The sequence below is a fragment of the Nicotiana sylvestris genome, chromosome 2 (genome assembly GCF_000393655.2).
Source record: "Nicotiana sylvestris chromosome 2, ASM39365v2, whole genome shotgun sequence".
NCBI classification, from domain to species: domain Eukaryota; kingdom Viridiplantae; phylum Streptophyta; class Magnoliopsida; order Solanales; family Solanaceae; genus Nicotiana; species Nicotiana sylvestris.
In genome coordinates, this window is record NC_091058.1 from 162936466 (window position 1) to 163008554 (window position 72089).

Below are 72089 nucleotides of genomic sequence, written 5' to 3' on the forward strand. Positions count from 1 at the left end.
AGGTGATTGTATGATATATTTTGACACCCTTAAGGTTGCCCCTGTAGTTCTGTTACCAGATTGGAAACAACCCTTTGAGGTTATGTGTGATGCTAGTGATATGCCAATTAGAGTTGTTTGAGGACAGAGAAAGGATAAGATTTTTCCATTACAAAAAACTGGAATTATTGCGGCGGTTAAATAACGGCGGTTCAACAAAACCTCCGCAATATATATCATAATATGGCGGCGTCACAAAATTTTTAATAATTCATTTAATGTTATTATTCCGTAATGTAATGTAATATATCCATTCAAAATTTAAAACACCTTCTCTCTCGTTCAAAAGCCCTAAACAGAGTAAACTAAAGCCCCAAAACAGCGATTCCTCAAATCACTGTACACCTTCTCTCTCTCTACACCTTCTCTCTCATTCTCTCTAAACAAGTGATTCACCCAAATACCTGTAATGTAAGACGTTTATATCCGTTAACGATTCTCCCAAATCTATTAGCTTTTATGTAAGGAGATTAGATTTAGGTAATGTGTTTGAATTTCACTGATTTAGGTTTTGAATCCGTTAACGATCCCTCTTTCTTTCCTTTTTTTTTCTTTTGCTTGGTTAATTTGATATTAGTTGTACAGTTGATGACAAAAAAATTAGTATTGCTCATTTGTGAACTAAAGGCAAGTTACTTAACTGAAAACGTATCAAATAATTCATGCTGATGGTATAACCAAAACTAATTTGACGATATGAATAGTCATGCATGTTGTAGTTTTTGTTTTTCCCTGAATAAGTTTCACATGTTCTTTTCTTTGTTTATTTCTCGCTTTAGTTTCCGTTTATTCTTCAGAAGTTAAAAAGTGAGATTAAATGATTACTATTCTTTTGATTTTCATATAGTGTCTATGAATTAGCTTTTCATTTTTATATTGTGATGTTATCTTATATCTTCTTTTCTAGCCATGCCAATTGATAAATCTTGGATTAGCAAACCACGAAATACACTTGAATATGCGGATGGGCTTAGAAAATTTCTGGATTTTGCTTTTGTGTATGGGTCTATTGATGGGCGTGTAACTAAGTGTCCATGTCCGAAATGTGGTTTTAACAAGTGGCAAAGAAGAAATGTAGTTGAAGAACACTTGACTTGTAAGACTTTTCCAAAAAATTATAAAGTTTGGTATTTGAATGGTGAAGAATCAAATCCAACTATGCCACAAACGCTTCAGAGCACACATGTCATAGAAGAGACTCTGCAGCCCCAAGATCCAATGGTAACCATGATTAACGATGCATTTGGGTTCATAGGGAACAATGTCAATGAACCTCGTGTGTCTTGTGAGCCCATGAATAGTGAAGAAACATTTAATTAAGAATATGCACAGTTCTATGAGCTGGTAGAAGATGGCAATCAACCATTATATGAAGGGTACGCGAAGTATTCCAAATTGTCCTTTCTAGTAAAATTGTATCATATCAAGTGTTTGTGTTGAATGACTGACAAAGCGATGAGTATGATATTAGAATTGTTAAAAGATGCCTTTGAAGATGCCAAGATTCATGTTTCTTTGTATGAGGCCAAAAAAACCATCAACAAATCTGGTCTTAATTATACAAAGATCCATGCTTGCCCAAATGATTGTATTTTATATTTTGGGGAAGATGAAGGCTTATAAAAATGCAAAAAGTACAAGACATCTAGGTGGAAGGACATTAAAAAGAAGCAGCCCGCAAAGATTTTGCGCTACTTTCCACTAAAGCCAAGGCTACAGAGATTATTCGTGTGCTCTAAAACTGCTGAGTCTATGAGATGGCATTCTTCTGCGGGTAACCAAGATGGATTGATGAGGCATCCAAGGGATTCTCAAGCATGGAAAGCATTTGACTTGCTTCATCCTGAATTTGCTGTAGATCCTCGGAATGTACGACTAGGCCTAGCTAGTGATAGTTTCAATCCTTTTGGAGCAATGGAAACAAACTATAGTACTTGGCCTGTGGTTCTTATTCCATACAATCGTCCTCCTTGGGAGTGCATGAAACAAACTTCATTCAGTCTTTCAATGAACATTCCAAGAAAACAAATGCCCAACAACGACATTGACGTTTACTTACAACCTCTTGTAAGCACGTGATTTTTGCTTCACGGACAATCGCTCCAAAAGAAAACAAAAATAGTGACCAGTGACCTCGCTGTACAAATTTTCATTTTTTTCATGACATGTGCTGCTAGTCATTTGTGGTTCGGCCCATGTTGCATTTGATCTTATCAATCAAAATACAAAGTGTGTCTGTCATGGTAATCAAACTGTAATTCGGTCGTTGAAAGAAAATTCAAAAAAATATATATGCATCGTTCGTTCTAGGTTGTGATTTAACTTACTTAAATATTTTTATATGTGTGTGATAATTATGTTAAAGTGTTACATTGTTGTTTATTTTAATTTCATTTTTTATTTTTTTTCATTTTTTGTTTTAAAATTAGGAAAAAACAAAAGAAAAGAAGTGATGAAAATCGGTTTGGGCCCAAGCAATAAAACAAAAATAGGCCCAAAACCGGCACACAAGTCCAGTCCAAGTCCGGCCTGCCCAAACACTAATTCAAACGACGCCGTTTCAGGCAGGTCGATCTGAGCCGTCTAACCCTCTTGATCCAACGGCCCAGGACCCCCCTTTAGCAACCCGTTCCCAAACCCGACCCAGTAACCATTTCAACCCAACCCCTCACTTAAACCAAACGACCCCGTTTTAATGCCAAATGACCTCGTCTCACCCCTCACCATTAGATCCAAGCCATTGAGATCATCTAATCTAACGGCTCGGATCCAATCCTCTACTCCGTATATAAACCTTCCCTCACACCCCACGCCCCCTATCCGAACCCCCCCACCCCCCCTTCACTCATCTCCTTCACCAAGCCCTGAACCCCCGAAACCCTAGCAGCCGCCCTAGTTTCCTTTCCACCAGAACCCGGCGGCATGAACGCCGATGACCACCTCATGAACACCCTAGGACCACATCACTGTCCTAAACATGGATCTTCTATCTATTGGCCTCGAATCACCTTCCTTCATCTCGAATCTTCATTTGAAGATTCGAGTCGAACTCTGACCTACACCAAACCTCATCATCTTCACACTAGACAGTCCCCTGACCTCACTCGTGACCAAACCAAGCTTAGTTTGGTCCGAATCTACCCACAACTCCTAAAAAACCAGATCTGAAGATCCAAAACCTAGAACACGAGTAATCTCGGAATCCGGCCAGTCTTAACAGGGGTTCGAGGTCTAATAGACCTTAATCAAGGTGCTCTCGTTTGAGAACACCCTGATTAAAGTTTGTTCGGCCTCAAATGGTCAAAGTTGAGTCAGAATTGGGTCAATTTTGTTTGGACATCTTTCGGTAAGTTTTTCTTTGCTTTTTTGCTTTATTCGAGTGATAATTAAGTTGTTAGCATGCTTTGTTGTGATTGTTTGTTATTGTCTGTTATTTTTCTTAATTTCTTCCATCTCTGTTAAAGACCTTTTTGTTCGGTCGATTGTTTTCTGTTTGTGTTCTGAATATATTCTGTGATATACATGTTCGATTAGGATAGTCGTCGCATAAATAATTCATATAGGTTCCCAGTAATTGAACAAAAGTTGTCTGATGCCCTTTGGGTCCCTGTACGTATTGTTTATATGAATGATTGATTATTGCCTGTTATAATTAGTATAGTCGACTTGATAAACGTCGTCGATTAACTTCCTACGACTGAATGTTCAAATATTCTAATTCGTACAAAGTGAACGAACCTGTTGATTGTTAATTGGATGCTCGACATTGCCTGAATTTAGCTTATAACTGCATTGTAAACAATTAAAAGAATCAGGCTAGGGCAGTTCTGAAATTGAACTTTCAGAAGTTCAAAATGCCCTGATGCTGCAAGGGATTTAGGGCAGTAATAATCAAGGTTAACAAGGGTAGTCTGGGGTTCGAGAAAAACAGAATAAAGCTTAGTTTAAGTAAGCTGACAGGTAGGGTACTAAATTAGGATTAAACTAATGCAAATGGGGAACAAGACACAAGAGTATGTGGGTTAAAATGAATACTTAAATGAACCCATAACTCTTGATTAAAGCAATAAGGCCAAGCGTGGGGAACAAATGGCTGGCATCAAGAAGATGCTTAGGCATGGGGTTTAAAGAGTATGGGCAGTCTGCAATTGGCAGAATCCAGGCAGCTTGATTGCACTGGTTTGTAGGCTTATAAATAAGCTATTTTCAGAATTTAAAAGGGGCTGGAAATTTTAGTCTTGAGAGGGGTCTTGTGAATTGAAGAAAACTGGAAAAAAAAACAGAAAGAAATTTCCAGAAATACTGTAACTGAACACTGTCCAGAAACTGCACAAAGAAACCAAGTTGGTTATCCTAACTGGGGCTGTTATTGTTCCATTAAGAGAAGTCTGTGTATCTTCAGCTGTGATTGCTACTACATTGAGTTTCTGTGTGTTGTACATTGAGTTTTAGTCTCCCCGATTGTTTGAAACTGTGTTGGTCGTTTGCTGAGCTTTGGTGGTTATTGAATTTCTGTGGCTATAGCACAAAATATTCTGGTTCTTTTCTCGATTGTTTTTGTCTCCCATCCTGTTTCCTGGGATTATTTGTCTGTTGCTCGACCAACATGTGAACTTCATCTTTGTGGCTGTTTGGTTGTTGCTGTGTTGGGCTATATTATCTGTTGTTGCTGTTCTTGTTGCATACCACTCAGCTGATCATTTTCTTCCTCCTTTTGTTCTCTATACCAGGTACACAAATATACTACCAATGTAACTTGAAAAGTTTGAGCATGAATGTAAAGGAGAAGATCTGCAGATGTTTATATATACATAGACTATTATGTTAGGCCTCATATAATGTATAATAGTTTACATTCTTGTTTTGGATACTGGAGATAGTCCTCATGCCTAATAAATGTCAATGTATGGTAGTTGAATGTTAGACTGTGTATATAGGTTGGTGATAAAAGTATGCCCAATGCATTAGGTTGTATCTTAGATTTAGCTTACTGGTGTAGTATAATTCTGTAATGTATGCCAAGCATTAAAATCGTACACTACTAGTTAAGTTCTTTCCCTTCTGATAAACTGCTTCATATAACTGGTAAACCATGTTTTAAGACAAAGAACACAGAGCTTGCAATCTCAACCTCACGAAGGTTGAGCCCAAGTCGAGCGAGCCAAGCAGGCTCTCATCGAAAAAAAGTGGCCCTGGCCCAACCGCTACTGCGTGGGTTGGGTTTGGGCCCTTAATATTTGCTCGGCTGACTGTGTACGTGGTCGTGCTTCTGATCTTGCTCAAGCACTCGGAATTCTGCTATAAATAACCTGCAAGCATGTAATTAACTAGGACTATCTCTGTTTTCAACTAGTAGAGACAAACGCGACTAGAAATGTAGTTGCTATAGTATACCCTTTTAAAATAAGGACGAGATGAGCCTCGACAAATGAAATGCGCAAGCTGCGGGGCCCTCATTAAATGTATACATTAAAGTACTTAGTTTCCAGGGCGGGCCGTTTAGCAAAATCTCACGGCCTTCCCAGAATAATAACACGATAGTCTCTTTAGGCGCGTGTTTAATAATCTACTTTTTAAACTTGGGTGTGCATTTCATACGACCCAGATCCAAATCCCAAAATATCAAATAAAATATGTTTCGGATTGTGGGTGAATTTCATGTGACGCAGTCCAAAGACTTGTTTTAAGCGATGTTCACATTCTTTAAAAATAAAAATAATAAAGCGGTAAAAAGTCAAAATTGGAACATTGGTTCATAATTGTATTTAAAATCAGATAAATAAGCCGAATATGACAGTTGAGCGATCGTGCTAGAACCACGGAACTCGGGAATGCCTAACACCTTCTCCTGGGTTAACAGAATTCCTTATCCGGATTTCTGGTACGCAGACTGTAATATGGAGTCATTCTTTTCCTCGATTCGGGATTAAAATTGGTGACTTGGGACACCCTAAATCTCCCAAGTGGCGACTCTGAAATAAATAAACCAATCCTGTTTCTATTGTCCTTTAATTGGAAGAACTCCCTTGTACCCTCTCGGGTGCGTAAAAGGAGGTGTGACAGCTTTGGCGAGTCTGCTGGGGATTTAGAGACCCAGAACCACTGGTTCAGGGTTAGAAATTCGAGCTTAGATAAATTGTTATATTTGGTTTTATCTGATTTTTACATGTTTGTGCTTAATGTGCTAATTGGTTGCCTTTTACCGCTTTGATATTACGTGAACTGTATATAAACTATGCCGAAACCCCAATCCTTTCTGAGTCTTCTAAATCACGAAGAAGGGTGTACTTCGTACGACTTCTTTTCTGTATAGTGTCAAATCCCAACTTAGAACGAGGTTCGGACAAGTTGCTAAGCCGGTGAAACTTCTGTATTCCCGGTACGCTGCCCCCCCCCCCTCGGCTCGAGCTGTCCGCTCGGGTTAGCCAGGTCTAGAACAAACACCCAGGTTCTGAGCCTAGAATAACTCAACTTCATGCCAGATCCCTAGTAGGAACGCTTATTTGCATCATGTGCATTTTTGACTTAGGGGACTCAACACAGGGGTTGGGTCCGTCTAGGAATAGCAACCTGAAACAGAAAAGGCCATCCTGATGCATCCTGCTCACTGCTTGTGCATTTATTTGCTTCAAACGTGCATGATGACCGGTTTTGAATGTTGGGACAAAGTCAAATAGAAGAGAAAATGGGTATATTTATTTTAATAGTTTGTTTTGCTAAAAATAAAGGAAAAGAGAAAAGAGAAAAATAGCAAGCTGAGAATGAGGAGTGAGTTTTATTTTAGTTTACTTTTTTTTAAAAGAAATAAAATAAAATAATAATAATAATAATAATTAATAAATAAGCTAGTTGGTTTTTTGACCCGAACTACGTCGGTTTGATTCTCACCGAATGTGGGATACGTAGGCAACCCTCATCGGGTCCAACTCCCTTTTTCATTTTACCAATAATGATATACCATAAAGTATATATGTATATATATATATATACACATGTATATAAATACATATATTGTTTTCTTGATTGTTTGCAAAGATTTTTGTTTAGAGTCAAAATAAAGGTTTTGTTTTCGCCTAAAAAGTCACCGTAATAAATATGCACGATGAGCACAGAGCAAAATGAACCATTCTCGGCCCTCAGCGAGGTCCCTCTACAACTCCACATGTGGTGGAATGACTTGGAAACCGATAGCAAAGGGATAGTAGGAAGAATATTGGGAGGTTTTGTCAATTTGTTGGGTGTTAGGCCGAGGACAGATATTCTTGAAGCTCTAATACCATTTTGGGACCCAACCCGCAATGTATTCCGCTTTGTTGACTTTGAACTTTCACCAACACTTGAGGAAGTCGCCGGATATGCGGGATTGAACGAAAGGTTAAGAGGGCAATATTTACTTTCACCAAGGCCAGTGTCTCCGCATGCGTTTCTGGATCTATTAAGCATCAGTCGGAAGATACAACATGACGATTTATCGAGAGGATGTTGTGATCTCCATTTCTTGTATCAGCAGTACGGAGCCCCGCAGGGTTTCGAGGAACCAAACCTTGGGCTGACTCACGGCGGGAACAGAAACAAATGGGAAGCAAGACGTACTTTGTCTTTCGTCACAGCGTTCTTAGGAGTCATGGTCTGTCCAAGGAAGGATAAAAAGATAGAGATAGGCCTGGTAGGGATGGCCGACGTTGCAATCAAAAGAACCAATAGTACTGTGGTTCCTTTGATTTTGTCTGAGATCTACCGAGCTCTGACTATATGCCGAGAAGGAGGCAAGTTCTTCCAAGGTTGCAATCTGTTACTACAGCTATGGATGCAGGAACACCTCCATCACCGAGTGGGATACATGAACCACGGGTTGACCGAGAGGAATTGTATCAGCGGATTCGAGAAGCGCATAGCAGGTGCCAGATTTCCCGAAGGTGTCGAAGCGTGGTTTACACGGTTAAGGTCGACAAAAGCTGACCAAATTCAATGGGCATTTGGTTGGTTGATTGATACTGAGGTGATATACATGTCGGCTGGAGAATGTTATGTTCTCTTAATGAGACTTCGCAGCATCCAGCCATATGCCCCTCATCAGGTATTACGACAGTTGGGCAGGTTTCAAGTAATCCCTACCGATGAAGATCTGAGCAAGCACGCCTTGGAGCTGAGCCCGGGAGTCATATTTCCCGAGGGGAAGATTAGAAAGCTGTGGCACGAATGTAGATTCTTGGAACCCAAGACCATGGTGTGAGAACTAGCTAAAGGCGAGGTCGACCCAAAGTACGATGCTTGGTTCGAAAGAAGGTTTCAGATTCGGCAAAGACCTGCTAAAAGAGTCCACGTCCAACACTTCACAGATGATTCACAGGAGCAATGGGGATGGTTAAAAAGGGAGGAAGGTTACCGGGTTGAAATCGGGAAACTAAAGCAACAAGTTGAAAGACTTGTATTTGAGAACAATGTGCAAGTCGCTTCGAAGCAGGCTGAAAGAAACAAGCTAGCCCAAGAAAACCAAACCCTAAAGGCCCGCCTTTGCCAAGCCAGTAAGAATAACGTTGACCGACAGAAGCGTCGCTCTGACGAAAGATTGATAGCAAGTTTGAGAAATCAGGTCATCCAAAGCCAAGAAGAATTAGAACAATCAGAAGCTTGCATAGCAAGGATGAAGGTCAGATGGGCAAAGTACACAATGGCCAGGAAGCAGCGTCTGCAACAGGTCATAAGGGATTATGAAATGAGCATCGGGATATTAAGGGAGATGAACTCCACTCTACATGATCGGATCGTTAAACAAGCACGAGATGCTCAGGTCGACAGAAGACATTGTTATGATGCAATGGCCTGCATGGAAAGACAAATGGAGTTGTTCCAGGATCGACTTGCCGACAATGCTCAGGCATTGGGATTGAAGAACCGACAAATCAGGCAATTGTTCATTGAAAGGGACAACATTCGAGGAAGAATTGACGAAATTGGGCATTACATCTACATGAAATGCTTAGCATGTGAGCGAGCACCTCGGAAGACCCTCCTTGTTTCCATCATGGGCTGCGTCCACCGGATTATGAACGAGCTGAAGAGCTTGCAGAGGGACCTCACACCAAGGGCCGCAAAAAGGCCGATGTGTTGGAAAATTAATATTTGGTCGATGTGTTGTTTATTTAGCTTTGTCGCTTTCCCATATGTTGTTCTCTTTTCTTTTAATCAGATAGGAATATGTACTATTGCTATTATTTGTTTGAAGTAATTTGTAATAGCAAAATTTTGAGAATGAATTTTCCAAAAAGAATTTTGTGTTTCTTTGTTGTAAGGCAGAACTACGCCTGGTCTGATTTGCGCGGGGACGTGATACGTAGGCAATCCCCATAAGATTCGACCGCTCTTAATAAAGAAAGAAAAAGAAAATACAAAAAACTAAAATAAAATAACAGAAAAGGGGACAAATGAAAAAACCGGGATGACGCATGTTGTTCGAAGCAAAGCATGTAGAAACGGTTAACTGCCTAGGAGCATTGCATCCTCTATGTGTTATGATCAGATCTGTTAAACTCTAACGCTAACAAAGTTTGTTGTTGTCTGATACCAGACAAGTTAGTTGTTAAAGAACTCTGGCAACACACTCCTACCAAACCAGATCCAAAGGACCGGTAGCAACAAGCATGACTACTTCAGAAAATAGTAATGAGGAAGAAAGGCCGATGAGCCAGTTGTTAAAAGAAGCGATGGAAAAGATTGAAAGGATGGGACTAGAGATGAATGCAATGCAGCTAGCCCTAGCCAAAGCACAAAAGAGCCCCGAGCCACTGGGGCACATGCCGGAATACCCTCACTCCGGCCCTTCCACAAGCCTCCCAAATCCCCGTTATCATCAAGAAAGAAGCCCTCATGATTCCCAAGCTCCACCACCCCATCAACCTCTCCCAACACCCAGTATTCCCACTTTTGTGGGACCCACATCAGCCCACTTGCAAAGAACGACCAGTGAGCCATTGTTTCTGGCTCACGATACGCAATACTATCCCCCCGAGCCTACATTCCATGCCCCCGAACCACAGGTTTACAATCCACACTTGGAGGTACCGGCAGAGATTGAGAAGCCGGTTAAAGCCCCTGAACAGGATGAGGTATTGAGAAAGTTCAAAAGCCTGGAGCAGTCCTTCAGGAACCTGCACGGTTTGGGCAACCAGGTCAGCGTAGCATACAAAGATCTATGCCCTTTCCCAGACGTCCAACTCCCGGCTGGGTTCAAGATGCCTAAGTTTGATTTATATGAAGGGCACGGTGATCCCATGGCACATTTGCGGGGATTCTGTAGCAAAATGAGAGGGGCAGGCGGCAAGGATGAGCTGCTGATAGCTTATTTCGGCCAAAGTCTGAGCGGATCTGCACTAGAATGGTATACCAGGCAGGATTCCAGTAGGTGGTATACTTGGGATGATCTGGCGCAGGCTTTTGCAGGTCATTTCCAGTACAATCTCGAGATAGTCCCTGACCGTCTCACATTATTAAGAACTGGGAAGAAACCTGGGGAAAGTTTTCGCGAGTTCGGATTCCGCTGGAGAGAACAAGCAGCTAGAGTCGATCCTCCCATGAGAGAGGGAGAGATGGTGGACTATTTCTTACAAACATTGGACCCAACCTACTTTGGTCACCTGGTGACAACGGTTGGAAAATCCTTCAACGAGGTGGTCAAAATAGGGGTCATGATAGAAGAGGGTCTGAGGTCTGACAAAATCTTGAACTACTCGGCGCTCAAGGCCACAACCCAGGCTATTCAGAGCGGTACGGGAGGTGCGCTGAGAAGAAAGAAAGAAGAGGTTGCCACGATCGAGGCAGGCAGTTGGTCCAGGGCTGGCAAGCCACACTACAACCAACCCAGACCTCACAGGTCCAACTATCCATACAACCCACCACAAAATTTCTATCCACCTCGAGAACCACATTGTTCCGTACACCAGGCCCAGGCATACACTTCGCCTTCGGTTCGCCCGCAATGGCGCGCGCCGGCTCCCCAGAACATATATGCACCACCACAAAACACCTATCCTCCACCAAGGGGTCTAGAAACCCTCTAGGGGCAGGTTTTCGGTGAAATCCAGAGGCTAGGAATGACAGGTTGCGGAAACAGAGAACTTTCACAAAGTTGGGAGAAACCTACACCGCTTTGTTCCACAAACTGAGGCAATTGGGTTTGGTTAGTCCTGTCCAAACTCGAGAACCAAATCCCCCACCCCAGAATTTGGATCGATCAATAAGTTGTGAATACTGCTCAGGGATGCTCGGGCATGATACCGAAAAGTGTTGGAAATTGAGGCATGCCATACAAGGATCTTATTGACACCAATAAGATCGAGGTCCAGACACCGGAGGCTCCTAACATCAACCAAAACCCACTGCCAGCGCACCACGAGACTCACATGATTGAGTTGGTGTATGAGGGAGGAGAGTTGAGAAAACCCTCACAAACAGTGATGATGATCCAGGCCACCCCGAAAGAAGTCTCAACCAGTGGAGAAACGAGGGTACAGTCGCAGGGAGAAGGCGTCAAGCCAGTAGTGATATTGGGAAAGAGCCCGTTCGCCATAACAAGCAAACCTGAGCCAAACAAGTTGGTAATATCAGGGATTCCGCCCGCACCTGCAGTTGTGGTGAAGGGGGCATATAGAGAATTGGTCACCATAAAGCCTGTAGTCCAGCTGCCGATGATTGATAGCAAGGCTGTGCCTTGGAAATATGAAAAGGTGGTGGTGATGTACAAAGGAAAACAGGTGGAAGAAGTTAGTTGTGAAGCGCAAGGGCTGACTCGATCAGGTCGATGTTTTGCTCCGGTGGAACTAAGGAGAACCAACTCGGCTGCAACCAAGAAACCTGTGTCCGAAGAAGAGGCTGAGGAGTTCCTGAAGAAGATGAAAGTGCAGGACTATTCCGTGGTCGAACAGCTGAGAAAAACACCGGCCCAGATCTCACTGCTATCATTACTGATCCATTCTGAGGAGCATCGGCGGGCCCTGATGAAGATATTAAACGAAGCTCATGTACCCAATGAGATTTCTGTAAACCACCTAGAAACCATTGCCAACAAGATTTTCGAGGTGAACAGGGTGACATTCTCAGATGATGATCTGCCGGTGGAAGGTACAGAGCATAATAAAGCTCTATACCTAGCTGTCAAATGTGAAGACTCGGTGGTAACTCGAGTATTGGTGGATCACGGCTCAAGTGCCAATATTTGTCCACTATCTACCCTGAACCAGTTAAAGATCGACCACGGAAGGATCCACAAGAACAGCATCTGTGTCCGAGGGTTCGACGGAAATGGAACAGCCACTGTGGGGGATGTTGTACTTGAATTAACCATCGGGCCAGTCCTGTTTACCATGGAGTTCCAGGTGTTAGATGCCACAGTATCTTATAACCTTCTGTTGGGGCGACCGTGGATTCATGCAGCCAAAGCAGTGCCCTCCACCCTACATCAGATGGTAAAGTTCGAGTGGGAAAGACAAGAGGTCGTGCTACACGGCGAGGACCCGGCGTGCACCATGGGTGGCGCCATTGTACCTTTCATAGAGACCACTGACGACAAAGGTCCTTGGGTCCACCAGATTTTCGACACAGGGTCGGCCAACAAAATCTCTGAAGGAGAGGTCATCCCACACCCTAGGGTAGCTGCCGCGACAATCATGATGGTCTCAGAAATGTTGGGTAATGGATTTGTGCCGGGAAAGGGCCTGGGAGTCGAGCTTCAGGGGATTGTCCAACCTGTCACCCTGCCTAAAAATCTGGAAACTTTCGGATTGTGGTTCAAACCAACTGCAGCAGATAGGAAGCAAGCGCGAAAAATGAAAAAGAGGGTTTGGTTTCTACCTAAACCAGTGCCACGTCTCTCAAGGTCTTTTGTCAAAGCAAGTGCTAAGGGGTCACCGGTCCCAAAGATTCTAGGACCATTGATCGGTATAAATGAGGACCTGAATCAGAGTTTTGAGAGGCTATTCGCTGATGTCAGTGTGGTAGAAGCTGGAGAAGGTTCCAACAGAACAGAGATACAGTTTGTGGGGCCTGAGGCCAAGACCAACAATTGGACAGTTACTCCTCTTCCTGTCCGAGGGGAGTCTTTGTAGTAGGCTTTGATTTATGTTTTGTTTGTTTGTTTGTTCGGATTATTCCAGGGTGTAATCCAAATTTTACTTTTGTTTTGTAAAAGTGTGAACCCTTTTATCCCGCAAGTTTAATAAAGTTCTCTTCTTTTGCCCATTTTAATTTTGTCTTGTTCTTTTTCTTTCTGAACAGTTCTCTTTTTACTGGTTCTAATGACATGGCATGCACAGCGGATCTTCGATCTAGTCTAATAAATCAATCTGAATCCGACTCAATGATGCAAGAGGTCGTTTGCGACGATGAATTTGAATATGACGAAGATAAGGCCTTCGAAGAGATAAACCGAGAACTATGCCAATTTGAAGAAAAACCCAAGCCTAACCTAAATGACACTGAGGCTGTAAATCTAGGAGACGCTGATAACGTCCAAGAAACCAAAATCAGCATCCACATTGAGCCGAATGTCAGGGAAGAATTGATCAAAACCCTCATGGAATTCAAAGATGTTTTTGCATGGTCATATGACGATATGCCTGGATTAAGCACCAATTTAGTGGTTCACAAATTACCCACTGACCCGGCATACCCTCCGGTCAAGCAAAAGCTAAGGAAGTTTAAAACAGAAATGAGTGTAAAGATCAAAGAAGAAGTGATCAAGCAGTTGCAGGCGAAGGTCATTCGGGTCACTCGATATCCCGAGTGGCTAGCCAATGTGGTACCAGTTCCAAAGAAGGATGGGAAAATCAGGGTGTGCGTCGACTACCGTAACCTCAACAAAGCAAGTCCCAAGGACAATTTTCCATTGCCCAACATCCATATCTTGATCGATAATTGTGCTGGGCGCGAGATCGGATCCTTTGTAGATTGCTATGCGGGTTATCATCAGATCCTAATGGACGAGGAGGATGCGGAAAAGACAGCTTTTATTTTGCCATGGGGAACTTACTGCTATCGGGTAATGCCGTTCGGATTGAAGAACGCCGGGGCAATATACATGCGAGCAATGACTGTTGTGTTTCATGACATGATACACAAAGAAATCGAGGTGTACGTCGATGATGTGATCATAAAGTCTTGGCGTCAGGAGGACCATGTAGCAGACCTAAGGAGATTTTTCCAAAGACTCCGAAGGTATGATATCAAGCTCAACCCGGCCAAATGCGCATTCGGGGTTCCATCAGGAAAGCTGCTAGGATTCATCGTCAGTCGACGGGGGATTGAGTTAGACCCATCCAAAATTGAATCCATCCGAGATTTGCCACCGCCAAGGAACAAAACAGAGGTAATGAGTTTGCTGGGTAGACTCAATTACATCAGCAGGTTCATCGCCCAACTCACAGCAACTTGTGAGCCCATATTTCGGCTGCTGAGAAAGGATGCTGCGGTAGGTTGGACGACAGAGTGTCAGGAGGCCTTCGACCAAATCAAAGGGTATTTGTCTAATCCACCCGTATTAGTCCCGCCTAAGCCTGGGAAGCCCTTAATTCTTTACCTGACGGTCCTGGAAAATTCATTTGGTTGTGTGCTGGGGCAACATGACGACACAGGAAGGAAGGAGCAGGCCATCTACTATCTTAGCAAGAAATTCACAGTACATGAGGTCAAGTACACTCAACTCGAGAAAACATGTTGCGCCCTAACTTGGGTAGCTCAGAAGTTGAAGCACTACCTGTCTTCATATACTACTTATCTCATATCCCGTTTGGACCCATTGAAGTATATCTTTCAGAAACCTATGCCCACGGGAAGGTTGGCAAAATGGCAAATTCTGCTCACAGAGTTTGATATCGTCTATGTGATGAGGACAGCCATGAAAGCCCAGGCGCTGGCCGACCATTTGGCAGAGAATCCCGTTGATGAAAAATACGAGCCCTTAAGAACGTATTTTCCCGACGAAGAGGTAATGCATACAAATGAGTTGGAATTACCTGAGGAACCGGGTTGGAAGCTTTTCTTCGATGGAGCTGCAAACACAAAAGGGGTTGGAATAGGAGCAGTACTCATCTCTGAAACAGGACGCCATTATCCTATTACGGCTCAACTACGCTTCTATTTCACCAATAATATGGCCGAGTATGAAGCTTGCATTCTGGGTCTGCGCTTGGCTGCGGACATGGATGTCCCAGACGTCTTGATCTTGGGAGACTCGGACCTCTTGGTACATCAGATTCAGGGTGAATGGAAAACGCGAGATCTAAAGCTCATACCATATCGACAATGCTTGCATGATCTGAGCAAGCGATTTCGATCGGTGAAGTTCAAACATATCCCGAGAGTTCACAATGAGGTTGCGGATGCCTTGGCCACCTTAGCATCAATGCTGCACCACCCTGACAAAATGTATGTTGATCCTCTGCACATCCAAGTCCGTGATCAGCACGCTTACTGCAACGCCATAGAAGAAGAAGCAGATGGCGAACCCTGGTTTCATGATATCAAGGAATACCTCAGAATGGGGATATATCCAGAACATTCCTCTGGAGACCAAAAAAGAGCCCTTCAGCATTTGTCGAATGGTTTCTTCCTCAGCGGAGGAGTATTGTACAAAAGAACCCCGGATTTGGGATTGTTGAGATGCATAGATGCCGGTCAAGCCACGACGGTTATGGCAGAAGTACATGCTGGACTTTGTGGGCCACACATGAGCGGATATGTATTGGCAAGGAAGATCCTTCGAACAGGGTGTTATTGGCTCACCATGGAACACGACTGTATCACTTTCGTGAGGAAATGCCATCAGTGCCAGATACATGGAGATCTGATTCATTCTCCGCCAACAGAGTTACATACGATGTCAGCACCCTGGCCGTTTGTGGCATGGGGCATGGATGTCATTGGACCTATCGAGCCGGCAGCATCCAACGGTCATAGGTTCATTCTAGTAACCATTGACTACTTCACCAAATGGGTTGAGGCTAAAACCTTCAAGTCGGTAACTAAAAAGGCAGTGGTGGATTTTGTGCACTCCCATATCATCTGCAGATTTGGGATCCCAAAAGTAATCATCACGGATAACGGTGCGAATCTTAACAGCAGCCTGATGAGAGAGGTATGCCAACAATTCAAGATTACACACCGCAATTCCACCCCATATCGTCCCAAGGCGAATGGAGCGGTCGAAGCAGCCAATAAGAACATCAAGAAGATACTGCGAAAGATGGTGGAAGGGTCCAGACAATGGCACGAGAGATTACCCTTTGCTTTGCTGGGTTACCGCACTATTGTCCGGACTTCCATAGGTACAACTCCTTATTTGTTGGTGTATGGAACTGAGGCCGTAATACCAACGGAGGTCGAAATTTCGTCCCTCCGGATTGTCGCTGAAGCCGAGATTGATGATGATGAATGGGTCAAAGCTCGATTGGAACAGTTGAGCTTGATAGACAAGAAAAGATTGGCAGCAGTGTGCCACGGTCAGCTATACCAGAAGAGAATGGCGAGAACATATAATAAGAAGGTACGCCCCAGGATGTTCGAAGTAGGTCAGCAAGTATTAAAGAAGATCCTCCCACATCAGGTCGAGGCAAAAGGCAAATTCGCCCCAAATTGGCAAGGGCCCTATATTGTAACCAGAGTGTTGTCCAACGGTGCTTTGTGTTTGACAGATATCGAGGGGAGATGTGTCGACATGGCTATCAATTCTGATGCAGTCAAGAGATATTATGCGTAATTTCTTTAATTATGGCAATTTTTGGTTCGTTTGTTTGTATCTGGTATTTATTGGATAATGAGATGATGGAGGCAATTCTTTCTTCTATCCAAACACTTTAACCCTTGTTTCCCCCTTTTGAGCCTTAAGTTATTCTTTCATACCCCTCTTTTGGAATCACTAACGGAAAAGATATGAAAAAGGAAAGAAGAAAAGAAATTTTTAAGGAAAAAAAAAACCACAAACCGGTGGGAACTACGTTTGACCTGATTCCTCAAAGAGGATACGTAGGCGCCTCACGGCTCGGTCATAGTGTGCATCATAGTATATATAGGATGCATAATGTACATAGTGTGCATAATAGGCACAGTGGGCGTAACGCACGTAGCTCAACCTAAGTGTAAAAATAAAATTCCCCAAGCAAGAAAACTGGGGCAGAGGTTACATTTTAAGTTCCAACAAAGGTTTGATTCCAAAAGTTGTAGCAGATCACCCATCAAATTATTTCATTTTTGATAGCCTTTCTTTAGCCCTACACCAAAACCCACATCGACGTCCAAAAGACCTCCCGATCAATATTCGAGAGATGCCAAGTCAGGCAAATAAAGCCGAGAATAATACACTGATCCCCAACAAACAAGAGGGTTATAAAACTGGGAATGAATTGATGATCAAAGGAATCTCCAGAAAAGAGGGTCGTATCGACAACACCCCGATTCCTCGATGAAGAAATAAAATGAGAGAGTCTTATCGGTGAAAATCTTCACAGGCACCGAAAGGCGACGTAAGATGAGGGATATAAAGTGAGAGAGTCTTATTGGTGAAAACCTTCACAGGCACCGGGAGATGAGAGAAAAGAGAGAGTCTCATTAGTGAAAACCCCTCGAAGGGCACTATGAGGCGACAAGACAGATCAACAAAAAGCGACCACATTTGCAACGAAATGGACACTCATTTATCATCCCCAGCAAGTCAGACCATCGGGCAAATCGATTGATACGAATAGACTGGATCGGGAATCTATGGTGCACGTCATGATCACGGGGACCAGTCATGTCCTCCAGATAAGTTCTTCTGAATTTCTTCTCCCACCAAATATCGGTTCAAAAAGATTTTCTCCCTTTTCTATCTTTTATTTTTCTTCCTGAAAATTTGTCTTGAAAAGGATTTTTTAAAGCTTACTACCAGAGACCGAAGGGGGATTCATCCAATGCAAGATAACCCCAACAGTCCTAAAGGCTGGCCCCAGGCAATGCAATGTTGTGCCCTGCGGTTTTGGAAGAAGTAAAACTCCTAAAGGGAGTGGTTTCGGGAGTAAAAGCAGACTCCCACAGCATGTACTGTAAAGAGAAAGAAGAAAAGGGGGATAAAAACCAACCCCCAGCAGGCCGGAAACCCCCAGCAAGCAATTTTGTCCACCAACCAATTATGGGGACATAGAGCAAGAAAAGGGGAAGAGAGGAAAAATCATCCGCCGGAAAGGCACCTCCTCCCACCACGATTAAAACTAACTAAATCCTTTCGTCTGCTGCAGGAAAACAAAGGATTGATGATGGCAGCAAGACGCAACGCCAGGGAAATCACCAAAAACCGGGGCAGAAAATTTTCTGCCGATTGTCAAAAATTTTCTCGGAAGATCGGGGAAACAATTTCAATACATTTAAGTTCTAGGTCGCCCACCAGTAAAATGCGGGAATACATTTAAGTTCTAGGTCGCCCACCAGTAAAATGCGGGAATACATTTAAGTTCTAGGTCGCCCACCAGTAAAATGCGGGAATACATTTAAGTTCTAGGTCGCCCACCAGTAAAATGCGGGAATACATTTAAGTTCTAGGTCACCCACCAGTAAAATGCGGGAATACATTTAAGTTCTAGGTCGCCCACCAGTAAAATGCGGGAATACATTTAAGTTCTAGGTCGCCCACCAGTAAAATGCGGGAATACATTTAAGTTCTAGGTCGCCCACCAGTAAAATGCGGGAATACATTTAAGTTCTAGGTCGCCCACCAGTAAAATGCGGGAACACATTTAAGTTCTAGATTTTGGAATCAGTAACCCCACCTGAAGGCGGAAGATTACAACAAGAGATCCCCAGGCAGGAAACAATAAAATCCCCAGCACCAAGAAGCAGAAGGCTGCAAAGGCAAGCGCGCGATTCAAAAGGAAGAAGGAACGCGTCTCGAAAGAAGCGGCTTGGGAACGTTATAGCATGCCCAGCATAACAATTTTTGATGAAGAAAGCCATACCACTAAGAAACTATTGAAAGGCTTAAAGAAGAGGGCCATGTTCCCTGCAGATCAAGCGAAGTGATGAAAACTGGCATTCAGAAAAGGCGAAGGACCAGTATCATCCCCCAAGTTCACAAAATAAGGGCATCGGAGGAAAGCGCTAGCCGACAAGAAAGCAAGGCAACAAGAACAAGTTGAAGATAGATGAGATCTCATGATCCATAGTCTAGCTTAGCTTCTTGTTTTTCCTTTCAGAACAATGTAACAAGGAGATTGGCGAGCAGTAGCATCCTACAGCAGCATGCAACAGCGCACAACAGCAGCGAGCACTACAGTCCCACGGTAGTCCCAGCTACCAAAATTTCCCGAACTACATTGACCTGATTCCTGTTCAGCCCAGGATATGTAGGAAACCTCTGAAGCAAAGGTTCGGCCAAATCTTTTTCAAAAATGCTTCACACGGAGTACTCGGACGAGCAAAAATCGCCCGCTTTGTCTTTGCGCGAAAACCCTTCGTGTCTTCGGGCAAAGAGGGGCAGCTGTAAGCACGTGATTTTTGCTTCACGGACAATCGCTCCAAAAGAAAACAAAAATAGTGACCAGTGACCTCGCTGTACAAATTTTCAATTTTTTTTCATGACATGTGCTGCTAGTCATTTGTGGTTCGGCCCATGTTGCATTTGATCTTATCAATCAAAATACAAAGTGTCTCTGTCATGGTAATCAAACCGTAATTCGGTCGTTGAAAGAAAATTCAAAAAAATATATATGCATCGTTCGTTCTAGGTTGTGATTTAACTTACTTAAATATTTTTATATGTGTGTGATAATTATGTTAAAGTGTTACATTGTTGTTTATTTTAATTTCATTTTTTATTTTTTTTTATTTATTTTCATTTTTTGTTTTAAAATTAGGAAAAAACAAAAGAAAAGAAGTGATGAAAATCGGTTTGGGCCCAAGCAATAAAACAAAAATAGGCCCAAAACCGGCACACAAGTCCAGTCCAAGTCCGGCCTGCCCAAACACTAATTCAAACGATGTCGTTTCAGGCAGGTCGATCTGAGCCGTCTAAGCCTTTTGATCCAACGGCCCAGGACCCCCTTTAGCAACTCGTTCCCAAACCCGACCCAGTAACCATTTCAACCCAACCCCTCACTTAAACCAAACGACCCCGTTTTAATGCCAAACGACCTCGTCTCACCCCTCACCATCAAATTCAAGCCGTTGAGATCATCTGATCTAACAACCCGGATCCAATCCTCTACTCCATATATAAACCTCCCCTCACACCCCACGCCCCCTATCCGAACCCCCCCCCCCCTTCACTCATCTCCTTCACCAAGCCCTGAACCCCCGAAACCCTAGCAGCCGCCCTAGTTTCCTTTCCACCAGAACCCGGCGGCATGAACACTGATGACCACCTCATGAACACCCTAGGACCACATCACTGTCCTAAACATGGATCTGCTATCCATTGGCCTCGAATTACCTTCCTTCATCTCGAATCTTTATTTGAAGATTTGAGTCAAACTCTGACCTACACCAAGCCTCATCATCTTCACACTAGACAGTCCCCTGACCTCCCTCGTGACCAAACCAAGATTGGTTTGGTCCGAATCTACCCACAACTCCTAAAAACCAGATCTGAAGATCCAAAACCTAGAACACGAGTAACCTCGGAATCCGGCCAGTCTTAACAGGGGTTCGAGGTCTAATAGACCTTAATCAAGGTGCTCTCGTTTGAGAACACCCTGATTAAAGTTTGTTCGGCCTCAAATGGTCAAAGTTGAGTCAGACTTGGGTCAATTTTGTTTGGACATCTTTCGGTAAGTTTTTCTTTGCTTTTCTGTTTTATTCGAGTGATAATTAAGTTGTTAGCATGCTTTGTTGTGATTGTTTGTTATTGTCTGTTATTTTTCTTAATTTCTTCCATCTCTGTTAAAGACCTTTTTGTTCGGTCGATTGTTTTCTGTTTGTGTTCTGAATATATTCTGTGATATACATGTTCGATTAGGATAGTCGTCGCATAAATAATTCATATAGGTTCCCGGTAATTGAACAAAAGTTGTCTGATGCCCTTTGGGTCCCTATACATATTATTTATATGAACGATTGATTATTGCCTGTTATAATTAGTATAGTCGACTTGATAAACGTCGTCGATTAACTTCCTACGACTGAATGTTCAAATATTCTAATTCGTACAAAGTGAACGAACCTGTTGATTGTTAATTGGATGCTCGACATTGCCTGAATTTAGCTTATAACTGCATTGTAAACAATTAAAAGAATCAGGCTAGGGCAGTTCTGAAATTGAACTTTCAGAAGTTCAAAATGCCCTGATGCTGCAAGGGGTTTAGGGCAGTAATAATCAAGGTTAACAAGGGTAGTCTGGAGTTCGAGAAAAACAGAAAAAAGCTTAGTTTAAGTAAGCTGACAGGTAGGGTACTAAATTAGGATTAAACTAATGCAAATGGGGAACAAGACACAAGAGTATGGGGGTTAAAATGAATACTTAAATGAACCCATACCTCTTGATTAAAGCAATAAGGCCAAGCGTGGGGAACAAATGGCTGGCATCAAGAAGATGCTTAGGCATGGGGTTTAAAGAGTATGGGCAGTCTGCAATTGGCAGAATCCAGGCAGCTTGATTGCACTGGTTTGTAGGCTTATAAATAAGTTGTTTTCAAAATTTAAAAGGGGCTGGAAATTTTAGTCTTGAGAGGGGTCTTGTGAGTTGAAGAAAACTGAAAAAAAATAGAAAGAAATTTCCAGAAATACTGTAACTGAACACTATCCAGAAACTGCACAAAGAAACCAAGTTGGTTATCCTAACTGGGGCTGTTATTGTTCCATTAAGAGAAGTCCGTGTATCTTCAGCTGTGATTGCTACTACATTGAGTTTCTGTGTGCTGTACATTGAGTTTTAGTCTCCCCGATTGTTTGAAACTGTGTTGGTCGTTTGCTGAGCTTTGGTGGTTATTGAATTTCTGTGGCTATAGCACAAAATATTCTGGTTCTTTTCTCGATTGGTTTTGTCTCCCATCCTGTTTCCTGGGATTATTTGTCTGTTGCTCAACCAACGTGTGAACTTCATCTTTGTGGCTGTTTGGTTGTTGCTGTGTTGGGTTGTATTATCTGCTGTTGCTGTGCTTGTTGCATACCACTCAGCTGATCATTTTCTTCCTCCTTTTGTTCTCTATACCAGGTACACAAATATACTACCAATGTAACTTGAAAAGTTTGAGCATGAATGTAAAGGAGAAGATCTGCAGATGTTTATATATACATAGTCTATTATGTTAGACCTCATATAATGTATAATAGTTTACATTTTTGTTTTGGATACTGGAGATAGTCCTCATGCCTAATAAATGTCAATGTATGGTAGTTGAATGTTAGACTGTGTATATAGGTTGGTGACAAAAGTATGCCCAATGCAGTAGGTTGTATCTTAGATTTAGTTTAATGGTGTAGTATAATTCTGTAATGTATGCCAAGCATGAAAACCGTACACTACTAGTTAAGTCCTTTCCCTTCTGATAAATTTCCTCATATAACTGGTAAACCATGCTTTAAGACAAAGAACACAGAGCTTGCAATCTCAACCTCACGAAGGTTGAGCCCAAGTCGAGCGAGCCAAGCAGGCTCTCATCGAAAAACAGTGGCCCTGGCCCAACCGCTACTGCGTGGGTTGGGTTTGGGCCCTTAATATTTGCTCGGCTGACTGTGTACGTGGTCGTGCTTCTGATCTTGCTCAAGCACTCGGAATTCTGCTATAAATAACCTGCAAGCATGTAATTAACTAGGACTATCTCTGTTTTCAACTAGTAGAGACAAACGCGACAAGAAATGTAGTTGCTATAGTATACCCTTTTAAAATAAGGACGAGATGAGCCTCGACAAATGAAATGCGCGAGCTGTGGGGCCTTCGTTAAATGTATACATTAAAGTACTTAGTTTCCAGGGCGGACCGTTTAGCAAATCTCACGGCCTTCCCAGAATAATAACACGATAGTCTCTTTAGGCGCGTGTTTAATAATCTACTTTCTTAAACTTGGGTGTGCATTTCATGCGACCCAGATCCAAATCCCAAAACATCAAATAAAATATGTTCCAGATTGTGGGTGCATTTCATGTGACGCAGTCCAAAGACATGTTTTAAGCGATGTTCACATCCTTTTGAAATAATAACAATAAAGCGGTAAAAAGTTAAAATTGGCACATTGGTTCATAATGGTATTTAAAATCAGATAAATAAGCCGAATATGACAGTTGAGCGACCGTGCTAGAACCACGGAACTCGGGAATGCCTAACACCTTCTCCCGGGTTAACAGAATTCCTTATCCGGATTTCTGGTACGCAGACTGTAATATGGAGTCATTATTTTCCTCGATTCGGGATTAAAATTGGTGACTTGGGACACCCTAAATCTCCCAAGTGGCGACTCTGAAATAAATAAACCAATCCCGTTTCGATTGTCCTTTAATTAGAAGAACTCCCTTGTACCCTCTCGGGTGCGTAAAAAGGAGGTGTGACACCACTTATCCAAGAGTTAAGAGAATTGTGGTACGATGGAGTACAGACATTAGACTCTTCAAAGAATGAAAATTTTAAAATGCGAACAGCCTTGATGTGGATAATTAATGATTTTCCTGGGCTTGGAAGCTTATCTGGATGGAACACATACACTCAGTTTGCTTGTCCCAGATGTAACTTTGATACAAACTCTTGCCAGTTGAAGCATAGAAGAAAATGGTGTTTCATGGGTCATCATCATTTTCTTGAAAGCAGCCATCGGTTTAGATTGCAGCGAGTCCGTTTTAATGGGAAAATCGAGCAACGGGAGCCACCAATAGCATTATCCGGGGTCAGACATATTGAAACAAATGGAGGGAATCAATAATAGTTTTGGTAAAATACCTGAGTCGAATGGTAAAGGTAAAAAAACTCGAGGAAAAACTATTGCTGAAGATGGATCGAAACAGTGGAGAAAGAGAAGCATATTCTTTGATCTTCCTTATTGGGAATCTAACTTGTTGCGTCATAATCTAGACCATATGCACATTGAGAAGAATGTGTGTGAGAATGTGATATATACTTTGCTCAAGGATACTGAAAAGTCAAAAGACAATCTTAAAGCTCAGAATGATCTTAGAGAAATGGGTATAAGGAAAGAACTTTGGGCAGATAAGAATGGAAGCTATCGTCCAGCCTTGTTCACTCTTTTAAATTCAAAGAAAAGTGAATTTAAGAAAGACATATTTTTGCGTACTTTAAAAAATGTCAAAATGCCCGATGGGTACGCTAGCAACATTTCAAGATGTGTTGACTTGAAACAACAAAAGCTCAAGGCAATGAAGAGTCATGATTTTCACATTCTCATGCAGCACTTGTTACCAATTGCCATACATAATGTTTTACCAGACAAGGTGACTGCAGTATTAATAGAGTTGAGTTCGTTCTTCCGTCAACTCTGTGCCAAAAGCTTAAGTCCCTTATACCTTGACAGGCTCCAGTCTCGGTATTTTATCACCATGAATCACCTGGAAATGTTATTCCCTCCTACATTCTTTACAATCATGGTTCATTTAACTTGTCATCTAGCTGGTGATGCAAAACTTGGGGGACCTCAACAGTGTCGGCGGATGTATCCTATCGAGAGGTAAATAATATTTCTCATTGCTTGATTGGAGCTTGTTATTTAAGAATAGATGTAAATTTGTATCCATCAACTAATTTTTGGTCTTTTGTTTAGGTATTTGGGACACTTCAAATCATATGTGCGAAATATGTCACAACCAGAAGGCTCTATAGCTGAAGGATATCTAGCTGAAGAGGCTCTTACTTTTTGTTCCCAGTATATTGAAGGGATTGAGACAAGATTTAATAGGCCACGCCGTGTTGACGATTTTCCGGTGGATAGAGGCTCGGCGAATTCATCTAGTATTTTCCCACAAGTTGGTAAAGGACTAGGAGCTGTAACATTTGAGTTGTCACCTATGGAAAAACGTCAAGCACATCGATATGTTACTAAATTGTCCACAAGTCATGTCATTCATTATGTGAGTATTTAAGGCAAATCTAAATAAAACATGCATTAAATACATGAAAACTTATGTTAATTGTTATATTTATATCAAAACCTCACATAGTGAATTAAAGCTTATATGCGGAGGCGGTGAAAGGGTCGAAAGCCTTCAAACACGGAGATAGAGAAGATAGTTAGTAAAGACTTTATTGATTGGTTTCCTCGAAAGGTTGGTTACAAATGTATTAAAATTTTATAACTTTAAATTTGTGACTAACACATTTTACATTCTTGTTTCAGATTGTTAATCCAGACATTTGAAATATTGTGTCTGATGAACTAAAGTTTTTAGCAGATGGTCCAGCACCATATGCTAGAAGGTTTACATCATTTAATATCAATTGGTTCAAATTTCGGACAACAACTAGAGAACATGGGTTGAAAACGCAAAACAGTGGGGTTTGTTTGACTTCGACCACAACTTGTATTGCTAGTGGTGCTGATGGAAATCTGAGGCAAGCAGATTTGCCATATTATGGCAAATTAGAAGACATCATTGAGCTTAACTACTATCGATTTAGGGTTACACTATTCAAGTGTAAATGGGTTGACACAACTAGGGATATGGGGTTTAGAAAGGATGCATAGGGATTTTCTTCGGTTAATTTTTCACAATTGATTCACATTGGTGATCGTGAAGAGCATGATCCATATATTGAAGCTTCACAAGCTCAAATGGTATATTATGTGGATGATGAGGTGAATAAAGGATGGAGTATTGTTGTTCACTTGAAACCAAGAGACTTGCATGAAATGGGAGAAGGAGAGAATGAAGTTCCTGAGAATGAGCCATTTCCGGTGCAAGACTTAGATCAATTCTTTGATGATGTGAATGATCTAATTTTGAGTCGGGAGGATGAAATTGATGAAGTATTAGGTGAATGCAATATTGAAAATGAGATTGGGGAAGATGAACATATTTGAAGAGCCACTGCCAACCCATTTTTAGTCTAAGAAACCAAATTATATCTATGCTTATAGTTGATCAACAATATTGAAAATTCCTTGGTTTTTTTGCTTTGGCATTATAAATTGTTGACTTTTTCAGCTATTATGAATTGATAGAGTTGTATCTGTTGTTACTTTTATTGGTCAGTTATTGTGTATCAGCACTTGTTATTATTGTTGCATCTATTTGATATTATTGTATAAGTTACAACCATGGTTGGATTTATCATATTTAATGCTTTTTTCCCCATTTTGTAGGTGGTGTCACTGTAGATCTGTTTTTTTTAATCTGCACTGTTTAGCTTGAGCTTGGGATTGTTGGTTCTTGGTCCTGCGTGTGTGTATTTGGTCCCTGAAGATTACCCTTGGCAAATTGGAGTGCAGGTTGTGGTTGCTCTGCTTTCTGTTGTTGGTGGATCTGCTGCTTTTGGAGCCCTTAAATCTTGTTTCCAATTTGCAGAAACTAAAGTGAAATGTAAGCTGCTAAATACCATCTCTGTTAGACAGAAAGTTTTCTGATAGTATAAATGTTCTTTGGTCAGTCTTGAATTTTAATTTCTGTGATAGATTGGGATGTGCACATGCAATTGATTACTGTAACCTTGAAATTTTAGTTACTCAACCTTGTAACGTAGGAGACACATTGTCTTTCTAGTTGAGCATTAAGTCACTATAAAGAAACGTGACCATCTGCAGTTTTCAACTAAACAATATAAAACTATTATCTGGGACATCATTTTGTCACCCTCTATTTATATATTCTTGTTTAATGAATTACTCTTGTTTTATATATAATCATTTTCTATAAAAGCCAAGTTTCCTTTCGAACCAATTTCCTATGTTATAATATATATTCTATATAGCTCCAGGCATTTGATATAATTTGTTAGTATTACCTTGTTGATTGGAAGAGGGGTTAGTAGACAAGAGGGGTTGCTCTGGTGGTAATCAACCTCCACTTCCAACCAAGAGGTTGTGAGTTTGCCTCTCCCCAAGAGCAAGACGGGAAGTTCTTGGAGGGAAGGATGCCGGGGGTCTATTTGGAAACAGTCTCTCTACCCCAAGGTAGGGGTAATGTCGTACACACTACCCTCCCCAGACCCCACTAAATGGGATTATACTGGATTGTTGTTGTTGCTGTTGTTGCACCTTGTTGATTGGTGGTAGTTGTGGTTGGTGCAAGATGGCTGGGTTTGTGCACCATATAATCTCTGCTTTGTGTCTAATTGAGTTTACTGGTTGATGTTTTGTCCCTCAACACCAATGGGTTTTTCATTTTCCTGACATGGAGTTTGATGTTGATAGTTTTCATGTAAGGTATAGTAAACTGAAGCTTTCTGAACCTGCTGACTGAGTACTCCTTTGTTTAATTCATCTTTACTTGAAAAATTGAACATGGTGCTACTTTCCTGACATGGAGTTTGATGTTGATATTACTCATTTGCTATGTTTGCATATGAACTTGGTTGTTACTTTGTTCAACCATCTATATATGTAGAGATGCCGAAGCAAAATCTGGTGAAAAATCTGTTCAAATCAATCAGAGGGAGCTCTTTACTTGCTCCAGAGCAGTCATCACATGCTCAGTCTTAGGCTCAAGCTTCATATTCATCTTCTGATCAAGACTCTTTACGTCATACATAACCCATCATTCCATCTTCATCAACTAATAGAGTCTCATCACAAAATGGCATTCCAGCTTCATCAATTAATAGAGTCTCCTCACAGATTCGCATTCCAGCTTCATCAACTAACAGTCTCGTCACAGAATGGCATTCCAGATTCATCAACTAATACAGTCTCGTCACAGAATGGCATTCCATCTTCATCATCTGATGGAGTCACTTCAAAACCAATTATACGTAGACGAGTTACAGATGACTCGGAGCCTCGTGATTGGATTGTCGATGTTATAGGTACATATAAATTATAAATGATTTTGTTTTCCTCGATTAATATTTTTATATGTTCTTTATTTTGTTGCAGATGAACGTCAAGTGATAAAATCTATTAGGTTGAAGGTCCAGGATGTCCATTACTTGGAGAATGGATCGCGTATAATTGTAAAATGTGATGAGTTTGCTCAACCTATTGGAAAATCAGCCGGCCTTCTTGCAGGATTTTTGGGGCAGCTTGCTACAAATCCTCGATACTTTCCTATTGGCTTCGAGAGTTGGGCATCCATGCCTAAACCTTTTGTGAACCGTGCTTTTAATGATTTCGTAATGGTAATGCCTTTTAATTCTTTTGCTTAGTTTGTATGTTATAGTTCTGTCAGCAGTAAACTAACATATATTATTTTGTGAAGTCTCGGTTTTCCTTTACGAGTGATCCGCAAAAGGTAAAAGGTTGGATTAACAATTCACTTAACAAAAAGTGGAAGGAATTAAGACTTAAACTAGCTCATGAGGCTGAGGATCCATTGTTGAGTAAAGAGGATATCATCAAGAATGTTCCAGAAGGCATTCCCATGGATCAATGAGCATTGTGAACACCTAATTTTTTACCACACCCAAATTCTATTCTATTTTAGTGTAAATATTTTCTTTTATTTTATTTCCTTTTGTATAGAGAAAATAAAAATTTACAAAATATATATATATGATTTCTTTTAATTAGAATTTTAATAAGTAAGCTATGTTATCTTTTCCTAGTATTATTTAAATTTTATGCAAAATATTTAATTTTTCTCTTACTTTTCTTTGTCTAAAAGAAGTGGGTCCATATTTTTGTTTATGTATTTTACTTTTACTTTTTTTTATTAAAAGAAGTAAATAAAGTAACATTACTTTTAATTAAAAAAAAAAAGAGAAACCCTAGCTAGGCCTATCAGCCCTTATCCCTAAAAAAAACCCTTCTCCATCACAGTCATTTTACCCCACAATACTCTCACGTTTGAATCCCACTCCCTAACGTCACAATGCACACACACATGATCTCCCCCACCCCTCACGTTTTGTTGCCTCACTCTTCACACACATTCCATATATGCACACATTCACATAAAGGAGGGGACAGATTTTTAAAAGAAAAAACTTGGAACAAAAAAAAACGATATTTAGTGCAAACTAAAAGAGGGAAAACGAGTGGGAAAACGCTTGGAAACATCATAAAATAGCAAGCACTCACGAATATATCGGAGTTCTCGATCGGGTCTGCGGTTTTCCGTCAAGCTTCTTTTGTGGTTAGCGATCTTCGACTTCTTGTTGCTTCTTCGTTCGATTGAAACTGTTGCGACGTTCGAGTTGTATTTGCGGATATTCCTTGTATTATTGAAAGAAAAATAGGTCAGTCTGGATTCTCATTTTAGTAATATTCGTTGTGAATTTTCCATGGTTTAAAGGTCTGAGTTGTATGTAGTGATATGGTATTTTTTATTATAGTTTATCCATCTCAAATTTGAGAGTTCATGTCCAGATCTCATTGATGCCTTTTACTGCACTCCTCTCGTGTGTTTACTTTTATTTCTTATATCTTTGCTTAAATTAATGTTATATAAAATTCTGTTAAAGAAGAAGCAAATGTTTGCTTTTGGCCGGTTTCGTAAACTAAAGAAATCAATGATGAGAATTTTGTACCATTTTTTTCTGCAACTGAGCATATTTAGGTCCACATGCTTAATTAGAATTGTAGGCTCGAAGATAATTTAAAAGATTACAAAGTTGCTATGTCTTCTACCTGTGAAGGTAAAATTTATTTGGTTTCATAAGTCTCATACTGTTTGTGGCGTCAACCATAGAAGAATAAATATGGTGTAATAAGCTTCATTGTATAGTTATTGAATTGCATGACATTTTGGTCTTGTATAGCTACTGTTGAGAAAGAAGAAACTAATTTTTTTTAATTGGTTAAGTACATTAAATTAAATATTGGGTATTAGTTTTATATAATATTTTAGGTCAGTAGTTAGTTTATTCTCTATGTCACATAGTATATTTGTTTGGGATTTTTTCTTATATTTCATTAAGTATTAACGTGATACTAGTTGGAGTATTTAGCTTTATTGATAAATAAATATAAAACATTGTTTGAATATGACTGAGATGGGAGTTGGGAATAAGAATATTTTTATTGCTTTTGTTATATTGTCTTCATTCTCGTTTAATTGCCAAATTCGCTAGGACAAGTAAGTAACAATTTTATTTTGTTTTATAACTTAGTGGTATAATCGACCTGATAAATAATTTAGCAAAAGGATTTCATATTTTTTTTTATAACCTTATATCGCTATATTATAGCATCACTATAATCTCAAAGTAAAAAAAAAAAAAAAAATATTTGTAGTTTGCTTTAGGCGCGATTATAAATAAATTATCGTGATTATGTACATGTTCGCGTGACATAGTTATGATTTCCCAAATTAAAGGCAAAGTATGCGTTTGCGCAACTTTGACAAAACATTCTTAAAAAATAATAAAGTATTATTAATTGTGTACACGTATGCGTGACATGATTCCTGACACACTAGGCAAAATGAATACACGTACGCGTGATTCTTTTCAAGATAATTCTATAATTTCAAATAATCAAGCAATTAAAAGCAGTTTGAGGCAAAAGTGCATAAATTTCTCTAGAGCATAAAATAAAATATCCAGAATTAGTTAAGCCAAGTATAATTATTAAAGCGACCGTGCTAGAACCACAGAACTCGGGAGTGCCTAACACCTTCTCTCGGGTTAACAGAATTCCTTACCCGGTCTTCTGGTTTCGTGGACTTTAAACAGAGTTAAATTTCCTCCATTTGGGATTCAAAATAAATCGGTGACTTGAGACACCATAAATTATCCCAAGTGGCGACTCTGAAATAAATAAATAATCTCATTTCGATTAATATCACTTAAATTGGAAAAAACTCCTTTCTTTCCTCCCTTCGGGAAAAAGGAGGTGTGACAGACATTGTTCTTTTTCTTTTTCTTCTTCTTCTTGTTTCACTACTTGTCTCTGCTGCTGCTGCTTCTCTGCCACTGATGTGACTTCTTTTTTTCCCGTTTTAACTCGTAGGCGCTTTGCTTGAGAAATCAACGGATTCGAGGACAACAAACACTTACCCATACTAGTGGTGCTATAAGTTTGGCTAGAAGAAGGGCTTTGATGGTATTTTAATACGACGTACTTACTGTCGCTTTAATGTGACAAGATTTATTTAGTTTAATTTTGCTTTTTAAAACTTTTAGAAGAAAACAGGGAAAAGAAGTTGATCGCGGCAAAGTGTGGACTGAGACTCATAAGAGGAAAGATGGGAGTTATATGAATGATCAAGCTAGGGAGATTGGGGTAAGTGTCTATCACTTTTTTCTGCATTCCATTTTCTGATCATGTTAGTTCTGCTAAGTAATATCAATAGAAAGTCAAGAAATGTGCAGATGAAAAAGAAAGATCTTGTTCTAAAGTTGGTTTTGTCCATATTTTGCAGTAAATTAACAATGATGATTTGCAGTAAATCCTTTTTTTTTAACCTATAATTGAACTGAAATACTCATATTTTACATTAAGTAGCTGCTCTAAATTCTGGAAAAGAGTTTATATCATCTATCTCCTTCATTATGAATACCGAGACTCTATAATCAAGGATGCACCTTTAGCCGAATGTTCTGATGTTTGCACGGAAATTAATCTGCTTCAACATGTTCTGGTGCTTCTATTGAACATAATGTTGTGTTTGTGCAGAGGCCTGAATCTGTATATAGTTTAATCCTAGGGCTGTTACTCCTTCATTATGATGTTATGCAATTGTAACGATTTCAGATCTGAAGAAAGGTCACCATGATAGGAGTGTTTTCGATGAAGACTTCATTTGTGATCTGTATCTATTGAAGCACACATTGTCTGGAGAAAATTCCCTCCTTTGAGCAAAACCCTCATTCTTAAGATTTTTATTTTGTTGACTGTCTATATCTTAAGTGAGTTTCTCAACATTAGTAACTATTTGCTTACTCAATTTGACAAGATGGGTTTAGATTAAGGTTTCCTATCATGTTAAAGGCTTTTTCATACATCATGCATCCAATATGATTTTTAGTTGAAATTTTTTGTGGAGTTTCCATACACTATCTGGTTGATTGAATGAAATGAAGTTATTGTTGATACAAGTACTTCCAGCACTCCAGAATCTACCCATTGACTCGATCCTTAGCTTTTGTAATTATATTTTGTCTCTCGTGTAGGAAAGAATTGAAGAAATTCGAAGACAAAGACCAAAAACTCGGGCAGAAATTTCCCCGAATGACGTGCTTGGTATAGTCTTCGGTCCAGAGCACCCTGGCCGTGTTCGAGGCTTAGGCATGGGTGCAATTCCAACTGTATAATTCAAGCAAACATCAAGACGAGGCGGTGGTTCTTATATGGGCGCAGCTAGCACTAGTGCTCCACCTCCACAATGGGTGCAAGAGATGGCAAATATGAGATCACAATTAAATGTGCTAACAAGCTTATTTCAAATGAAAATAGGAAATATCCCCGAGGAGTTTGCTCACTTCGACTCCTTCACAGGTAAATCTTCTCTTTATTTTTTCTTGGTCTATCAAGAAAAGTTCAAGGGGGTCTAGTGATACTTTCTTCAGTTTTCACTGCAAGTTTAGCTAATGCATTGTCATATGAAGAGGCACTTCAGCAATCAACTACTAGTACTTCAACTGCTGATTTTGATACAAATGCCTTTGTTGAAATTGTGACAAATGAAACTTGTTTAACAATAGCATTACTCAGGATAATTGTTCTCTGATGGTATATACTTCGTTGTATCTTCTGAGTTGTTAGTTAGAAATTGGTGTATTTAGCACCAGGGTAATGACATTATGCGCAATAAGGGAGACCAATTGTTCATGTATTATCTATTGTTCTGGTGATTGTACTGTATTTGTTTGGAATATAATTGCTGCACTGCACTTATGTCAATGAAATCAACATCAAGCTCCCTAAATAAGCTGCATTGAGTCATTTTATAAACAGGAAGTTAAGATGAAAAGGATACTTGTTCCTGGATTTGAATTAGTTAACAATTTCAAGGAAACATTTGCTTTTCAAGAGTAGCTATAGGAGATCATATAATTGTTCTCTAGACATCAGTGACCCTACTTGCTGGCATCTCATCTTGCACCAATCTATATTTTTAGTCCTAAAAGTATCCATTAAACAGCTATATCATTTTCGACGTTGATGTTCTGTACCTTGAGATTCTAAAACCTGGGCTAGTTTCAAATTATCTAGGAGATCCATCAAATAAGATTGGACATCAATGTGGCTGCCTTGTGCAAGTGTTCCGGATATAACACCGAAATTGTGACTACTCTGTGATGCTTTTAACTGTCTTTCCAAGCCTTAGAATTCTTCCTTCACAGTTTTAGGCATAACCAGATCTAACTTCTTGTAGGAACCTAAACTTTTGGATAGAAATGTTGCTTAGAAAAGTGGATTGAAGGTGTGTATGAGTCTAATAAGTTGTTTTATTTCATAAATTACTTTCTTTGTGGATAAGTAGATAATCCATTTGTTAACTTGCTTGTATTTCCTCAATATATTGCAACAGTGTAACAATTTCACTTTGAATATCTTTATTACATATATATTTGCTTTTTCAACTTATTTGCTTGAATCCATTGTCTGTGCTCAAGTATAAGAGAAGATGTATTTGCTGAAAATATGTAAAAACAATATCATACTGGCTATATAAAGAGAATCCTTTAGTGGTTTGCTTCAAGAATGTATAACATGGTAAGTTGCAGGTGGCTTCTTAGTATATTTGGTTGATGGTCAACATAGCAGTGATTGTATATGAAGTATATTTTCCTATTTCAAATCAACCTAATTTAACTGTAAGTTTGTAACATAGGTTGGGAACTTTATCCCATTTCAAATCAACCTAAATTCCGCTGTTATTTCCACTCTTCCAACCCCTATACTTTTTATTGTAATTGTACCGTAGCTATCTTTTTCATCTGTTTATTATCTTCAATATTACTTGGTTGAGCAAAAGTTCTATTGAATTTTTTGGTGTCTCAAGCCTCAATGTTGTTTCAGCCACTTCTTCAATTGTGACCTTATATTGTTTCGCCCATTTCAAAGAATTAGAATCTTGGTTCCTCCAATTTCAATGTTATGTTATGCATGCACCCAATCTAGGAGATGGCGTTGGAGATGGCATTGGAGATGGCGTTCCGTCACCAACTAGGCTTAGAAGATCCTTTGACGGAAGTAACTATGAAAATGGAGCAAACAACAATTAGTAATCATTGTTAGGATGAACTGTATTTTTTTGTGTTGTAACTATTGAGTAACTCCCTTACCTCTATGCACCATAAACTTGAATCTTGGATCATGTGGATTTTGGGTATGTTTTAATGATGAATATTTTGCTTATATAAGTCTCAACTATAATTTATGTAAATTATTATGATGGGTGCTTGATAACATATTATGGTGGATTTTGTGCAGTAGAAATTAAAGGATAAAGGATTGAAAAATTAACATTAAAAGATTACAATTATGGCAGTATAAAATGGCTAAAATTTGAAAGGGAGAGGACAACAATTACGGCAGTTCCAAACCGCCACAATAAGCAAAGTAAACAACTGTACTTAAAAATGCATATTGTGGCGGTTTTATCTGTATATTGCGGCGGTTAGACGAAAACGGCCGTAGTACACCTTTTTGCGGAAGCGATTATGGGGGGTGAGTAGGACGCCATTAATAACAATTGCGGCGGTTCTGAACCGCCACTATAAGCAAATGGAACCGCCGCAATTACCCCAATTTTTTGTAGTGTTTGTTCCATTTACTATGCAAGTAGAACACTAAATGAGGCTGAATTATGCCACAACAGAAAAGGATTTACTGATAATAGTATTTGCATTTGATAAGTATTTGATGTCACGATCCAACTCCCACAATAGGCCGTGATGACACCATTAGGCATGCCAACAATAAAATCAATACGTCAATAGTAATTTCAAAATGCATTTCGAAAAAATTAAAGATATAGAGTGAAAGCTCGTTTGTTTTCATAAAAAGTATAGATGTTATTATTTTAATACTCGAATTTTGCCGAAATATATACAACCACGAGATGATTTGCAAAAAAACAAAAAACCTAAACCCGAAACCTCACGCTCTCTCCTCTCTCCCCACACCTCTCTCCCAGGCGACATGGAATGAACTAGGCAGCCATGGCTGCCAACGCTTCTCCCCAGCTCCAAGCTGTGGGAGACCTCCTAAACCTATCAATTTTGCTTCATTAATTGCCAATAAGCATGACGCAAAACCCTTAGCCAAAACTGCATTGAAACCAATCCAATATGTTCATGAAGAACCTACGATTCAATTCACTTTCAAGGAACTGGAGGATTTCGCCATTGAAGAGGGACTTCACCAAGCTGTTTTGATGAAGTTATCATATGGTTCTACAGATTTTAAAATATTGAAGGAAATTCTGCCGCAACAACTGGGTGTCAAAGGTAGGTGGTTGATTGGTTTGCACGCACATCGTCATCTGCTCTTATGCTTCGATTTGTTTGAGGACTACGCGGCTGTTCTTTCATTATCAGTAAGTTATGTTCAATACAATGGTCAGCAACATCAGTTTAGAACCTTCCCTAGGTCAAAATGGTTCAATCCAAAGGAACAAACTTCTAAAGCATTGGTCTGGATTTCTTTCCCAGATTTGTCGCCAAAATTGTTTGCAAAACAACCTCTACTGTCAATTGCTTCAGCTTTTGGGAAGCCTATCACAATTGATAAAGCAACTCAGGAACGAACAAGACCTAGCACTACCAAGCGTGTTTGGTTACATTATTTGGACGAGGCAACTGGAAAGCTCATAGAGAATTATCAAGAGTGTATCATTGATAACCCTCCCTCATATTATACTGTGTGCAAGCATCAGGGACATGATGAATTTAATTGTCGTCTAATCACAAAGAATTCTAGTAATAAGATTCAAAAAGAGAATAAAGTTGCGACGGAGATCGAGGCAGGGAGTAAGGATCGATTTCTAGGTGATTTGAGGAAATTATTGGATGCTAAAAAATTGCAGCAGGTTGCTGAAGTACAGGGGTTTGAATCTGCAAAAAATTAATGGTGACAATCTCCAGGTTTTTATCAAGGATCAGGTGGTATCAAGGCTCTAAATACAACAGCTGTTGCTAATGTTCTTAATGTTACAATTCCTATAGAAACAACTTTGGTTAGGGTGTCTTAGGATTTAGCTGTAGCTGGGCATAAGCATAAAGACCATGAACAAGCTATGAATGATGCTGGAAAGAGTTTGCAACAATTTGATTGTGATGCTTCATCAAAAACTGGACAAATCAGTTCTCCATACAGTGGAAAACAGCAGCAACTTTCAGAAAATATAGGTGCTCAATTTAATGTTCCAAAGGATATTGTTCCATTGGGTGCTTGCAAGGAAGCTAAAACAACATTGCGTATCTCCAATCCAGAAGTAGCTAAAATTATAAAGGACACACAACATGCCATGATGTCGAATAATCCAGTGACAAAGCCTTTCATGGTCACTCTAAACATATCGGTGCAAAATGTTCCTTCACAGATAATGGAATCGTTTGGCGAGCAAGAAGGTGATTCTGGGCAACAACTGATGTCAACAGGAAATACTCAGCAAGTAGAAAAAGGTATGGTCTCAATATCTCAAGCAAACAACACAAATAAGATGAATGTTACTAGGGAGCAACAAGCTGTGACGAGTGAAGTTTCGTGTAATCGTAAGACTTGGGCTGATGAAGTAGAAGAGGGTGAAGAATATGGTTTTGATAACACTCAAGATGATAGTATTGAGGTTTTTGTACCATCTAGGCAGCGGTAAATTGCAGCAGTTGGCTTAAAAGATAATCCTAATGCTAAGGCTCTATCTACTGGAAAGATGGCAAGTACAAGTTCACCTATTGCAAGGTACAATTTGACTCCTACAAATATACTCCAAGCTCTTGTTTCTCATGAAATGGATACTTTAAAATTTCTTGATAATCCGGGTAAGGCAGTAGCTACTACCTCCAAGTCCATTGGAGTAGTGGCCAAGAGGCATGAACATAGGGCCCTAACATCAGGGTATAATCCTACTGATGCTTTTGGTATTGATATGGGTAAAGGTTTCTATGAGTAAGGAGGAGAGGAGGAACTACTAGATGCTTGTTTTAATAATGTAGCTAGGGATGGAGATCTCTCAACTAGCCATGTATGAAGTGGATCCAACAAAAACAAGAAGAAGGCACGTGAGAGACAACATAGTTGGGATGGCAAGTAGAGCTCTCAATATGGGCGGGGCCGGGCTAGCCCAGCCTAGCCCACATGGGCTTTAGCAATTTACGGGCTGGGCTGGGCTAGCCCACCATTTTGATGGGCCTTATAATGGTCAGCCCACCCCAGCCCTATGTGGGTGTGGGCCCCACGAGCCGTCCCATTATTTTTTAAAATATAATTTTTTATTTTTCTTTAAGTTCTAATCTAAAAAAGATAAATATTTAAAAGTTAAAAAAAAATCTTATTGGAAAAATTTCACAAAACTTAATAACTTTTATGATGTTCCAATATATCACAATAAACACTAAAAAAATAAAGGACAAAACTATATTTTATTCACTAAAAGTCAAACTCAAATCAAACTATTCAAAAGAAGGCCTTATATTTTATTCGCTTGTGAGAAGGTTGTCTTTACATCTTTACTTTCATCTACATCTACAATTCGTATGCAATATTAATTAGTTAAATATTTAGAATAATTAAATTTTTAAAACTGATTAACGTTGTAAGACTTTGATTTTTTAATATGATGAGCTTAATAAACTTTAAGCTTGGGATATTCTTCATGTTATTTTTTGTGTCATATACTTTTTATATTTTATATATTTTAAATACGTATTTTTATTCGGGTAGAGGTAAGGTCTGCGTACATATTACCCTCCCCAGACCCCACTTGTGGGATTACACTGTGTTGTTGTTGTTGTTGTTATTGTTGTAAATACGTATTTTTATTAGGCTCACGGCCCGACCCGACCCAGCCTCACTCAAGCCTCACGGGCCACGGGCTTACTCGGGCCGGGCTTAAAAGCCTCTTTTTTAAATAGGCTCTACAAATTCTAGCCCATCCCTGCTAAATTACGGGTTGAGTTGGGCTGGCCCAACGGGCCAAACACATATTGACGGCTCTAATGGCAAGGTCACAAAAGAGGTTATCATTAGGCAACTTCCAATGAGAGTTACAAAGAAAAAAGGGGCTGCCCCTACCACCTCCACAAGGTCCAATAGATCAAATAGAAATAATGAAGTTTAAAGAATTATTGAAGATAGTTGAAGAGGAAGACAATGAGCTACAAATTGAAGAAATCACAATATTGAAGAAAAAGGGGCAAGACTCTAATTTCAATATTATTTTGCTATATCATTTTTTAAGCATTATATCATATGTAATATCATCACAGAGTGTGCTATAAACTATGTGATGATCATAGAGTACTTAGTTTTCTCTAGTTCTTATTTTTTACAAGCTCGCTAGTAGACGAGGTTGTTTATATTTCAATAGGAATTGTAAGGTAAGGTCTAGCTCAGTAAGTGTTGTTATCCTTTCTTTGCCTCTGGGAATGTATCCAAATGGCTATGAGATCACTTGCCCTCGTGAGGCTTTGCCATCATGAGGGACATCATGAGGCGTCGGAGGCGCAAAGGAATGATCATCTTACCAAGGCAATAGAGGCTATTGTAGTTTTTTCCCCCTTACTTGTACTTTTCCTTTGTGCTTCTTTTGTTATTAATAAAACTAGCTACTAGGAAGCCCGCTTAGCGCTATATTTTGTTAAAAAAGAGATATAACCATGAGCAAAAATCTAAATCCTCAAAACACAGCGTCACAAGTGCATGAGTATTTACGAAGGAGTACAATACTAATACAATATTTGTCCGGAATATAAAATAGACACGATAAAATAAATCAATATGATAGAGACTATGTGTGCTGTGAATCGTAACATAGAATGCAACTCACCATAAAGTCCCCTCAACAGTTGCGACTATGCGCCAATATGACCACCAAATGAAGGTGACTGAGTACCTACATAATTAGTGCAGAAGTGTAGCATGAGTTTGTAAATCAATGCGTACCTAGTAAGTATCTAGCCTAACCCTTAAGAAGTAGTGATGAGGGGCCGACATCGATACTTACTAGTGGTCTAATAAATCAAGTATAACGAAATTAAACAGATATGAAGTATAGCAGGTAAAAACAACAAAAAAAATATAAGTGCATAATACGATCCTCAACAGAAGAATAAACATGAAGTCCTCGATAACCGGATACTACTTTGAATAGGATACATAATGGTCAACACCAGATAAACTATCACATCTCAAGTAATGAAACTAACGAGTATACTAACTTCTTCTCCAATTTTACACACGATTCAGCCGAGGTGAGTTGCCCGATCCCATAAGAGTAATGGCACAATTTCCTATCGTGACGTACGGCCCGATCCCGTAATAGTTCCACTAAGGCATTCAAACCAATCCCATAATCGTGTACATTGTAGAGGATCAACCAAAACGAACCATAAATGTATTTCATAATACTGCCGAGGCGAACTGCCCGATCCCATAACGATATTGCTGAGGCGTTTAGCGCTATCCCATAGGAATAGTGAAGACTTTGACAGGCCACTGGCCCCACTCACGAATATATGTGTGAGTTATGAAATTTAATAGACTTTCAGACAATTTCGTACAACACAGGATAAATCCGTAAACGAGAAGTGTAAGCTCCACGACTAACCAAGTAGCTCGTCAAGTATTTAAGGTAGCAAGGTTCGACACTCTATACAAGTCCAGTCTCAGGCTGAATATGTTAATTAAAGCATGTAAGCAGGCAAGGATAACTCAAATAATACATTTAAAGCATGGTGTGAGTCCAAGTCTACCCGGACCTAATAAGGAATTGTAGCATACACACGGACACACATCACCTCATACATGCGTAGCTCCCACAACATGTAGCACATAAAAAATATAACATATATGGGGTAAATTCACACTCACCAGGTTAGACAGTAGACTTATCTTGCTTCGAAATTCAATAACCGACTCTAACGCCTCTCTATAACCTCAAACCTATGCCAAACAATACGAAGTTAGTGAAAGAATGTGCAAACCAATCAAAATATACTCAATGACTCGTAATTAAATCAACTATAAACAATTTCCAACTCTACACAAAAATTCAACAAAGTCAACCCCAAGACTCACGTGCCTAGATTCCGAAAATTCTTGAAGATAAGCATTATCCATAGTGCAACGAACTCAAATATATAATTTATATCCAATTTCATTGTCAAAATTCAAAAAAAAAAACACTTATAGGTTTTCTTCTAAAATACCATAATTTCTACCAATTTTTATATTAAAATCTATATATAATCCATGTATTTAACTCACAATGAGTAGGAATTACTTACCTTTTGATATGCGGAAAAAATGGTCTTCAAGAATCACCACAAATCGCCCTACATGTGCTCCAAGAACTTAAAGTGAAGAAATAAACTCAAAATCCCAAAATTGGATGTTTAATACACCTATCAGACCTCCTTCTTTATGATCGCTATCACGGTTAAAAATAGTTCTAGCATCATTTTATTCATCGTGATTGCGGCCAAGAAGCGACGTGATCGCGATGTGCAAATTTTGTTTTCCTCTTCATAGTCACCCTTCAGCATAATAGCCATAACGTTTTATACAAAATTCCAAATGATAGAGGGTTTGATTTCTAAAAACTAGATTCAAAGGGCTATAATTTTTATTTTTTGATTATCTCCAAATTCCTTATATATTGCACATAAAAGTTCCCAACGTCATATCGCTCATAGTAGAAATTTCTTGTATGTGATCGCGACCCTACCTTCTGTGATAGCGATTCACAAGGCCTGGAATGTATTTTTCTCTTCGTTATCATGGCACATACCTCCGCGATCGTGATTCACACCCCTGACATCAGTTAACAGCAGTTCAATAACACCTAAAAGTAGTCTGAAACCTCCCCCAAATTCACCTGAGGTCCAAGGAACCCCGTTCGAGTTTTTGGCAAAATCATCCTTGAACTAAAGCCCAAACTTAAAGTACATCCCTGTGATGCCTTAATGAACAAAAAACATCCTTGTACTATTTAAATTGTTACAAAAATCATTTTTTCGTTAATTTTTGTCCAAAAAACTAATGGCAGAAACAAAAGTGCATACCAAGCACCTCTAAAGTTTCCAAAACTGCCCCTCCTGCCAATCATCTTCCACCTTCACCAAAAAGACAAACACTTCAAAAATAAAAGTTCACAAAACCAAACTACAGAATTGGAGATTAAACTCTAAAATACAACCAATCTCCACAAAACCTTTATATAATTTATAACTTTGGATCTACTCCTAATTCTGATTTTGGTTCAGTTGTTGGAAGACCAAAACAGTGATGTGACGGAGAAGATTTCTGGAGCTATCGCCCAGTTGAGTTACAATGAAGTAGATAGAGATGCTCTTGCAAATTCTGGGGCTATTCCGCAATTAGTAGATATGTTGCAGGACGAGTCCGAGGAAATGAGAGATAATGCTGCAGAAGCTTTTGTCAATTTCTAGAGGACCCATCACTGGGTGATAGAATACCAGTTGTGTCAAATAGTCCTTCATTCCAGAATATGCAAGAAAAGACTGACGCAAATTCGTGCTTCAGATGCTCATTTGGCTGCATCTCTTAGACATGTGAGCTTTGAGCAATTAACTATGGAGCATGCTCTTATCTGACTCATGATTCTGTTACATAGTGTTTCTTGAATGTGAGTATTATCTTAATAAAAGTATTATTTTATTGTTGCCCTATCTGAAACTTGTTGGAATAGTTCAAGTAAAGGTAAATAGAATTGATCTTGAAGCTAAAAGTATCACACAAAACGATCATTCATCACAAGATTTAAAGAAATTGTTAACAATGAACATATAACTAATTGGGATTGTTTATTCTACATCACAAATATATTACACTCCACGGTTACATTTATTCTTAATACAGCTTATTTTTCGTACTTTCTCTTCACTTGCTTTCATCAACAAACACCAAGCTGGCGTGGCCAACCTTCTTCCCGTAATATAACTTTGGATCTGCACCAAGCTGGATCTACAGTTTGGATCTACTCACTAATATAACTTTTATTTTTGAAGCCTTTGTCTTTTTTGGTGAAGGTGGAAGATGATTGGCAGGAGGGGCAGTTTTGGAAACTTTAGGGGTGCTTGGTATGCACGTTTTTTTCTGCCGTTAGTTTTTTTGACAAAAATTAATGGAAGGATGATTTTTGCAACCGTTTAAATAGTACAGTGATGTTTTTTGTTCATTAAGGAATCACATGGATGTACTTTAAGTTTAGGCTATAGTTCAAGGATGATATTTGCCAAAAACTCAACCCCGTTCAATCATTCTAACAAGTTTATATACCCTATGTAAACTTGTCCAAAGAATCAAAACGACATTCAAACGTTAAAACTTTCAAACGTTTAGCATCAAAATCTTCTCTTAACTTTCAAACGTTAAAACTTTGCCGAACGCATACGACCAAACATCACACACAAGTTCCAATCAACTAAATGAGCCTATACTAGGCTCTGGAAAACCTTCTGGAGTTCGATAACACCAAAGTTCACTCTAAGTCAAACTTTGCTAATTCAAACCTTGTAAAATGCAAACTTCTGATAATAAGGGCCAAATCACTCCTAGAGCATCCAATACTTAACCCAAAAATACGCCCAAGTACGAAACCACCATATGAACCTTCAAATCCTAATTCCGAGGTCATTTACTCAAAAGTCAAACATTGGTTAATTCTTTCAATTTAAGGTTTCTAAATTGAGAATGGTTCTTCCAAATCAACTCCGAATTTCTCGAAAATCAAAACCAACTACACGCGCAAGTCATAATACATAAATAGAAGTTACTCAAGGTCTCAATCCACCGAACGACATGCTGGAGCTCAAAACGACCGGTCAGATCGTTACATTCCCCCCCCACTAAAACATATGTTCGTCCTCGAACGTGCCAAGAATCGTTCCAAAATTGCTAAAATCACTATACAACTATTCGTGCACCAACCTGTGCCATCATAATCCATATGAGCACATTAGCTTAACCTAGACAGATTATCCTTCCTATAACCTTAGCCTACAAGCCTTAGAACCATGTCCCAACATTTACTATTCCTATAAGGTCCGATTTTGACATACCTACACTGTATCAATCTCAACAAGCTATACCAAAACATGATCATACACCCATGCTGTAATCGCACAATGCACCGCATAATTCATTTTCCCATGAGAACATCCTCAAACCACAATAGTTGTAAATTTACAAACCCGATGCCCATAATATACCTCAAGACCCATAAGAATCATGTTCCAAACCTCACAATACTGCAATGATGATAAAGATGTGAAGAAGCTCAAAACCACCTGTCAAAACAATAAATAATGGAGTTCCTCCGCTCAATAGGAACCATTGCTACTTTCTAAACTGAATAGTAACATTTACCTTCCAATATACATTATACAAAACTGTTTGCGCTGATTTCAGGTCCAACAACCTCGTCTCATCCAGTACAAGCTGCTTGGTTGACAAACCATATCAAAACCATCTAAAATCTCTTATGACATCATCAATGCACCAACAAGCCACAACTTGAATATTCATTAAGGAAAAGTAAACCCGAGTACAGAACTATCCTACCTATGTAACGAATAAAACAGCCAAGCAAATACTATGAACCTATCTCAAAGATTAGAAACAAAACACACAAAATAACTATAAGGAACCGTACCCAACATCTCACCATTATAGTGTGCAACCCGATCCATACGTGATATGCAGCATACAACCCGATTCAAACATCGTACTCTTGGATGCATGCCACTCGATCCACACAGAACAATCAATAAGGGAATACCCAACGAGCCAAAATGTTCATACTCATGTGACACACGCATATCAACTACAAGCATGCCAAGTGCATAAACATAACTCTGAGGAGATGAATAACACCATGCACTATAAAGGCCCAAGCACAACTAAGGTGCGATAAATAATTCAACATCTTGAGAACCATCTTGCGCATATAAGACCACAAGAAACACAGGATCACAACAACACATGTGAATAATGAAGCCGCCTCACAACCCACATGGTAGAAAAGAGTAACACATGAAATAAACGAGGACAGGAATAACATCCACCACGCTTAAAGACTCATCCATAAGCAATGTTATGCCGAATAAGAATATCTGATCTGGTGTAGAACATACATTTACATTAGGTCTACCCACATACCTCAAAGATGATTCCAATCATCCCAAAATAGGTCAATAACCTTCCAAAGATCCATAAAGACCCTATCCATGACACATACGATCAACTGTCAAATCAAGAACAAACTTCCTCAATTTGCTACCACCGAAATAGTGTATTTCTCAGACATAAACTCTCCAATTAGCAATAGTACCAGAATCTTCATACCTAATTTCAATCTCTACCACTTAAATGACTAACACGTCACACTTACACAATCGTCCCGTGGGAGATACTCCCACAACCTTCCGCACCAGGTAGCAAAATTTGTACTTCTATGTCTACCAACCTAACTATTACTGTAATGCAAATCAAGAATTTGTAAATCAATACACACTACCTCTTCTACAGAACATCATTCTTAGGCGACACTAAGGGAGTGTCACGACCCAAATCAGAGGGCCGTGATGGGCACCCGAGTACCAACGTAATGTATCTTTCTTATCATACCATCATGGATAAATGGGCTAGAAAGGACGTTATGAGATAATTAGAATAAAACTCGAGGGAATACTAGACATAGGATGGCGAAACATGATATACAAACTTATACATGTGACATACGGGCCTATAAGGCTGACATTATTATTTGACTCAAAACATAGGCCGACAAGGCCATACAAGTATCCATATACATGACATTTGTCTACAAGATTCTAAGAGTACTTAAACGTCATAAAGATCGGGTCAGGGCCTCGCCATACCAATCAAAATATGTCCAAATCATACTGACCAAATAGGCAACTTCAGAGCAAGTGGAGTGCACCAACACCTTCCGCTAAGCTGATAGCCTACTAGGAGGACAGTCAACATGTCTATCGGGACCTACGGGCATGAAACGCAGCATCCCAAACAAAAATGACGTCAATGTGAATAAAGTACCTAGTATGTAAGGAAGAAAAAAATAAATAAGAACAGTAATATAAAAGAGAGATAGATAAGATAAAACTTGTAACATCTGAGTGCCTCTGTAACGACCCGACCAGTTATTTTGAGCTCTAGCACATCATTCAGTGGTTTGAGGCCATGAGCAGCTTCACTTCAGGTATTATAATTTGAGCATATGGTCGGAATTGAATTCTGGGAAGTTCGGAGTTGATTTGGAAAGAGAATCCTCATTTCGGAAGCTTTAAGTTGGAAGAATTGGCTAAGATTGGATTTTTGAGTAAACAACTTCAGAATTGGGATTTGAATGTTCCAGCAGGGTCGTATGATGATTTTGGACTAGGGCGTATGTCCGAATCATATTTTGGAAGACCCGGGAGAGTTTTAGCGCCTATTGTGGAAGTTAGCATTTTGGAAGATATTTCATAAGTTTGGGTTGAAATGCATTTCAGTGTTATCGATGTCCGTTTGGAATTTCGAGTTTTGGAGTAGCTTTGTATGGTTATTCTAGAGTTGGGAGCACGATCGAAAGTGAATTCGGAGGTTCGTAGGTCATTTTGAAGTCATTTGGCTAAAGATACAAATTTGAAGGTTTTTGAGAAGTTTGACCAAGAGTTTGACTTTTTGATATCGAGGTCGGATTCCAATTCCGAAAGTTAAAATAGGACCGTAATGTCGAATATGACTTGTGTGCAAAATTTAAGGTCAATCGGATGTGATTTGTTTGGTTTAAACATCGAGAGTAGAAGTTTGAATATTTAGAGTTCATTAAGCTTGAATTGGAGTGCGATTCATGGTTTTAGCGTTGTTTGATATGATTTGAGGCCTCGAGCAAGTCCGCAATGTGTTTTGGGACTGGTTGGCATGATTGGTTGGGGTCCTGGGGGCCTCGGGTAGATTCCGAGTGGTTAACGGATCGAATTGGAACTTGAAGGATGAGCTGAAAGGGTCTGGTTGCTGGTGTAACAGCTTCTGCGGAGGGTTCACCGCTGAAGTGTCCCCGTAGAAGCGAGGAAGGGGACCACAAAAGCGGTCTGAAGTGAAGGAGTCAGAGGCCGCAAGTGCGAAGGAATTCCCCGACCTGCGTGATATATCGCATATGCGGTGGGTGCGGCGCAGAAGAGGTATTGGAACTGCACCTGCAGAACCGCAGAAGCAGTCAAGTGACCGCAGGTGCGGAAAGGGCTGGAGGCAGTGAGTGTTTTAAAAATCGGGATTTGGCCATTCTCTTTCATTTTTCTCTTGGCTTGGGCGATTCTTGGAGGGTTATAAGAGGGTGTTTTCATTATCAACGACAAGGTAAGCTATCCCCACCTATCTTGAGTTAAATACATTGATTATGTGCGGATTTGAGCATGAAAATTTGGTAAAAACTTGGGGTTTGAGGGGAAACCTTGAAAATTCGTATTCTTGGAATTTGACCAGAATATTGGATATGAAATTAAGAGAAAATCATATATTTGAGTTCGTGAGTTCATGGGTAAACTTTATCTTCGAAATTTTTTAGAATCCGGGCACGTGGGCCTAAGGTAAATTTTGTCAACTTTTCTATCGGGGTTAGAAATTATTATAAATTGGATTGTAATGAGTTATTGAGCATATATTAATGGATTTACATAATTATTGACTAGTTTTGGGAGCATTGTGCATCGATTCGAGTCTTTGGAAGAGCATGGAATGCGATTATGGATCTTCGAAGCGATGTGAATATCCTTTCTAAACTTGTAAGAGGGAATTGTCCCCGTAGGTGAGTTAATTGGTTATGTGCTCTTATTTGTGGGGGCTACGTACGCACGAGGTGACGAAGATCCGTGCGTAGCTACTATTATGCTATTGTCCGGGTAGTCTAGGACCTAAAAGCATGCTGTAATTGGAAATATTTGTAATCCTATCGACGATTTGAATTGCCTAAATTATGTCGAATTGGTAAATGAATTTCTAAAAGAATAAAAATTCATTTTTCTTAAATCGTTAAAAAAAGGAAAATTTGGACTTTCCTTGGATAGTTATTCCATAATGAAGTCTTGATTAACTGTTTTAAATATGTGATTCTATGTGTACCTACATCGCATGTATGATTCACGAGCAGGGTGTTTGTTTATTTCATGTTGACCGCGTCGCATATATGATTCGTGAGCGGGGTAATAGATGCATCTATGGTTCGGGCCGCTCGACCCTCGACAATGCACATTTTACATTTCTATTGGATCGGGTCGTACGACCTCGGCATGATTTGTGCATGCTTGTATTGCTTGCCTTGAAACTTATTGAAGTTCTTATTGCCCCTTCCCGGCTTGGGAATATGTGTAAAAATGATGAAAAAGGAAATTTGGAAATTTCGCATAAAAGAAAGAATTGTTTACATGTTTTACCCTATTGAATTACAAATCCTGTTTATATAAATCCTTGATTCATTTTTTATGGATGCATCATTATTGGACCACTAGTAAGTGTCGAAGTCGACCTCTCGTCTCTACTTCTTTGAGATTAGATGAGATACTCATTGGGTACACGTTTTTTCATACTCATACTACACTTGCTGTGCATTTTTGTTGCACAGGCACATGCATCACTAGTGGCCTGGCGGGCGTAGATTGATGCAGAGAGAGACTTAGGTGAGCTGCACTTTTCGAGACGACCCGCAGCCAGCAGAGTCTTTTCTAGATTATTGTATTTATTTTCTGTCCAATTTGTATTCCGAACAGTTGTTGTATTGTATTGCTTCCTAGAAATAGCTCATGCACTTGTGACACCGGGTTCTGGAATAGTTATGAGGTATTTTGTATTGACTTCTTGACAGGTATATTTAATTTGAACTGAGTATCTTTTACTGGTAAAATTGAAGGAAAATCATAGTTTTCAAAATTATTAAAATGAGAATTTAATTAAGTATCTTGGTTATCTTGCCTGACAGCGGTGTCCGGCGTCATCACGACCATTAGTGGATTTTGGGTCATGACAACATGGTATCAGAGCACTAGGTTCCCATAGGTCTCACGAGTCATAAGCAAGTCTAGTAGAGTCACACGGATCGGTACAGAGACGTCTATACTTATCTTTGGGAGGCTATAAGGCTGTTAGGAGTACTTCCCTTCTTGATTCCTTATCATGCGATTTGATTCCTTGAGGCTTATGCCCTTGTTTCCTTCCCACTCAATCTTACGCAACGCGAACCACTGGTTATAAGTCGAGAATTGAAGGATTGTAATGGCACTACAGATGTGGTGAGGGATGTTTCTGCCGATATTATTTATTGGGCTATTGTCGTTGCCTTGCGGGAGGATATCTTGTCATTTCAGCTCAGTAACAGTATTTCTGAGAACTTTGAGACTATGCATATATTGCTATAATTTCTCATGATTGGTTATCGGACAGTACTGACTTGATGGTAGGATACTTGCCTATGTTTTGGGGCGGTGAATAAGTTGAAAGGAAGTCTACTCAATACACGATTTGGATATCTGATATTTCATTTCCGGCGGAGGAAAAACAATTGGCCTATGAATGTCCAGATTTGGGGTGATGGAGAAATGAGACTTGGTAATTTCGAGCGTGGTGGAATTTTCATCTACGATGTAAGGGCGTCATCCTCGATTGTATGTGTTAAGTTCACCGGTGTTATGGTCTTCTGCAATTCGCCTTTGGGGTAAGATATTATGAAATAATATGGGAGAATGACTATCAGAGATCGCGGGTACGGTGGTTTAGGATTGAATCGGTTTTTCTAATGTTGACGACTCAAGAAAGATTTTTTCGGAAAGGTTTAAGGTTAGTAGCGATTTGAGGGTTCAAGTGCTGCGAAGATAGATTTTATTTAAGGCAACAACTGAGCAGCAAAGGATGAAAAAGGACATGTGGGGAGTTTCAGGTGGTGGTTAAAATTTCTAGAAGGCCAGTTATGAGAAGTAAAGGTCGAGTAGTCGATTAAAGGGGTGAGTTCCGCCAAAGAGGGAGAGTGGAGGAGTTGCGTGTGGGCTTTGTGGTAGGATGACTATGCACCTTAAGGAGAGTTTGGAATGATTTGGGAATTTTAGTGATTGGTGATTGGGGTCTATGGATTTAATTTGAAGTATGGGCTATTATGCGGCATGAGATTTGATATAACGGGAAGGAGCTGCTTGAAATGAAGAAGGATACAACATAACTTTAAATTGGAAGGATGTTGCCGCACATTTAATTGATGTCCACGAAGGGTGAATGGACTTGTACAGCTAGAGAGTGAGCTCGGACTCAGGATGGGTTATTGATGTCGTAGTGATTGTACCCCATGCAACAACGTTGGAAGATGCCGAGAAATGATTTCCACAGGTGGGTTATTCCCTGTGAGCAGGTTAGCAGTCGTGTGGTTGGCGAGGCTTCTGCAAAGAATTCTATTGGTTGTATAACAAAGATATCGGTCGTGCGAATGTGGTTGATGATTCAGAGTATAAAAGGGGTTTTACAATAAGATTCCAAGAATTTTGGCGGTTGATTGCGCAAGGTTAAGTCAATAAGAGATAAAGAATCCTGGTGAATTCCAGAGTGTAATAGTGGCTTCCAGCTAAGTGGGAGAGTCCCACCGCCTATGATTGGGTTGCATGGTCAACTACTTGCGAGGTTCCTGGTTATTAGCGTATTGATGGGTTATTTCAGCTACGGGAAAAGAACATAAGTGGTAATTTGAGCAAAAGAATTGTTAAAGGTATGCTTTGGTTGGCCTTATTGGCTCATGTTCAGACTTGGGGAAGGATTCAGGATTTATGCCTTGTATAGGTGCGGGTTTCAAGGGAAGTGATTCTGCCAGGTGCTTTATTGAGAGGGTATTCATGTGCTAGAAGATTCATGAAGTTGATTATATTCGGGGCCAAGTTAGAGTGGGTGGCTCTCAACAACGGCCCTAGTGGATTCAAAGGGGTAAAGTGTGGTGCCTAATTATTTCGAGCCTATGGGTACAGTTAAGAGGCAAGCTTTGTAGCATTTCCTATGATGTCCTATGATGTTTTGACTTGCAGTGTAGCATTTGGGGGTACGAAATGGTTCGTGGGATTTGAGACAACATGGTCTCGTGATTCAAGGTCTCTCGGGATGAGTGCGGATTGAGTGTGTTAGGTATTGAATGTAGTTATTATTAGTTCTAAGGCAATCAAGTATAAATTGGAAGAAGATAGATTGGTTAGCCATAGTTGAGTTGGCATATTGGTGGTAGTGATCAGTTCCTTCAGCGTGATCAAGTTATGCAAATGATTGTGACGGAACGTGTGAGGCTTGTCGGCCATCGTAATTGATGTTATTCAGAAGCATTCTACTGTTATGGCCTGTTATGTGGAGGAGGATCCCGTAAGGCGAATGGTGGATTAGACTACTACTTAGAGATTTGCATATTCTACAGTTATGAGAATTTACCTGTGTGTTACTATGGTTCTCCTGAAGTGAGTTAGGTGAAAAGTTTTTATATGATGAAGCGTCAACCTAATAGTGGTTCCTGAGTTATGATGAAAATCATGCTCTATCGCATATTGGCATGATGTGTGCAGTAAGTGGTATGGAAATTGGGGTAAGGATCAAGGTTGTAGTTCAGTGCTGATAAGGATGTCACGGGCTCGGATGAGCAGGAAGGGAGTTTTGATGTTTAAAGTAAGTTGGTATTGTCCTTAGTGTCACCTGAGATTGGTGATTTGTGAAAAAGGCTTTGCACCCTGGTTAAGGATTCTTGATCGCTTTTCAGCGTTAGTACGGTCGGTGGTTTGGATATACAGACCTGTTATCTGTTACGCAAGGTTGTGGGAGTGTGCCCCACGGGAAGGTTGTATAAGTATGGCATGTAGTCACTTGATTGATTGAAGAGTTAAACCAAGTATGAAGATTGTGGGGATGTCGTTGATTTAGGAATTGATGCCTGGAGGGCACTTGATTTTTTGGGATGTGGACTGTGGATGATTGCTCCGTTTATGATGGTTGTTTTTATGTGTTATGAGAGAAAGGGGAGTTATTATGGACATTTGAAAGGTTATTAGACTAGTTCAGTATAATCAGAATTAGCTTGAGGTCTGTGGATGGATCTAAATATGAATATGCGCTCTATATCAGGCCAGATGTGTTCATTTCAGCAATGCGCTCCTTATGGAAGAGTAGTCGGGGTACTATTTCGTCGTCAGCTATTTCATGTAATGATATATTGCGCCGTATGAGTTGCGAGACGGTTTGGTGAATTTCTTATGTGTTGAGATTCCGTGCAGAAATGTTGTTATATGAGCAAGATGGCTCTCGAGATTCAGATCGTATATTGCACCTTAATTGTGCTTGAGATTTGTAGCCTATGGCTCTATATGTCTCCCTAGGGATGGTATTATGCACTTAGTGTGCTTGTGACCGATATTCGGTATTTTGTTGTAATGAGCAAACCGCCTCAGTGTGTAACTCCTTTGTGAATTTTATGGGTGGATCGGGTGGCACGCCGCCACGGGTATGTTGTTTGGATCGGGTTGTGCGCCGCAATAGTGTGATGTTGAGTATAGTTCCCTATAGCTGTTTTATGCGTTTGTTTCCTATTTTCCTGAGGAAACTCCTAATTGTTGTGTGCCCGCGTCGCATCTACGATTTGCGAGCGGGGTGTTTGTTTAATCATGTTGACCGCGTCGCACTTATGATTCGCGAGCGGGGTAATTGGATTACCTTTTTAGAGTTCATTTTCCTTTTGTATCACGTTCGAATTAGTAGCCTATTGCTACATTGTGGTATCATATGAGACTTTTGATCATGTGTTGGGGTGACTTATTGCCTGGGCAGTTCAAACTGGGCGAGACAAGGTTATTGGAACTGGGATTAGTGCAATCGAATTATATGAAGTATATTAAGGAGCAAATACCATTATTTGGTTCAGAATACGGTAAGGATTCTTGTCAGGAGTATAGGCTCAACGGTTGTCGGCTCGACAGTTGGTTATGAATTCTTCACATCTCTTCTGTCATTGAGTTATTGTGAGAGTTGGAGCAAGACTTATATATATCACGGGGTGCGTTGTGAGCATCAAATTCGTGGAATTTCAACAAATTGTATCAGAGAATGTTATCGTGGTCCTATGAGTAAAGTGGTGCAAGGTGTGAATTCATCTAAGATATGCAATCATGGTTTGGTGCTGCGTGTAGTTATTGATGATGTGTTCATGTATTGGAAGCAGGCCTGGAAGAGAATTCCGGATGTTGGAATTGGGCTCTAAGGCTTATTTGCTTAAGTGAAAAAGGATATCTTCAGATTGATCGAGCTAGGGTGCTTAGCCGAGTTGTTGTAGCACAGGTTGGTTCTCGAGGTGTTAAACAGGGATTTCGGACAACTCCAACACAGTTCTTAGCACGTTCGAGGATGAACGTATGTTTAAGTGGGAGAGAACGTAACGACCCGACCGGTCGTTTTGAGCTCTAGCGCGTCGTTCAGCAGTTTGAGGCCATGACCAGCTTCACTTCAGGTATTATGACTTGAGCGCACGGTCGGAATTGAATTCCGGAAAGTTCAGAGTAGATTTGGAAAGAGAATCCTCATTTCGGAAGCTTTAAGTTGGAAGAATTGACTAAGATTGAATTTTTGAGTAAACGACCTCGGAATTGGCATTCGAAGGTTCCAGTAGGGTTGTATGATGATTTTGTACTAGGGCGTATGTCCGGATTGGATTTTGGAAGACCCGAGAGCATTTCAACGCCTATTGTGGAAGTTAGCATTTTGGAAGAGATTTCATAAGTTTGGGTTGAAGTGCATTTCAGTGTTATCGATGTCCGTTTGGGATTCTGAGTCTGGGATGGAGTTGGGAGCACGATCGGAAGTGAATTCGGAGGTCCGTAGGTCATTTTGAAGTCATTTGGCTAAAAATAGAAATTTGAAGGTTTTTGAGAAGTTTGACCAAGAGTTTGACTTTTTGATATCGGGGTCGGATTCCAATTCCGAAAGTTGGAATAGGTCCATAATGTCGAATATGACTTTTGTGCAAAATTTGAGGTCAATCGGACGTGATTTGATAGGTTTAAACACCGAGAGTAGAAGTTTGAAATTTTAAAGTTCATTAAGCTTGAATTGTAGTGCAATTCGTGGTTTTAGCATTGTTTGATATGATTTGAGGCCTCGAGCAAATCCGTAATGTGTTTTGGGACTGGTTGGCATAATTGGTTGGGGGTCCCAGGGGCCTTGGCTGGATTCCAGGTGGTTAATGGATCGAATTGGAACTTGAAGGATGAGTTGAAGGGGTCTGGTTGCTGGTGTAATCGCTTATGCGGAGGATTCACCGCAGAAGCGGCCTGACAGAAGCGAGGAAGGGGACCGCAGAAGTGGTTAGAAGTGAAGGAGTCAGAGGCCGCAGGTGCGAAGGAATACCCGCACCTGTGTGATCGCAGATGCGGTGGGTGCGGCGCAAAAGCGGTACTGGAACTGCACCTGCGGAACCGCAAAAGCAGTCAAGTGACCGTAGGTGCGGAAAGTGCTCGAGGCAGCGAGTGTTTTAAAAATCGGGATTTGGCCATTCTCTTTCATTTTTCTCTTGGCTTGGGCGATTCTTGGAGGGTTTTAAGAGGGTGTTTTCATTATCAACGACAAGGTAAGCTATCTCCACCTATCTTGAGTTAAATACAATGATTATGTGCGGATTTGAGCATGAAAAATTGGTAAAAAGTTGGGGTTTGAGGGGAAACCTAGAAAATTTGTATTCTTGGAATTTGACAACAATTTTGGATATGAAATTAAGAGAAAATCATATATTTGAGTTCGTGAGTTCATGGGTAAACTTTATCTCCAAAAAATTTCGAAATCCGGGCACGTGGGCCCAAGGGCAATTTTGTCAACTTTTCTATCGGGGTTAGAAATTGTTATAAATTGGATTGTAATGAGTATTTGGGCATATATTAATGGATTTACATAATTATTGACTAGTTTTGGGAGCATTGTGCATCGATTCGAGTCTTCGGAAGAGCGTGGAATGCCAGTTAAGGATCTTCGGAGCGAGGTGAGTCTCTTTTCTAACCTTGTAAGAGGGAATTGTCCCCATAGGTGAGTTAATTGGTTATGTGCTCCTATTTATGGGGGTTACGTACGCACGAGGTGACGAGGGTCCGTGCGTAGCTACTATTATGCTATTGTCCGGGTAGTCTCTGACCCAAAAGCATGCTGTAATTGGAAATATTTGTAATCCTATCGACGATTTGAATTGCTTAAATTCTGTCGAATTGGTAAATGAATTTCTAAAAGGATTAAACTTCATTTTTCTTAAATCGTTAAAAAGGGAGAATTTGGATTTCCTTGGATAGTTGTTCCATAATGAAGTCTTGATTAACTGTTTTGAATATGTGATTCTATGTGTACCTACGTCAGATGTATGATTCGCGAGTAGGGTATTTGTTTATTTTATGTTGACCGTGTCTCATAGATGATTCGCGAGCGGGGTAATAGATGGATTTATGGTTCAGGCCGCTCGACACTCGGCAGTGCACATTTTCCATTTTTGTTGGATTGGGCTGTACGACCTCGACATGATTTGCGCATGCTTGTATTGCTTGCCTTGAAACTTATTGAAGTTGTTATTTCCCCTTCCTGGCTTGAGAATATGTGTAAAAATGATGAAAAAGGAAATTTGGAAATTTCGCATAAAAGAAATAATTGTTTACATGTTTCACCCTATTGAATTACTAATCCTATTTATATAAATCCTCGATTAATTATATTACGGACATATCATTATTGGACCTCAGTAAGTGTCGAAATCGACCTCTCGTCTCTACTTCTTTGAGATTAGACGGGATACTCATTGGGTACACATTGTTTTCGTACTCATACTACATTTGCTGTGCATTTTTGTTGCACAGGCACATGCATCACTAGTGGCCTGGCAGGCGTAGCAGTATGGTTGATGCAGAGACTTAGGTGAGCTGCACTTCTCGAGACGACCCGCAGCTAGTAGAGTCTCTTCCAGATTATTGTATTTATTTTCTGTTCAATTTGTATTCCGGACGGTTATTGTATTGTATTGCTACCTAGAAATAGCTCAAGCACTTGTGACACCGGGTTCTGGGATAGTTATGAGGTATTTTGTATTGACTTCTTGACATGTATATTTAATTTGAACTGAGTATCTTTTACCGATAAAATTGAAGGAAAATCATAGTTTTCAAAATTATTAAAACGAGAATTTAATTAAGTATCTTGGTTGGTTTGCCTCACAGCAGTGTCCGGTGCCATCACGATCCTTAGTGGATTTTGGGTCGTGACACCTCTAAGGGAGACTGGCATGATCATCACCATATCATATACACACACATATATATATACATATAATTTTTAAAAACGTACGTCTTCATGGTCATCATCATCATCATCATATCATACCCGGCCTCGAAGAGGACTTGGTAAAAATGTACCCGTCTATCATAAGGCTCAGTAGAATCGTACCCTGCCACATGGAGCTTGGTAAAACCCAATTTATCAGTGATTGCACAATAGGTGGCTACTCGGCCGACTATAGCGCGACTCATAGAGTAATATATATATATATATATATATATATATGATGCATGTTGGACTTAATGAATCACGTTTTAAACCTTTAGAAGTGACTTAAGGTCGTCGTACCCTTGATTAACCTTATGGACATTTATACCATCAATATGAACCTCAAAAGGATTCAAGGATCATACATACTTGCTTAGAATAACTTTAAGGAAAGAATAACATAGACAACCTTAGTTGCTAGGAATAGATCTATTGTGAAATAGCGTATTGTTTACATTCATTTTACTTTAGATCATGACAAAATAAATAAGGAAGTTCCTTAACATACCTTTGCAATCTTCTCTCCAATGTCAACCAATTACAATACGATTTTCTTATGTCTACAATGAGTAAATCGGCTTCGTCGTCATTATATAAGCATTGTAACTTTCATATTTCGAAACCAATATTCTACAAGAAAACGGAAAGAACCTCTCTTGTTTTTACTACATCCCATAAGTTACTAAAAGTCACCAAACAACAATCAATAGCTATATGGAACACAACCAACACAATAACACGTCGAGCGGCAAGCTGGGTTCATGTCTAATAATACTATATTTTGAATCTTATGCCTATTATTTATATTCATCAAAATGTTGATAATAACAATACAATATACTCAGGTTATTCCATAAATTATCATACCATAAAACACTGCAAGAACAACTCCCAAATATCCCAATAATCAACAACATTAGCAACAAGTCTTTCGATCGATATCTCACAAGTTCTAGCTTCAACGACTAAGCCGTAACTTGGATAAACTAAAATACATGTAGAGTAAGAGGTTCCTCACCTTCAAATAGATGGAACAACTCGAATTTGAGATAACTACGCTACAAAGCATCCTTCCAATGCAGCCACATGAACAAAGAAGAGAAACTAGCAACCACTTTGGGTTTCTTGGCACTAGAATCGCTTTGGAAGACTTAAAATAACCTAGGGTTGATAAGAAATCTTGGGAGAGTATTTTACATAAATTAAACCACTTCAAAACTACTCCCCACACGAGCTGGAACTACCAAACCCAACAACCACAAGAAGAACAAAAAACTCACTAGCGCCACGAGATTCCCGACACTTGATGTTGTTTGCCCTTGGTCTGGGTCTTGGATCATGATAGAACTTTAAGAGAAAGTTTTTAGGTGTCTAGGGTATGAAGAGAGTGAAAAGTTAATGAGTTAAAATGGTCGTTAGGCATCACATATATATCGAGATATCTCAACTGCCTAAGTGGGTCCCATATGGAGCTGCTTGTAAAGTCTCACGAAAATATGAATATATCTCTACTCCTACTCCAATTTTGTAATGACAAACGGTTTAATGCATTGGAAAACTGACTCGTAGACCTTCAATTTGATATATGGAACAACCAGTATCTCTTATTATATAGAGAGAAAAGCTCTACTACATTTGACCTAATGTTCAACATATTTATGAATGTAACTTGTGATGACCTTTGCCAACTTTTGTTCCACAATTTGCTTGACTTCAAAACTCAGCATGCGACTATCATACGACTATAATAACTAAAAAAATAACCTCTTTATCATTTAAGCATCCTAGTCTCACCCCAGAAGTACATGTTATAATATTCCCAACTTGTCGACTTCCGACGAAAGTTTTTTTCTTTAATTCGTTTAGCTTCTAAGTCTTCCAACCCTCTTGGTACTAGTTATTCATGATCTTAAATATTTTTAAATGCCAAGGTAACAAGTTAACTTACATTATGTACTTTCAAAGAAGATCTTATTTCTGAGCTTACGTCATTTGACTTATGACGTATTCTCTGTTACGCGACGCCTTATTGAGATTCCTTAGAAGGGAGACGTAAGGCTTAGCAACCGATGTCCGTGTAGTAATTATCCGCCAGCTGAGGTACCCTCCGTACACTAGACGAGATTGTCAGTGTCGTACGGAAAAACCAATATCAAGAGCAATTGAGAGAACACAAAAGAGAATTGAGAATGAAAGAAAGCTTGATTGCATTAATGAAAGCTATTACAAAAAAAGCAACACGATGTCAAGTGGGAGAGACACCAGTACAAAGAATTGTTTGCTTTTTAGAAAGTTTGATAGTTTGACCCCCCCTAATAGTGCTTAAAAAAATAAACCAAATTTACAGGACTTGACCTAACTAAACTAAAGGACCATAATGGAAGTACATGATATAAAACTAATATATATTTACAATGAAAAGGACTTAGTTTTTTACAAGGTAGAAACAGGTTCGTTGTCAGAAACCTTATCTTTGGCATTATGGTCTGCGCGCGTAGCATTGTCTGTGCATGCGGCACTGTGGGCATCTGTTTACACATAAAATAACCACATTAGCACCGAATCTTCTAAATAAACCGAGTCACGTAGATTGCAAAGGCCACAAGTATAAAAACAAAACACATGTATGACCTTATCCCACTGAAGGAACTGATCATTTCCTTTACCATACTACTTCAAGACAATACTAAACTGACTCGACTCCTGAGTTTCCTCTTGGCTTACCTTCAAAGTTAATACCTCTCTTTTCCGGCACACAATGGACCTTAATTGACACTTATCCCAGGTGACCCAAAATCACAAGACCACGTTGTCTCAATACCCATAAGCTATTTTATACTCTCCTCATGCACTTAACAATATCTCTAACTGATACGTCCATTCTGAAAAGATCTACTGCGAATCCGAAGCTGTTTATTCCATCTTTCTAATACATCGTCGTAGACCCGGTGATATTCATAGAAATACTCCAATTCTATTTTACAATCCGCTGTAAAACTAAATCCTTAGCTACACGGCGAACCCAAAAATCCTTAGGCTCTATACTTTAATTCTTGAACCCGCTAGAATCATTATAGAGAGTTGCCCACTCTAATCAAATCCTGATTATATAACCAAACAGCTAGTACTTCGTTAGAACATGAATACTTGAAAGAAGCAACCGAAAAAGTCATTTTCCTTGCACATCACATCCACAAAGATATACCCAATCCGACTTATTCCACAACATCCACACATCATAAGGTGAAATATAGCTAAGGCTGGCAAGTGGGCCGATCCAGGACCGGGAATAGCCCCGAACCGTGGCCCATGTATGCTTCTGGGCCTAAACGGTCCTTAACCGGATAAGCCCACTGTGGAGATGGGCCAGTCTTCTAGGCCGGTCCTTCACTTTGAGCCCGCGAGATCAGGACCGTTTGAGATCGAGATCGGACCGGTCCTTGGCGGGCCTAAACGGTCCCAATAGTGTTAATTTAAAAAACAAAAATTTGACCGTTTTGGATTGCAAAAATCTGGCAATTGGCCTTTAAAACATAGCCGTTGACTATTTAAAAAATAGCCATTTAACCACCCCCCCCCCCAACTTTGTTTTAACCCCAAACTTTTTATAATTACATTTTTCCGTTTTTCAACTATAAATACTCCCATATTCTTTTATTTTTCTCAGAAAATCATCAATATCTCTCAATATCTCTCTAATTTCCTTCTATAATTTCTACTATTGTTTACTTTATTGTTACGATTTGTGAAAGAATTATGAAGTTGGTGAATTGAAGTCTTCAAGTCTTCAACGATAATCAATTTTCAACAAGTTGTTCGTCCATTCGGTAAACTCGTTCCAACTCATAATTTTTAATATTATAGTTTTATTTGTTTTATTTATTTTCTATTATTTGATTAATTACGATGGCTTCCTTAAAAAATCTTTTTGGTAAAAATAAGGAAAAATCCAAGAGTGGCGAATCTAGTGGCCAATCTTTTCCTCATCCACTACCCCTGGCTACCCGACCCAAACCCCATATTTGTCCTACACTTGCAATTCTTGATAGCGATAATAGTTTATTACAATTTACCGAGAGACAGGTTTGCCATAATATTGGGGTTGGTGAACAATTAAATCATGAATTAATGAATGCTCTTTATTGTAATCCAATTATTGATGAAGATGATGATGAGGAAATAGATTTTGATGTAACGCAACCGTTTGACGATACACCCACTAGTCATGCTCCTGAAATTTACCCAACTAATGATAATCCAAATAATGTCCCATCTGACCCTTCTATTACTAGCCCTTCATTTTCTAGACAACGTACCAAAAGGACATAAACATCTATTGTTTGACCTTTTCTTACTCAACTAATTCGACAAAATAAGGTTAAGTGTAAAACTTGTGGCAAGGGTTTAGCTTTTAAATAATTTGATGGTCGGGGGGAGGATGGGAACTTTGAAAAGACACATGTTGATACACCCTTAAGATAATATCAAATATTTTCGTATGAAAGCCTTGGCTGAGGGGACAAGTGTACCTTCTCCTAATCAAGTTGACCCTAGTACTGTGATGACCCGGTCGGTAATCTTAAGAATTAACGCCCCGATCCCCTATTAACTACTTTTCCCAAGTTTATTTCTGCTAATTTGATTTGCCGAGATGTTCGGTTTTGAGTTTCAGAGAGTTTTGGGACACGTAGTCCCTAAATAAGAGCTTAAGTGTTGGAGGTGGCCTCGGAATGGAAATCCAATGGTTCTGTTAGCTCTGTTAGGTGATTTTGGGCTTAGGGGCGTGTTCGGATTGTGTTTTGGAGGTCCGTATCTAATTTAGGCTTGAAAGGCCGAGAGTTAAGTTTTTGAAGTTTTCGGTCCGATAGTGAGATTTTGATCTGAGGGTCGAAATGCAATTCTGGAAGTTGGAGTAGCTCTGTAATGTTGAATGTTACGTGTGTGCAAAATTTTGGGTAATTCGGATGAGGTTTGATAGACTTTTTGATCGAAAGCGCATTTTGAGAATTTTGGAGTTCTTAGGCTTAATTCCATGGTTAATTCAAGGTTTCGATGTTGTTTTAGGTGTTTTAAGGATTGGTACAAGTTTGGATAGTGGGTTGTGACTTGTTGGTGCCTTTGGTTGAGGTCCCGAAGGCCTTGGGATGAATTCGGATGGTTGACAAAAAACGTTTTGAGTTAGAGTTGCAGCTTCAGCTGCTGGTTCTGTCATAACCGCACCTGTGGTTTGGGTTCCACAGGCGCAGTGCCCCAGAAGCGGCTCAGTGGCTGCAGAAGCGGAATTTGTTCATTTCTTTAGGAATTGCAGAAGCGGTACTGCATCTGCGGATTGGGAGTCGTAGATGTGAAAGCTGGCCCTTTAATGAAAAGTCGCAGATGCGACCTTGGCTCCGCAGAAGCAGGACCACAGATGCAGTCCCACAGTCGCAAATGCGAAAATCGCTGGGCAGAACATATAAATTCATGCCTTCACGAAATTTGGCCATTTTTCATCTTTTTCAAAACGGGAAGAAGCTTGGGGAGCACTTTTCAAGAGGAATTTTCAAAGGAGTTCATTGGGGTAAGGTCTTTGATCCCTAAACTCATTATTGGAATGATTTTTATCAATTTAAGCATGAAAAATTAAGGAATATTAGTGGTAATTGGGGGATTAGGGTTTGTCTAATTGGAGACCTTTGAGTGATGATTTGAGCGACAAATTGAGGTCCGAATTTGGTACTTTTGATATGACTTAACTCGTGAGAGTGTGAGGTTTCTAGAAATATAAATTTTACTTGATTCCGAGATGTGGGCTCGAGGGGCGTTTTGGTCATTTTACATAATTTCGCGTATTAGTTAAGAATTTCATTGTAGAATCTGTTACTTTCAGTGTTATTTACATTATGCAATTGAATTGAATAGATTTGGGCCATTTGGAGTCGAGTACTCCTGGCAAGAACGTGGTCTCGGGTTGATTTTGAGCCGGTTCGAGGTAAGTGGCTTGTCTAACCTTGTGTGGGGGACCTTCCCCTTATGATTGGTATATTTGGTAATTAAAATACTTTGTACATGAGGTGACGAGTGCATACTTGTGCTAATTGTTGGAAGTCTGGTTTTCTTTAAGTAATTACTAGTATGTTTCCTTTCCTATCTCTATTACTTGCACTATTATGCTTGTTGTTATCTTAGGAAAGCATATCTAAGTGACTTAATTGCCTTATTTGCTCAACCTGCCTTACCTGAATTCTATGCAGCATGATAGGCTAGAATCACTTGTTGCCTTAATATGAAATTTTGCCATTTCTGTATATCTTTCTGTTGCTGCTGCGTATTTATTTTGGGACTACGGATGTGGGATTCCGGTATCTCCCCCTTCTTTGTTTATTTTGGGACTACGGATGTGGGATTTCGGTAGCTCCCCCTTGTCTGTTTATTTTGGGACTATGGATTTGGGATTCAGGTAGATCCCCCTGCATAGTTATATGGAACTACGGGAATGAACCCGGTAGATTCCCCCAGTACTGGGTATTTACATTTGGGACTACGGAATGGGATTCCGGTAGATCCCCGTGCACTATGAGTTGGACTACGGGACGGGATCCTGGGAGATCCATTGGATGTGTACATATGGGACTACAGGACGGTATCTTGGGAGATCCCCGATTGTTATTATTGGTGTTGAGCTGTATTTTCTTCCTGTGTTTACCTTATTTCTGTATAGTTGTTACGGTCTTGTACATCCTGTGTTATTTTACTGTTGTACTTTTTTATACTATTCTATTTTATACCGTTGATCTTTATATTTTATCTAACCTAAGTAGGGCCATGGCCTTCCTCATTACTACCCAACCGAGGTTAGGCTTAGCACTTGCTGAGTACCGCTATGGTGTACTTATGCCCTTTCTGCGAATGTTTTTCATGTGCAGACCCAGGTATCACTACTCAGACCTACCATCTTTGAGGGAGACAACTGCTCTAGATACTTCGAGGTATATCTGCCGCGTCCGCATACCAAGGAGTCCCTTTCTATTCTAGATGTTAAACATTTCCATTCTATATTTTCTTTCTTGTTAGATATTCTGGAGTTAGACTATTAGATATTCCAAAGGCTTGTGTTTTTGTGAGTTTCCGGGTTTTGCGACAATGTACTTGGTTTTGAGAATGTTTTGTGGTATGCCGAGCGGCATTATAATTATTGTTTCCATTCAGTTTTTTTTTGGTTTTTGATTATTTGTTGCGCAAGTTTTGTTTATGTTCCGCATTTGTTAGGCTTACCTAGTCGTAGAGACTAGGTGCCGTCACAACAGTTCACTAAGGGCAAACTGGGGTCGTGACATCTTAGTATCAGAGCTCTGGGTTCATAGGATTCATGGATCACAAGCCAGTTTATTGGAGTCTCGCTGATTGGTATGGAGACGTCTGTACTTATCTACGAGAGGCTAGGTAACTGTTAGGAAAAATTCCACTTCATTTGATTTCCTTGTCGTGCGATATTTTTACATCATAATTCTAAACTTATGTCTTCTATTCTCTCACAGATTGTGAGGACACATGCTACTAGAGATGATCAGGCACCCGCACCCCTGCTGTAGCCGTCAGAGGCCGGGGCTGGGGTAGAGGCTGAGGATGCGCACGTGGTACAGCCAGAGCACCTGCGCAAGCTACCACCGAGGTTCCACCAGTAGTTCCAACCGGAGTCCAGGCACCTGACACGTCTACTGCTACTACTACTCCAGCTTTTCAGGAGACTCTGGCACGGTTCATGAGCATGTACACTACTCTGGCTCAGGCAGGGTTGCTTCCCCTTACTACAGCTACATCTCAGGCCGGGGGAGGAGCATAGACTCCCATTTCCCGCACTCCTGAGAAACGAGTGCATGTTGAGCAGGTCCCTGAGATTATTCTTGTACTGCATGCAGTGCGAGTTCAGCCCGAGGACAGGGCATCGACTTCCGAGGAGGAGCAGCTGAGGCTTGAGAGGTTCAAGAGCTACAAGCCTCATGTATTCAGCGGTCTAGCATCGGAGGATGCTCTGGGATTTCTAGATGAGAGTTATCGCATTTTCCGTACCATGGGTATATCAGGATCGAGTGGGGTTTCCTTCACTACCTTCCAGCTTCGAGGAGCCACCTATGAGTGGTGGCGCACCTATAAGTTAGATAGTTCAGATGAGGCTGCTTCACTAACCTGGACTCAGTTTTCAGATCTGTTCCTGAGAGAGTATGTTCCTCAGAGCCTCAGGGACTCATGGGTGTAGAGTTTAAGCATTTACGTCGGGGTACTATGATTGTCTCAGAGTATGCTGTCCGTTACACCAGTTTAGCTAGGCATGCACTAGGTTTGTTTTCTACTATTCGCAAAAGGGTTTGTCGGTTTATTGAGGGCCTTATTCCTAGCATCAGGTCTAGCATGGGTCATGAGTTAGAGATGGATATTTCTTATCAGCAAGTGGTGAGCATTGCTAGGAGGATTAAGGGTATGCATGCTAGGGGGAGAGAGGAGAGAGAGGTCAAGAGGTCAGAGAGTCAGGCCATTTCTCTGGTGCCCGTGCCCCAGCTGCAGGTCGTCATGGTAGGGGTTATATGATTCGCATTGTTCATTCAGCTCTTCTAGTAGCTAGTGGTATTCCAGCTCCTCCTGGACCTCATGAGCCTTATTATGCACCTCCGGTATCTAGCTCGCGGGGTGCTTTCAAAGGTCAGTCCAGCCAACATGGTTTGAGCCAGTCACAACCACCACATCCTCCCAAAGCTTGTTTTGAGTGTGGTGACATACGTCATATGGTGAGGGATTTCCCCAAACTTGGGAGGGGTGAACCTCCACAGACTTCTCAGCCATAGCGTGCCCCACAAAGTTCTCAGGCTATGGTTACAGCTCCAGTTGCTATACTACCTACTCAGATAGCTAGAGGTGGAGGTCGGGGAGGTAGAGTTCGCCCTAGAGGGGGAGGCCAGGCCAGATACCATATCCTTCCTGCCCGTACTGAGGTTGGTGCCTCATATTCTATCATCATAGGTATTATACTGGTTTGCCAAAAAGATGAATCAGTTCTATTCGATCCAGGATCCACTTATTCTTATGTGTCTTCTTATTTTGCTCCGCATTTGGGTGTATCTCGGGATTCTTTGAGTTCCCCTTTTTATGTTTCTAATCCTGTGGGAGATTCTCTTGTTGTGGACTGCGTTTATTGGTCATGTTTGGTTGCTCTTAGTGGTTTTAAGACCAGAGCCGATCTATTGTTGCTTAGTATGGTAGATTTTTACATTATCTTGGGCATGGACTGGTTGTCGCCCCATTATGCTATTCTTGATTAAGACCTTGATGCTGGCTATGCCAGGTGTACCGCGTGTTGAGTGGAGGGGTACTTTAGATCACACTCCCAGTAGAGTTATTTCTTTTCTTAAAGTTTAGTGTATGGTTGAGAAGGGGTGTGACGCATATTTAGCTTATGTGAGAGATGTCAGTATTAATACCCCTTCAGTTGGTTCAGTCCATATAGTACGAATTTTCCCGATGTGTTTCCAACTGATATTTCGAGCATGCCGCCTGATAGAGATATCGATTTTGGCATTGATCTACTACAGGGCACATCCCATTTCTATTCCTCCATATCGTATGGCTCCTGCTGAGTTGAAGGAGTTAAAGGATCAGTTACATAAATTACTTAATAAGGGTTTTATTTGGCCTAGTGTATCACCTTGGGGTGCTCCTGTCTTATTTGTGAAGAAAAAAGATGGTTCTATGCGTATGTGTATTGATTATTGCTAGTTGAATAAGGTTACATTGAAGAACTGTTATCCTTTGCCTCATATTGATGATCTGTTTGACCAGCTTCAGGGTGCACGGGTGTTTTCTAAGATTAATTTGCGCTCAGGTTACCATCATTTGAAGATTCTGGAGCTAGATATACTGAAGACTGCTTTCAGGACTCGGTATGGTCATTACGAGTTCCTTGTTATGTCATTTGGGCTAACCAATGCCCAGTAGCCTTTATGCATTTGATGCATAATGTGTTCCGGCTGTATGTTGACTCATTCGTCATTGTCTTTATTGATGATATTCTGGTGTATTCCCGGAGTCGGGAAGATCATGAGCATCACCTGAGGACTATGCTTCAAACCTTGAGGGAGAAGAAGTTATATGCTAAATTCTCGAAATGTGAGTTTTGGTTGGATTCAGTGGCATTCTTAGGCCACGTGGTATCGAGTGAGTGTATTCAGGTGGACCCAAAGAAGATAGAGGTCGTGTAGAGTTGGCCCATACCATCCTTAGCTATCGAGATCCGTAGTTTCCTTGGTTTGGCGGGCTACTACCGTCATTTTGTGGAGTGTTTTTCATCGATTGCAGCCCCTATGACCAGGTTGATCCAGAAGGGTGCTCCGTTCCAGTGGACGGAGGAGTGTGAGGTGAGCTTTCAGAAGCTCAAGACAGCTTTGACTACAGCCCCAGGTTTGATATTGCCTATAGGTTCAGGGTTTTATATGGTCTATTGTGATGCCTAGAGGATTGGCCTCAGAGCGGTGTTGATGCAGAACGGTAGCGTAATTGCCTACGCGTCCAGACTGTTGAAGATACATGAGAAGAACTACCCTGTTCACGAACTTGAGTTAGCTGCCATTGTCCACGTCTTGAAGATTTGGCGCCATTATTTATACGGGGTCCCCTGTAATATTTATACTGACCATCGGAGCTTGCATCACTTGTTCAAGCAAAAGGATCTAAATTTGTGCCAGAGGAGGTGGTTAGAGTTGTTGAAGGACTATGACATCACTATTTTGTATCACCCGGGCAAGGCCAATGTGGTAGCTGATGCTTTGAGTCGCTGGGCAGAATGTTTGGGGAGTTTGGCTTATTTACCAGCATCGGAGAGGCCTATGGTCATGGATGTTCAAGCCTTAGCCAACCAGTTTGTGAGATTGGATCTTTCACAAACCAGTCGGGTTCTAGCTTAAGTGGTTTCTCGATCTTCCTTATTTGATCGTATCAGGGAGCGACAATATGATGACCCTCATTTGCTTGTCCTCAAGTACAAGGTTCAGCACGTTGATGCCAGAGATGTGACAATCGGTGATGATGGGGTATTGAGGATGCAGGGTCAGATTTGTGTACCCAATTTTGATGGGCTTCGAGAGTTGATTCTAGAGGAGGGCCATAGCTCGCGGTATTCCATTCATCCGGGTGCCGCGAAGATGTATCAGGATTTGAGGCAGCACTACTGGTGGAGGCGAATGAAGAAAGATATAGTTGGATTCGTAGCTCGGTGTCTCAACTGTCAGCAGGTGAAGTATGAGCACCAAAGACCAGGTGAGTTGCTTCAGCATATAGAGATTCCAGAGTGGAAGTGGGAGTGGATCACCATGGATTTTGTTGTTGGGCTCCCACAAACTTTGAGGAAGTTCGATGCTATTTGGGTGATTGTGGATCGACTGACCAAGTTTGCTCATTTCTTTCCTGTGTTTACTACTTATTCTTCGTAGCGGTTGGCAGAGATTTATATCCGAGAGATTGTTTGTCTGCATGGTATTCCAGTGTCCATCATTTCAGATAGAGGTAGTCAGTTCACATCACGGTTCTGGAGGTCCGTTCAGCATGAGTTGGGTACTTGGGTGGAGTTGAGTACAACATTTCACCCTCAAACGGATGGACAGTCTGAGCACACTATTCATATGCTCCGTGCGTGTGTGATTGAGTTTGGAGGGTCTTGGGATTAGTTCTTGCCATTGACGGAGTTTGCCTACAACAATAGCTATCAGTCCAGCATTCAAAAGGCACCGTATGAGGCTTTATATGGTAGGCAGTGTAGATACCCGGTGGGCTGGTTTGAGCCGGGTGAGGCTAGATTATTGGGCACAGACTTAGTTTAGGATGCTTTGGAGAAGGATAAGGTGATTCAGGATAGACTCCGTACAGCCCAGTCCAGATAGAAGAGTTACGCGAACCGGAAGGTTTGTGATGTTTCTTATATGGTTGGAGAGCGGGTTCTGCTTCGGGTTTCGCCTATGAAGGGCATTATGAGATTTGGGAAGAAAGGAAAGTTGAATCCGAGATTTATTGGCCCTTTTGAGATATTGAGACGTGTTGGGGAGGTCTCTTATGAGCTTGCCTTACCTCCCAGCTTGGCCGGAGTTTATCCGGTATTCCATGTTTCGATGCTCCAGAGGTATCGTAGTGATCCGTCGCATGTGTTGGATTTCAGTTCAGTCCAGTTGGATAAGGATCTATCTTACGTTGAGGAGCTAATGGCAATATTGGATAGGCAAGTTAGAAAGCTGAGGTCAAAGAACATTGCATCTGCAAAGGTTCATTGGTGGGGCCAGCCAGTCGAGGAGGCGACCTGTGAGACCGAGCAAGATATGTGCAGCCGTTACCCTCATCTTTTCACTACTTCAGGTATGTCTTTATGCTCGTTCGAGGACGAATGAATGTTTAAGTGTAGGATGATGTGACGACCCAACTGGTCGTCTTAAGATTTAACGCCCCGATCCCCTATTAACGGCTTTCCCCAAGTTTATTTCTACTAATTTGATTTACTGGGATGTTCGGTTTTGAGTTTCGAAGAGTTTTGGGATACGTAGTCCCTAAATGAGAGCTTAAGTGTTGGAGAGTTGACCGTAGTCAGAATAGTGTGAAGACGGCCTCAGAATGGAAATTCGATGGTTCCGTTAGCTCCGTTAGGTGATTTCGAGCATAGGGGCGTGTTCGGTTTATGTTTTGGAGGTCCGTAGCTAATTTAGGCTTGAAATTCCTAAAGTTGAATTTTTGAAGTTTCCGGTCCTATAGTGAGATTTTTATTCGAGGGTCGGCATGGAATCTGAAAATTGGAGTAGCTCCGTAGTGTTGAATGTGATGTGTGTGCAAAATTTCTGGTCATTCGGACGAGGTTTGATAGACTTTTTGATCGAAAGCGCATTTTGAGAATTTTGGAGTTCTTAGGCTAAAATTCATGGTTAATTCGAGGTTTCGATGTTGTTTTAGGTGTTTTAAGGATTGGTACAAGTTTGGATAGTGGGTTGTGACTTGTTGGTGCCTTCGGTTGAGGTCCCGGAGGCCTCGAGATGAATTCGGATGGTTGACGGAAAGATTTTGCAGTTAGAGTTGTAGCTTCAGCTGCTGGTTCTGTCATAAACGCACCTGCAGTTTGGGTTCCACAGCTATGGAGCCCCAGAAGCGGCTAAGTGGCCGCAGAAGCGGAATTTGGTCATTTCTTCAGGAACCGCAAAAATGGTGGTAATATCGCAGAAGCTGTACCGCATCTGCGGATTGAGAGTTGTAGATGCTGAAGCTGGACCTTTAATGAAAAGTCACAGATGCGACCTTGGCTCCGCAGATGTAGTGCTAGGGCCGCAAATGCAGAAATCCCTAGGCAAAACATATAAATTCTTGACTTCACAAAATTTGGCCATTTTTTTTATCTTTTTCAAAACGGGAAGATGCTTGGGGAGCACTTTTCAAGAGGTATTTTCAGAGGAGTTCATTAGGGTAAGGTCTTTGATCCCTAAACTCGTTATTGGAATGATTTTTATCAATTTATGCATGAAAAATTAAGGAAAATCAGTAGTAATTGGGGGGTTAGGGCTTGTTTAATTGGAGACCTTTGAGTGATGATTTGAGGAAAATTGAGGTCCAATTTTGGTACTTTTGATATGACTGAACTCGTGAGAGTGCGAGGTTTCTGGAAATATAAATTTTACCCGATTCCGAAATGTGAGCCCGAGGGGCATTTTTGTCATTTTACATAATTTCACGTATTAGTTTAGAATTTCATTGTAGAATCAGCTACTTGCAGTGTTATTTACATTATGCAATTGAATTGAATAGATTTGGGCCATTTGGAGTCGAGTACTTGTGGCAAGAATGTGGTCTCGGGTTGATTTTGAGTCGGTTCGAGGTAAGTGGCTTGTCTAACATTGTGTGGGGGACCTTCCCCTTAGGATTGGTATATTGTTAATTGAAATGCCTTGTACGTGAGGTGAGGAGTGCGTACTTGTGCTAATTGTTGGAAATCCGATTTTTTCTTAAAGTAATTACTAGTATGTTTCCTTTCCTGTCTCTATTACTTGCACTAATAAGGATGTTGTTAGCTTAAGAAAGCATATCTAAGCGACTTAATTGTCTTATTTGTTCAACCTGCCTTACCTGAATTCTGTGCATCATGCTAGGCGAGAATCACTTGTTTCCTTAATATGAAATTTTGCCATTTATGTATATCTTCCTATTGCTGCTGCGTATTTATTTTAGGACTACGAATGTGGGATTCCGTTAGCTCCCCCTTGTATGTTTATTTTGGGACTACGGATGTGGGATTCCGGTAGATCCCCCTGCACAGTTATTTGGAACTACGAGAATGCACCTAGTAGATTCCCCCAGTCTTGGGTATTTACATTTGGGACAACGGAACGGGATTCCGGTAGATCCCCGCGCACTATGAATTTGAATACGGGATGGGATCCCGGGATATCCATTGGATGTGTACATATGGGACTACAGGACGGTATCCTTGGAGATCCCTGATTGTTATTATTGGTGCTGAGCTGTATTTCCTTTCTGTGTTTACCTTGTTTCTGTATAGTTGTTGCAGTCTTGTACATCCTGTATTATTTTATTGTTGTACTTATTTATACTGTTCTATTTTATACTGCTTATCTTTATATTTTATCTAACCTCAGTAGGGCCCTGCCTTTCTCATCACTACCCAACCGAGGTTAGGCTTGGCACTTACTGAGTACCATTGTGGTGTACTCCTGCCCCTTCTGCGCATGTTCTTTTATGTGCAGACCCAGGTACCGCTACTCAGGCCTACCAATCCTTGAGGAATGCGACTGCTCTAGAGACTTCAAGACACATCTGCCACGTCCGCAGACCAAGGAGTCCCTTTCTATTCTAGCTGTTGAACATTGCCCTTCTGTATTTTCTTTCCTGTTAGATATTCTGGAGTTAAACTGTTAGATATTCCAAAGGCTTGTGTTTCCGGGAGTTTCCGGGTTTTGGGACAGTGTACTTGATTTTGAGAATGTTGTGTGGTATATGCCGTGCGACATTATAACTATTATTTCCATTAAGTTATTTTGGTTTTTGATTATTTCTTCCGTAAGTTTCGTTTATGTTACGCATTTGTTAGGCTTACCTAGTCGTAGAGACTAGGTGCCGTCACGACAGTTGATGGAGGGCAAACTGGGGTCATGACAAGTACCAGGTCAAATCAATTTCAAATGGGAATTAACACTGTTACTGGTGGTCTTTTATATTATGATCCAAAAAAGATCGGGGAGAATTGGCAAAAATGGTTACTGTTATGTGCTTACCTTATAGTTTTCCTTCTAGCCCTCACTTTGTGCATTATATTAGAAAAGTTTTGAATCCTACTTATAAAGGTTTTCCTCGCATAACCGTAAAGAGCGATATTTATAAATATAAACATGAATATGAACAATATTTGCGCTATTTATTTACTCATAAAAATTGTCTTGTTGCTATTACAACTGATATTGGTAGAAGTGGTAATACATGTGATTACCTTACTTTTTACCTGTCATTGGATTGATGAGGATTGGATAATGCAAAAGCGCATTGTCGCTTATAGAGTAATTAATTCACGTCACACATGGCAGTTTATTGCTGGCACAGTTACAAATATTTGTAGATATTTTTGCATTATTGATAAAATCATGTCAGTTTCAATGGATAATGCTACTAGTAACACAAATATGTAGCTTTGCTTACCACTATACTAAGTCCTTTATTTAGTAACATTTTTCATGTTAGATGTATTTTTCATGTATACCATTTAATTATGGGTGATGGTATGAGAATTTTAAATATTGAAATTGAAAAGGTTAAAATGGCTCTTAACTGGGGGTTTTATTCAAACCGTAGAAGTAGACCTAGAGAATATTTTAAAAGATGCGATGAATTTGTCCTAAGAGAAAGAAAGGTTCCTAAAGCTTGTCCAACTATATAGAATTACATGTATGAAAGTTTAGTTGTTTTATATGAATATAGAAACCCCATAAACTCAATGTTTAATACTCATGTAAGTGATGATGATGAGCACCATACATATGCGGATTGGGCTAATGTTAAAATACTTGTAGATTCTTTAGAAATATTTCATATTGCTAAAAATGAATTTTCTTGGCAATATTATCCTACTATTTCTAACTATCTAGTTTATATTGCAGAACTTGCAAATTTATTTGCTCCTTTTTCAGAGGGTGGGGAAATTTATGAACTTGCTATTGATTCTAAGAGAAAAAAATTTTAAAAATATTTTTTCCATATTCCCCCTATTTATGGTGTTGCTTCCTTGTTAAATCCCACTATGAAATTAGGAGGTCCTTAATTTTGGTGTGAAACGATTTATAATGGTTTAACACTTGAAGAAGAGGAGTTGTGTAAACTTCGGGAAGCGATAGCCTCAATTAAAGTAAATGCTCGAACTATTTATAATGCTTATCAAGTTGCATTAGATCAGGCTACACCAAATGTTCCAACTCCTTCTTCTTCTGATTCTCAATCATCTTAAAGATCTGCGGGAGTAAGAGAATATAG

General features: G+C 40.2%; 1 long non-coding RNA gene across 1 annotated transcript; it reads left to right on the forward strand.

The window, feature by feature from the left end:
- Nucleotides 1-28994: 28994 nt before the first annotated feature.
- LOC104242135 (uncharacterized) lies at nt 28995-34356 on the forward strand. Its single transcript, XR_714912.2, has 5 exons — nt 28995-29323; nt 31038-31130; nt 31211-31310; nt 32201-32525; nt 34155-34356. It is a non-coding gene; the product is annotated as an uncharacterized lncRNA (long non-coding RNA).
- Nucleotides 34357-72089: the final 37733 nt, after the last annotated feature.